The 72,089-nt window shown below is 39.3% G+C and overlaps 1 protein-coding gene across 3 annotated transcripts; it reads right to left on the reverse strand.

Moving 5' to 3' along the window:
* Positions 1–10,370: 10,370 nt before the first annotated feature.
* Positions 10,371–35,353, reverse strand: LOC124136577 (histone acetyltransferase KAT7-like). 3 transcript variants are annotated; one of them, XM_046502536.2, is made up of 13 exons: positions 35,235–35,353; positions 30,979–31,084; positions 30,234–30,506; positions 28,396–28,478; positions 25,429–25,515; positions 24,200–24,406; positions 22,590–22,787; positions 21,341–21,430; positions 18,350–18,490; positions 17,572–17,665; positions 15,654–15,800; positions 13,936–14,042; positions 10,371–13,409 (listed from the first exon to the last, which is right to left on the reverse strand). In XM_046502536.2, exons 1-13 carry the CDS (start codon positions 35,247–35,249, stop codon positions 13,293–13,295), a joined length of 1,665 nt encoding a protein of 554 aa, XP_046358492.1. In that variant the 5' UTR covers positions 35,250–35,353; the 3' UTR covers positions 10,371–13,292. The 3 variants fall into 3 exon arrangements, with proteins under 3 accessions (XP_046358492.1, XP_046358490.1, XP_046358489.1); XM_046502534.2 differs by having other exon boundaries at positions 22,590–22,784; positions 30,234–30,521; XM_046502533.2 differs by having other exon boundaries at positions 30,234–30,521.
* Positions 35,354–72,089: the final 36,736 nt, after the last annotated feature.

The raw sequence follows: 72,089 nt of genomic DNA on the forward strand, positions 1-72,089 counted from the left end.
TCTCCATCTAGGATATTACATCTCCATCTAGGATATTGCCTCTCCATCTAGGATATTACATCTCCATCTAGGATATTACATCTCCATCTAGGATATTACATCTCCATCATCCAGGGTACTATATCTCCATCCAAGGTATTAAACCTCCATCCCAAGGATTATATCCCCATCCAGGGCATTACACCTCCATCCAGGGTATTATATCCCCTTTCAGGGTATCATATCTATCTTAGGTATTTTATCTCCATCTAGGGTATTACACCTCCATCCAAGGTATTATATCTCAATCCGGGGTATTATATCTCCATCCAAGGTATCATATCTCCATCATCCAGGGGATTATATCTCCATTCAGGGTATTACACCTCTATCCAGGGTATTATATTTCCATCGATGGTATTATATATCTATGTAGGGTACTATATCTCCATCCAAGGTATTAAACCTCCATCCCAGGGATTATATCCCCATCCAGGGTATTATATCTCCATACAGGGTATTGTATTCCTATCCAGGGTATTACACCTCCATCCAGGGTATTATATCCCCATTCAGGGTATCATATCTCTATCTTCGGTATTTATCTCCATCTAGGGTACTACACATCCATCCAAGGTATTATATCTCCATCCGGGGTATTATATCTCCATCCAAGGTATCATATCTCCATCATCCAAGGTATTATATCTCCATTCAGGGTATTACACCTCCATCCAGGTTATTACACCTCCATCCAGGGTATCATATTTCCATCGATGGTATTATATCTCTATGTAGGGTACTAAGTCTCCATCCAAGGTATTAAACCTCCATCCCAGGGATTATATCCCCATCCAGGGTATTATATCTCCATACAGGGTATTGTATTCCCATCCAGGGTATTACACCTCCATCCAGGGTATTATATCCCCATCCAGAGTATTACATCTCCATCTTGGGTATTGCATCTCCATCTTGGGTATTACATCTCCATCTTGGGTATTACATCTCCATCTAGGATATTGCATCTCCATCTAGGATATTGCATCTCCATCTAGGATATTGCCTCTCCATCTAGGATATTACATCTCCATCTAGGATATTACATCTCCATCTAGGATATTGCCTCTCCATCTAGGATATTACATCTCCATCTAGGATATTACATCTCCATCATCCAGGGTACTATATCTCCATCCAAGGTATTAAACCTCCATCCCAAGAATTATATCCCCATCCAGGGTATTATATCTCCATACAGGGTATTGTATTCCCATCCAGGGTATTATATCCCCTTTCAGGGTATTATATCTCCATCCAAGGTATTACATCTTCATCAAAGGTATTATATCTCTATCCAAGGTATTTTATCTCCATCTAAGGTATTATATCTCCATCCAGGGTATTATATCTCCATACAGGGTATTATATCTCCATACAGGGTATTGTATTCCCATCCAGGGTATCTCCATCCAAGGTATTATATCTCCACCCAAGGATGTTTATTTCATCCAGGGTATCATATCTCCATCCAAAGTATTACATTTCCATCCAGGATACTATATCTCCATCCAAGGCATTATATCTCCATCCAAGGTATCATATCTCCATCCAAGGTATTATATCTCCATCCAAAGTATTATATTTCCACCCAGGGTATTATATCTCCTTTTGGTGTCGCTTTATGCAAACGACCTTGCTCGAAATATGCCTCTGTTCACCCGGTAGGATGGGTTGGTAATGTGACTGTTAACCTTCTAGAGCCTCACTGGCAGCTAGGGTTGTATGCTCCCAAGGGAGCTGAGAATGAAAATCAAATGCACACTCATCCACTGACCCGGGCAAGAATATTGTAAAGTGATTGTGAGCAACCTCGCTGGAACTCCGCGCTTTTTGAATAGCTTACTATTGTTGTCGCTGTTGTTGTTGTTTTGTTGTTGTTGTTGCTGTTGTTGTTGTTGTTGTTAATTTGAATGTAGACACAGACATTTGAATCGTTCGTGTGAGTAAGCGTTCCAATACCCTCCCTACGTAATAAATACAGTGCATTATGAACAAAAAGAATACACGCGTGAGGGAATATTATGTTATGCCGCTTTAAGCAATAATAATAATAATATAGGGAATCGACCCTGGCATTCGGCGTGTGGGCCCTCAGGCACCGGTCTGCCTGTACGAACCATGAGTCACAATACATAAAGGAGTTCTCTCCACGCACCTGTTGTCACCGACTTGTCACTGTAACACCTATATTATATCCTGCTATATAAGTATTATATGAGATACGTGTCTCTCTGAACTGTTGTTATGACAAGTAGACCCGCGTTAATGTCTGGTTACATGGATTAGCATACAGTGCATCTACATATCTACACTGACACACGCACGAAACGAAAAGTGACTGGCAAAAAGCTAAGCACGGTTTACTATATGTGCACCTGGAAATAAAATAAGCAGCGTTTAATATATATTAGAAAAAATTGTTAAGCATCAGACAAAACGTTAAGCACCACTTAATATAAGTACACCTGGATTTCAACACCACTTAATATATATATACAACTCGGAAAACAGGTTAGGCACCTGGCAAAAAGTTAAGCATGGCTTACTATATATGCACCTGGAAATAAAATAAGCAGCGTTTAATATATATTAGAAAAAAATGTTAAGCATCAGACAAAACGTTAAGCACCACTTAATATAAGTACACCTGGATTTCAACACCACTTAATATTTATATACAACTCGGAAAAAAGGTTAGGCACCTGGCAAAAAGTTAAGCATGGCTTACTATATATGCACCTGGAAATAAAATAAGCAGCGTTTAATAAATATATGAAAAAAAAGTTAAGCATCAGACAAAACGTTAAGCACCACTTAATATAAGTACACCTGGATTTCAACACCACTTAACATATATATACAACTCGGAAAAAAAGGTTAGGCACCTGGCAAAAAGCTAAGCACGGTTTACTATATGTGCACCTGGAAATAAGTTAAGCAGCGTTTAATATATATACAACTAGAAAAAATGTTAAGCACCAAACAAAATGTTAAGCACCACTAAATATAAATACACCTGGATTTCAACACCACTTAATATATATACAACTCGGGAAAAAGGTGAAGCACCTGGGAAAAAGTTAATAACGGTGAATTATACATAGACCTGGAAACAAATTAAGCATTGTTTGCCATATATATATGCACCTGGAAAAGGTTGGGAACTGCTTACTGTATGTAGACCTGGAAATACTTTAAAATACACCTATCAAAGCGTTAAGCAGCACGTAACATATATACACCTGGAGAACACAGTTTAATATATACAACTCGAAAAATAGTTAAGTACCTTAAAAAGTTAAGCAATGTTTATTCAATATATATTCACCTGGAAAAAAAACATTAAGCACAGCTTTATAAATACCTGGAAAAGTTTAAGCACCACTTACTGTATATACAGCTGGAAAGAAGGTTATCCACCACTTACCTGAAAAGAGTCGGTGAGTGTTGGGTTTGAACAGTATTCCGGTTATATAACGGCGTGCCAGCTTAATGTGGGAGGAAGGCCGGTCTCAGACGTTTACCACTTCGGTGAAACCCACGAGCACGGGTATGGTGCTGACAAACCTAGAAACATAATCGGGGCGAACCGGGATTCGAACCCACAATCATAGGTATCTGGCGTACCCAAGGGACTCAACTCTGTCCAGTCAAGACGATCTGATCTATAATCATGATTTTTTATTACAATAAAACGGATCTAATCGCGGCGAAGTGCATCAAATCACTTGAACACCTTGATTGAAAATATGAAAATATTTGGAAAATATCTGTCGTCGGCCAGTTGACGGCACACATGCTCTGCAAATCCTGCAGTCGACCGAAATATGTACGGCAGTCACTGTGTTTATGAACCTGATGTCGATTTCGTTACGCGATTTTGATTGGACTATGCATAGACTCGTTAGTCCAGCCAAAATGTAACTCCATAATTCCAGCCTAGTTCGGCAAGGGTGGAAACTGGACTTTTATAGTCAGTTAACTATAGAAGAATTGTCGGGATGTACCACTAACTCATTCATCACTGACATTTAACGACAGATGGTCATTGATGGAGATAATATAGCTTCATGCCATTTCTTATTTTCTTAAAAATGTTTCGTTATAAACTGTAAATTTCTCACTTATCTCGTCAATCGAGACTGTTCGTTTCGCAAAACGCCATTTTGGTACTTGACCAGTGTGTATTCTTTCACTTCCAACAGCTGTTTCGTAGTTTTCAAGTATATTTTTTGTTGAAGTTGATTTTGTATGTAATCATATCAATATGTATGATACAGAATTTTCGTGACCCTAAATATATTTGTTACTTTTGTTTATATTTTTTTAAAGATTTTAAAACACGAAACTACTTTTTGAATCGCAAATACAAGGGGTGGTGAACCGTCCCTGTGTGTTAAGTAAGGAGAATTTACGTTTCAAGGTTAAAATATCTCCTTTCCCCTCGTCACTCGATGAGAGAAACATGATATTTCACTCGACACATGAAATAGCCTCTATACATGAAACTACATATAATACAAAAGATCAGCGTTTTAGCTTGGTTGTAGGTATGTTGTGGTCGATCTGAATGCATTGGAGTGAGTGAGTGATTTGGGTTTAACGCCGCGTTTAACAGTATTCCAGTTATATCACGGCGTGTCAGCTTAATGTGGGAGGAAAGCCCGAAGTGATGCATGTCTCAGACGTTTACCACTTCGGTGAAACCCACGAGCACGGGTATGGTGCTGACAAACCTAGAAACATAATCGGGGCGAACCGGGATTCGAACCCACAATCATAGGTTTCTGGTGTGGCCAAGGGACGCATCTCTGCACAGCGAATCGCGGCGCCTTAGACGACTGGGCCACCCGTGCCCCCGAATGCATTGGAAGCGTCACGAGTGAGTGAGTGGGTGTGGGGAGTGAGTGAGTTTAGATGTACGCCTCTTTTAACACTACCTCAGCAACATCACGAGCAACTGGTTTCAAATATTGTATCCGTTTGTGGAATCGAACCTGAGTCTTAAGTTGATGGTTGAAGCTAACCCTTTAACCACAAGGCTGCACCACCGGTCCGAATGACTACTTTAAACTAAACACGTGTGGCCCAAAAGTATCAAACGTTGCGTTCCCACGCAAGGACGCACGCACTCACACTCCCACACGCACGCACAAAAGTGCACACACACACACACGCACAAGAGTGTGCCCAGTCAAAGATAGGAGCGATGGAGTTGTTGACGTCAAACTCATCTATGTCAGCGAATGCGTCCAGGTATTTATCAGCAATAAAATTCAGCATCGAAGTGTAATTTGTCATTGTATCTCGGGTGTAGCCAGTAGATGACAGCGCACCAGGTTTCCAGATCTTCGCAGGCGTCCGTAATCTCCAGTTTGATGTCTTTTCCGACACACAGACCCATTTATTCTGAGACAAGGTCGCCGTCATCCCCTCGTGGGACACAAAGGTGGCGCAGCCTGTCAGTTTGGTTTAATAACCGCATACATCACTGCAAGTGTTATATTCATAACTTAGTCGCGATGGCAGGTGTTGATAGTCTGCCCGCATACTTGTCGCAACTGTGGCGACTCATGCCGTACTTCAAAGGTTAAACTATCGTTTTCTTCTTTGTCATTCGTGGATTAACTGCGAGTTTTCACAGCACACTTTTCTGTACCAGTGAGTGAGTGAGTATGGTTTAACGCCGCTTTTAGCAATATTCCAGCAATATCACGGCAGGGGTCACCAGAAATGGGCTTCACACATTGTACCCATGTCGGGAATCGAACCCGGGTCTTCGGCGTGACGAGCGAACGCTTTAACCAATAGGCTACCCGACCGCCCCCTGTACCAAAATAGACTGCACGACTATATCAGATATTTTCGATTAACAAGCGTATTAGATCTCATCTTCCCGAGGCAAGGGAGTTAACTGACTATAAAAGTCCAGTTTCCACCCTTACCGAACTAGGCTGGAATTATGGAGTTACATTTTGGCTGGACTAACGAGTTTATGAATAGTCCAATTAAAACCGCGTAACGAAATCGACATCAGGTTCATAAACACAGTGACTGCCGTACATATTTCGGTCGACTGCAGGATTTGCAGAGCATGTGTGCCGTCAACTGGGCGACGACAGATATTTTCCAAATATTTTCATATTTTCAATCAAGGTGCTCAAGTGATTTGATGCACTTCGCCGCGATTAGGCCCGTTTTATTGTAATAAAGATCATGATTATAGATCAGATCGTCTTGACTGGACAGAGTTGCGACCCAACTCACTCACTCACTCACTCTAGACTGGGTGCCGCAATTTTGTTTCAAGCAAATGCAAGTGATATGAGAGGTGGGATTTGATTGGTCGGTAGGAGGGATATAAATGGGACATAACTCGTAAAAGCCAATAGTGGCGCTACCATCGAGCCATGAAATTCAAGCCTAGTTCGGCAAGGGTGGAAACTGGACTTTTACAGTCAGCTAACCCTCTTGCCGCGGGGAAATTATCACATCTCCATTCAAATTCCCTGTCTAAAATATTAACCATAATCCTACATTATAATCAAAGAAGAAAATCTGCGACAAATGGATTGAATACAAGGTGGATTTTTAAAAGTCCAAAGAAGTTGCTTGATTTTTTTAAATTGTCAAAAAAGAGCCAAGTTCAATTATATCAAAATATTGGATTTTTCAGCTTCGAACACCACCATTCCACAAGACAAACTTGAGAGGGAAGTCCATTTCTTGATGGAGTCGTCTATGGCGACGCCTAAAGACAAGGTTTCTAATTTACACAACAGACCAAAAATACTCAAATTAAAAAGTAACGGGGACAACAGGCAGCCCTGTTTGAGTCCACACTTAACATCGAACCAGGGGGTGGATAAACCATTTAAACGAACACAACACTGAAAGTAGAGTTTTTTATAAACACGATAGCATTAAACATATTACCCTTTACATGGTCGATAACAGTTGTTCCCATGACTTATTTCGGTCAAGTCATACGCCTTTTTAAAATAAAAAGGCAACAAACGTGGATTTCTTTATCAATAATGGATGTAATGTAAATGTTCTGCTGTGGATCGACCTCTCCTGAAGACATTTTTGTTGTCATGCAAAAGACGAGTTAGATTCAGCATATTCACTGAGTCTTGTATTCAGCACTCCACAGTAGTTTACAGCAGGCAAGTGCGATGCCGCGGTGGGGTAAAGGGTCTCTTGGGTTGCTTGTGGAAGTATTTGGGACGATTCAATATGAAAAGGGTTTTGTACCTTTATTTACGACAATTCTATTACGTGGTTCAATCTCACATGAGCGGGGAGACACGGGTGGCCCAGTCGTCTAAGGCGCCGCGATTCGCTGTGCAGAGTTGCGTCCCTTAGGCACGCCAGAAACCTATGATTGTGGGTTCGAATCCTGGTTCGCCCCGATTATGTTTCTAGGTTTGTCAGCACCATACCCGCGCTCGTGGGTTTCACCGAAGTGGTAAACGTCTGAGACCTGCATCACTTCGGGCTTTCCTCCCACATTAAGCTGACACGCCGCGATATAACTGGAATACTGTTAAAAGCGGTGTTAAACCCAACTCACTCACTCACTCACTCATTCATTGCTAATTGTGGAACGTCTGCTAGAGAACGATTAAGCGTGTCATTTTGGAGAAAGCTTGTGCGATCAAACGTGTAATTTTGAAGATCATTTCTACCAAACAAGACCATACATGGAGCCTCTGCATATAAAGGCTCCGCCTCAGCTGTATTTTCGTTCCAGCCTTTGAAATTGATAGGACAAAAGTGCAAATAAACCTTAATTACACACTGTTTTCTATATTTTGAAGACGTATGTGTATTAACGATGTTACGATACAATCAAATCTGCAAAGTTGTATATACTGATGAGACATTCACTTAAAGCTTCAGGTAATGATCTGATATCGTTCAATAATTGTCAAATAGCCAAGTGAGACCACCTCATCTGTTTCATATTTAGATTTATGCACAAAGACACAGAGTGATAAAAATCTATCCACAAGAATATTTGACAGAGGGATTACTTCAACTTTCCAATAGTCAGCGTAACCTTTATGTTCAACAGTATTCCAGCAGCTCCAGCCTTTGGTGTTTACAAATCACAACCTTTGAGGTACAATCGAGCATGCTCTTTCAACGAAGATTTCAAACAGCGAGACTTGCTCAAAAGGGATACAGCATTCAAGGTCGTTAAACTGGTGGTGGTGAAGGTTCCAAACACATGTCACTTCCAACATTGTTCAGAGGTAAAGATCTCACGTCCAAAGATGGATATCTCACTTTCAGGTATGCAGATCTCACTTTCAAAGATAGAGATCTCACCCATAATATTTTCTGAAACCGCATAATAATGATGCCATCATTTGATGAACATGTGCACTTTTGGAAAATGTTCAAAATTTCTTGAACAAGTTTTGAGGTAGTACCAAAAGTAGCTTTCAAACCATTTTGTGGTAGACATGTGGGCAGTTCCAAAATTTGACGCTTCAGTGACAAAATTATTTCCGAAGCAATACCCTATTTTGACTTGTGCCATATGTTCCCGTGTTTGTTTAGGTGAACGCTTTATTTGACTCTGCATGTATTTGTGACGGGTGCTACCGATGGGGCAAGATACGCTCACCTCTTCGCCATCACCTGGTGCAATCATCATTTGATAGCGATTCATAAATACTTGTATATGGTATAATCGGTTCCAGCAGAAATTTCATGATTGTTGAAATGGTGTTGTCACATGTATTATTGTGGCTTTGATCATGAGGTGACCGCCTCCGTGATCTAGTGGTAGAGTGTCCGCCCGGAGAGCGGAAGGTCCGGGGTTCGATCCCCGGCCGCGTCATACCAAAAGACGTTATAAGATGGTACTTGTTGTTACCCTGTCTGGCGCTCGACATTAAGGGGCTAAAACAAGGACTGGTCGGCTTAAACTGCGGCGTGGTATCTCAGTGAGCTAGCACTATAAATCGGCATCAGTCCGGACTAGTACAAGCAGCCAAACAAACACACACACGTACATGCACGTCGCTGTATAAGTGCAATAATCTTGGACGCGACGTTAAACCCCATTTCACCTCACCTCACCTTGATCATGAGGCTCATTCAGGCTTAGGGAACTATAGACCCACCCTGCCCTGGAATCCCGATGGGTCATCACTGGTCCATAATAAGACCCAATACTGATACCGTCTCTGCTGGTGTCCAAGTATTATGATGGTGAAATCAGAACACTTCTTTGGGAGGGTGAGTGAGTTTGGTTTAATACTGCTTCGTCCAGTACTCCAGTTGTATAACGGAGTGCCAGCTTAATGTGAGAGGAAAGTGATGCAGGTCTCAGACGTTGACCACTTTGGTGAAACTCAAGAGCACAGGTGTGGTGCTGACAAACCAAGAACACAATGGTCATTGGCTCCTAGCTCACCCAGGGGACACAACTCTGCACAGCGAAGTGTTGAAGCACACTGGGCCACAAGTTGCCCCGGTACACTGGTGGCAGGGACTGAATGAACCGACTAGCTCTTCTCCGTTGCTTCAACTGCCTAGGAAAGCTTCAGGCAACATCAAATTTCAATTGGAACACCCATGTGCCATGCTTGAGTGCTTTTTTATTAATTTCCATGCAGTGCTCCTGGAAAGGATGAATAGTGGGTAAGTGAATCTTATTTTTTGCCTCATTCAAAAACATCCTGGAACAAAAACATAACTCCTGGAAAGGCAAATTGAACAGTATTACTGTCACATCACAGCTGTTCGCTTGATGTGGGAGAACAGTCCAAAGCGGTACAGGTCTTGGTCGTGAAACCTACGAGCACGGTTTGGTTGTGACAAACCCAGAACCATAATCAGGGAGAAGTGGGATTCAGGAATGGATCGGGTGGTAAGATTCTGCGCGTCATCATACCCTGAAGCCATACCCTGAAGCGTGGGATGTTGTCCCATCAATTACTAGATTGTTTAGTCAAGACTAGATTATTTGTAATCCCCCATCACAAAGCTGGAATATTGCGGAGTGCAGCGTAAAACAACCCAATGATGGGCCGAAGGTCCGTGGTTCGATCCCTGGCCGTGTCATACCAAATAAAGGAGGTATTTGTTGTTACCTTCCCTGAAACTAGGCTTTAAGGTGATACAAATACAACTGTCCGTACACAGTCTGAGCAGGTATTCATGATAAACTGCAGCATGTTACCCAAGTGGGCAAGCTCTATAAACCGGCATTAGTACAAGCAGCTCTACATCGCTGTATAAGTGCAATAATCTTGAACAGACATCAAACTCCATTTCACATCACCACAACTTAAAACAAAAGACAGCTAATTTATTTAGGTGTTTAATTACTTTTTTCATTTCAAATGTAACAGATACCTGTTACTGTATACACCAACGTGTAAGTATGTACAGACTGCCAGATATATTTGATTGTTTGTTCCACCGTTTGTTGTTGTATAGACCTACAAGAGAACTATATCAAGATCTACTGCTACATCTACCAGTGGATGCAGTTCACACACGCAGTATAGAACCCTTTTTAAAAATCTGTACAAATATACATAATTTATCGTAAAATTCATTCTCAAAAGTTACACTCACATATAACTTAACATCAACAATATAAATGGTAAAACCAATAAAATAACTGGACAGTCTGAGAACAAATTTTTGAAAGATTTACACAGAGCACCGCGGACGTTGTAATCAGTTTTACTGTACTCTTGTCCCTTCTTTCAGGTAACCTTGTAACTGCTGTAGTGGAATCATATGTCACCCGTAATACTGGCAATCTCTAGCATCTCTTCGGTTCCAACATCCTACGTGGACTTCCTGGACCCATCACCGGCAGTCTTAGCGAACATGCTAAGATGACATTAGCATTAGGTTTTCCCCTGGACCCTTCCACCCCTATTGGCTTATTCCTGCCTTATGATGCTAAAATGAGTGTTAGTAATGCCGCTATGATAGGTCAAGCTGTGTCCTTGTTATGGTGGTTGGAAAGAGGTTAAACTGGTGGTGGTGAAGGTTCCAAACACATGTCACTTCCAACATTGTCCAGAGGTAAAGATCTCACGTCCAAAGATGGATAACTCACTTTCAGACATGCAGACCTCACTTTCAAAGATAGAGATCTCCCCTCAAAATATTTTCTGAAACAGCATAATAATGATGCCATCATTTGATGAACATGTGCACTTTTGGAAAATGTTCAAAATTCTTGAACAAGTTTTGAGGTAGTACCAAAAGTAGCTTCTTGTAATTTTCATTGTAATTTCTTTGCTTCTCAGCTCCCTCTGAAGAGCATGCAGATGAGAAACACACTACTTTTGAAGGCCTTGTCATGTTTATAAGAAAAGTAAAAATCAATAATAATTCAAACAAGAATTGTAGATGAGATTTGATGAACAGCAGCACAACTTATTATTAACCTCTCCACCTAAAAAAATGATAACAATACATGAAACAGGTATATGAAAATTAAATTCCATTGTTATGTCGAGATAGTAAGGAAATATTTCTGTACACCTTTAATAAAAACATTGTAAGCCACATGTGTTTGAAGTGTTCACAACTGTGACACACATATTTGATTAGATCAGATTCTATTTACTTATGTTGAACTTGTTCTTCAGATCTGTTTATTTCATTCAGTATTTAGACTGTTCTTCAAATTGCCTTCTGTCGACATCATGCACAAGATGCATCATTCTGTACAATGTGTACTCTCTGAATGTTCTCAATCAACATCCTACAGAATGCTTTATTCACAGTTGTACAGTAAGCAACCTTCCTTTGTAGTCTAGACTGTGCAGATTAAAGGTTCATCAACCAGATAATGGTACGGTTCCCTTGGGTGATCACATGCTGGAGTACCTTCTGAATGTTTGGTCACAGTGTTAACAGTATGCAACCATCCATTGTTGTCTTGCTCCTTGTGGCATATCACCAACTTGGACTTGGTCTGGTCCCATGTAGCTTAGTTTGTGAAAACAGAACCACATTTCTTTCCACAGATTCATTTTACCCAGCCATCTCTTGCACCACAATATGGAGTCTTTGACAGTCAGAACATGCAGAACTCCTACCACACAATGGATAAAGGTTTTTGTGGGTTAAGCCAGAAGTATCTCATACAATGAAAGGGGTATTGGACCGTTCTTGCCAATCAAAGTACCTCTACTACCACAGAAGGAAGCTTTGAATGGTCTTCATAACCAGAACTACTTCATACCTCATATTGAGTTCCAGGATTGTTCTTGCAAGTCAGAAATGCTTTACACGCCAAACAAGGTGAAATGAGATTGATCTTGGTAACCAGAAATACCTCACACACACATTGTGTTGCAGGTTTGATCAACCATGTTCAACCATGTTCAACCATGTTCAACCATGGTTGCATGAGATTGTTCTGGGTAACCATAAAAACCTCATGTCACATACTCTATTCCTGGATGGTCCTTGCAAGCCAGACTTTCTTGTTATTGCAAGCCATGTTTGTCTTGTTATGGCAAGCCAGGTTTGTCTTGTTCTTGCAAGCCAGGTTTATCTTGATCTTGCAAGCCAGGGATACCAAACAAGATGGTACTGGACCACACTCGTGAACAAGAAATACCACATACCTCACCAAGTTCCACGTTTGTTCTTACAAGCCAGATATGCTTTGTGTACCAGAGGTGGCATGGGGTTGCTCTTGAAAGCCAGAAATACCTCATACCACACCATTGTCATGGCTTTCATGCAAGGTAGAAACACCTCATACTAATAGTATAAATGGTATATTCTTGCGAACATCTTACCACGCCAGGGTACAGGATTTTGCTGCTTAACTAACATCTCTCACACAGTGGAAGGGGTAGAGGGTAGTTCTCAGTAACATCAATATATAACAGTTTCTAGATCCACAACATGTTCCTGGGAAATTAATATCAGGCAGGTCCTTCCTCAATATTTTGTTCACTGCACTGACACCTGAAGACATGACCTGGACGTTGTACAATCAGTCTATACAGTTGCCAAAGTAATGTTTTCCACACCACACATTTGGGGTCTGATCCCTTGAGTTTCTAGCAGGACACAGAGAGTGTTCACATATATATCCATCCCTCCCTCCCAATGTTACCGACTCAAAAAACTCTACTTCACACCAAGTTTTGAGGACATGGAGAGTTGATGGTACATGTGGACCCTTACACTCCTGGTGCCCACCATGAACCAGAGGTATCCATGAGACTCGACAAGATGGATGATCATAAAGCAGTATTTGTGCGTTTTGATGGGGGCGTCCATTTAAGACATGCTGAATCAATGGCCTTGTGGTCAGGTGGACGTTTCGCTTTCTTTTCCAAATAGTCATCAATCAGATCCTAAGAAGAGGAAACAATTTAGAATTGTCAGTAACATGACATACAATGCAAGATTAGAGAGGATTGTGTCTGAGTGAGTGAGTGAGTGAGTGAGTGAGTGAGTGAGTGAGTGAGTGAGTGAGTGAGTGAGTGAGTGAGTGAGTGAGTGAGTGAGTGAGTGAGGTTTAACGCCGCTTTGAACAGTATTCCAGTAATATCACGGTGTGTCAGCTTTATGTTGGAGGAAAGCCCAAAGTGATGCAGGTCTCTGACGCCTACCACTTTGGTGAAACCCACAAGCACGGGTATGGTGCTGACAAACCTAGAAACATAATCGGGACTAACTGGGATCAAATCCACGATCACAGGTTTCTGGCTCGGCCAAGGGACGCAACTCTGCACAGCAAATTGCGGCGCCACACCTGTGTCGAATGAGTAACTCAGCATCATAACAGAAATATTAGGATGGCCTACTATGTTTAAATGGGCCACTGGGAATCTGGTAAGAGATGGTCTAATGCATGACACTGTGCTGAGGCGGACTCACCTGACGTTTGAGTACCAAGTGTTTTCCCTTCCAGTATTTAAGCATCCCCAATGCTTGTAATGTGCTGACGATGTCATTGGCATTGATTGCCGTTTCCTGACTTACATCTGTAAAAAACAAGTCCAGATATTATTATCACAGGCTTACAAAGATACACGCAACATGATGCAGCATTAGAAAATTAGGAGTATAACAATTTACTGATGTATCGATGCATTACAAACTTATACCTATACCCTATGCAATGTGCCTAACCTAACTATATATCATTTCACATTCTATATTCAGTGTCATTATTGTTTGTTTGTTTGTTTGTTTGTTTGTTTGTTGTTTAATGTTGCACTCAGCAATACTCCAGCTATATGACAGCAATCTGTAAATAATCGAGTCTGGGCCAGACAATCCAGTGATTGATATCATGAACATCGATCCACGCAATTGGGACTGTGACATTCATCAACCAAGTCAGCGAGCCTGACCACCCGATCCTGTTAGTCGCCTCTTACGACAAGCATAGTCGCTTTTTACGACAAGCATTGGTTGCTGAAGACCTATTCTACCAACAGTGTCATCATTGAAGGGTGTCAAACATGAGGTGAGGTGAAATATGGTTTAACGTCACTTCCAAGATTATTGCACTTATATAGCGACGTGCATGCATGTGTGTGTGTGTGTGGCTGCTTGTTCTAGTCCGGACTGATGCCGAATTATAGTGCTAGCTCACTGAGATACCATGCCGCAGTTTAACATGAATACCCCTCTCAGACACAGTATACTGACTCCGAGCCGACCAATCCTTTTTTTAGCCCCTTAATGCCGAGCGCCAGACAGGGTAAAAACAAGTACCATCTTTTAACGTCTTTTGGTATGATGCGGTCGGGGATCGAACCCCGGACCTTCCGCTCTCCGGGCGGACGCTCTACCACTAGACCACGGAGGCGGTCGTGTCAAACATGAACATATGCCAACAAGTGTCAATAACTCTGAGAATGTTGACAGTGTGTTTAACAGTTGAAGGACATGTTCATGCCTACATCACACAGATTGGATGCTTTTATGAAACTTTATAAATTGATGACGACTAAAAACAATGAAAAGTGCAAGATTGAAGATGATGAGAAAAGCTACCCAAAACACACACCTGAACACAACCAGTGGTTTCGCCCATACACGTGCAAAACATGACAAGTAACTGTCAATGTGGGTATAAGATGGATCATTCCAGATGCAATTGAACTGCACTCATGGAAGTTGAAAATGTGATGTTTTTAATACTTTTATCTCTTATCTGTGTGACCCCTCAATAATGACACTAAGTATAATTCTGTTAAAATTTCGACAGTTCTGCAATAAAAAGGTCCAGAAACTATTCGGGCTAGAATTTCTCACACACAAAATTGCAGCAAATAAGTATCACCATACATACGGTATCAGTGTCTGAAATATTATTTACTCCCAACAAAGCAGGCGGAATGGTGACTTACAGATGTGACAAGTCTCTCTTAAAAGTTGTCAACAAACAAATGAACATTTTTCTCATCTCAACTCTGCCTTAGCAACATTATGCTTCAAATACAGCGGGATTTCATCAATTGTACAACTACGATTGGTCCGCTTCTTGAGAAGAACCAATCAGATGTATGCTTTAAACATTCATAAACACGGTAGCTGATAAACAGGCATTCTGAACACAAATCAACAGCAAGAAGAGGCGTTACCTTTAATGCAGATCTCGCTGCCACTGTATTTGTGCAGATAGCCCAGGAGAACCTCCTTCCAGTAGCTGCGATATGTGATGAGACCCAGGTCAGACAGGGGGCGCTCTGGTGACCCGATCTTCTGCTCCACCTTGCTGAGTAGGTAGCCTGGAGTGGGGAGACAAATATAGCTGTGTTGAAAACTGGTTCAAACATTGACAAATGTGGGAGTACAGATTGTTGAAAGTTTGTTTGTTGTAGCTGGCAGTGGCATCCTCGAATTCTTCAGGACTCAGTAAACCTGATGTAAAGATGCAAGTCAGGCTGTGAAAGGTAGGGGTGACTATTGGTCTGGAAATCACTATTGCAATAACTATTGATATTGAAAGAAACTATTGCGATAACTATTGATATTGCAAGCAACTATTGCGATAAATATCGATAGTTTTCAGTGTATCATTTTAGATGGATTTTAGAGTTGAATTAAATCTTGGAACTGAAGTTTCCTTTGAATGTGATAACAATAACAACAAATAAAAAGTAAAGTTTGAGATATGACTGATTTGTGGGTTTTTTACCCCAATAATTTAAGAAAAAGAAAATTCATGTGTAAATTACTACCACTCATGATCAAAAGAAAAACAAATTTGTACAGCATTGCATGTAATTAACGGTTGTATTTAATACAATCGAAACTATCGATATTCCTAACTGAAATCGATACTATTGATCGGAAACTGATTTAACAATCGATTTATTGGCTTTAAGTGCTTCCCAATAGCAATAGATCGATATTTTGATTTATCGTGACACCCCCAGTGAAAGGCCTGAATCGTTTATTTAGATACAGCCTAGAAACTGGTAAAATGTTAAGTGCACTTGTGACCAGATTTGTAACAGTTTTACTACAACTGTTTTTTGTAAACAAACATGGCAAGCTTGATTGTTGAAGAAGATTTGTGAAGTTTCTCATCTCCCCAAGGCAAGGGGTTAACTGACTATAAAAGTCCAGTTTCCACCCTTGCCGAACTTGGCTGGAGTTATGGAGTTATATTTGTTTTGGCTGGACTAACGAGTCTGTGCATACCAACCAAAATCCCATAACGAAATCGACATTTGGTTCATAAACAACGTGGCAACAGCCATGTGGAATTCGTTCGATTGCAAGATTTGCAGAGCATTTGTACCATCAACTGGGCGTCGACAGATATTTTCCCAATCTTTTCATGTTTTTTATCAAGGTGCTCACATGATTTGATGCACTTCTCGAGGTAAAACCCATTTTATAACAATGAAGATCGTTATTATGGATAAAATGGTCTTCACTGGGCTCATAAAGAGATATGACAGATGGAATCTGATTGGTCAGTAGGGGGGACAAAGAAGGGACATAACTCTTCATAGGGATTAGCCACTGGTGGCACTACAATCGAGCCAAGAAATTCCAGCCTAGTTCAGCAAGGGTGGAAACTGGACTTTTAAAGTCAGTAAACTCCCTTGCCTCAGGAAGATGGAAGTTTCTAGGTTCACTGTACCTATATAACAGGGATAAGAGGGAGAAATGGGGCCTGGCTTTCATATTTTCTACTTGCCAAGTGCAGATTGATATATGCCAGCAACAACAGACTCAAGAACAGAGACAGGTCTGTTTAAGACCTTCGACAGTGACAAACTTAGGACATTCAGAAGAACACTGACATATATTGTAATGCCTGTTACTTTTGCTGGATAGTGCTTTTGCTGGATATGGTGCTTACAAACTAGAATCATAATCAGAGCAAATCAAGGACTCAAACTCATGATGGTCAGATTCTGGCACAACTAAGGGAGGCAACTCTGAAGTGCAAAATGAGACCCTCAGAATACTGAGCCTGCCTGTCATGCACCTACACACCAATGGACAGAGATACTGATGCAAGTGATTATGTATGGTACTCACTGAAGTCTATCAACATCTTGCCGTAACCCTGTCTCATGTACTGAGGTAATGTCAAAATGCAGGACACATTGTAATTCAAGAATGAGTTCTTCTCCTGAAAACGAAACAAAGTATGATGAAAACAGATATAATCTGAAGCACATTCATCGCTGGGGACAACCTGAGTGAATGTTGTTATACAACACCCAGGCTCAATCACATGATTCAGGTGAGGTGAAATTGGGTTCAAAGTCGCGTCCCAAATTTTTGCACTTCTATAGCGACGTGCATGCACGTGTGTGTGTGGCTGCTTGTACTAGTCCGGACTGATGCCGATTTATAGTCCTAGCTCACTGAGATACCATGCCGCAGTTTAACATGAATACCCCACTCAGACACAGTATACTGACTCCGAGCCGACCAGTCCTTGTTTTAGCCCCTTAATGCAAAGCGCCAGACAGGGTAGCACCAAGTACGATCTTTTAACGTCTTTTGGTATGATGCGGCCGGGGATCGAACCCCGGACCTTCCGCTCTCCGGGCGGATGCTCTACCACCAGACAACGGAGGCAGTCTCACATGATTCAGCTGATAAGGGAAGTTATGGGGTCATTGTCTCACCTTGCACAAAATTAACACAGATAATAAGTAATTCCTTTTCAGAGTTGTTTCAATTGAATAAAGTAGGACATATCAGAAGTTGATGTATGTGATGTTAACAGTTCAGGCCATTTTCAATGCGGTTGTTTCAAATGCTCAAAGTATCAACCCAAGAAGGGGAGGTGTGTAGTTCCACTGACCTTTGAGAAGTAGCCCACTATGTGACAACCTCCCTGGTCATTTTCAGTCATCACATAGAAGAGGAAGGGCTCAACGTCAAAGTAGAGTGTCTTGTGATCTAGAAACAGCTTCGCCAGCAAACACAGATTCTGACAGTACACCTGGAAGACACAACACAGAGATAAATCGAGACCTCCTCAGAGGACGATATTCAGCTCCAAGTAAGAAGCAAATGTCAGTAAAAAAATTCAAATTGGAATAAAACATTGCAGGTTATAAGGGTTATAGCTAATGTTATGGCTTTGCAGAGGTGGCCTGTCTTTTACTAACAGGAACAATAAACATAAACCTAGTAAGACCTAGTCAGCTCTTACAAGCATGGGGTACTGGGGACCTAGTCAGCTCTTACAAGCACTGGGTACTGGGGACCTAGTTGGCCTTTACAACAAGCATGGGGTACTGGGGACCTAGTCAGCTCTTACAACAAGCATGGGGTACTGGGGGCCTAGCCACCTCTTGCAACAAGCATGGGGTACTGGGGGACCTAGTCATCTCTTACAACAAGCCTGGGTACTGGTAGACTAACATTTACTGATTTAGTCTCTGAAATCTTATATAAAACAATATCCTTCTTGACTCTAAAAATAAAAAAAATTCCCTAAGCTGATTTCAGAGACTAAACATTTTCAGAGCCTTCCTATCAGGGCAATCTTGAAATGTAAATTGGACACATGAAAGTGTCCAAATAAATTTTCAAAAGCACATTCTCTGACCAGACCACCTTATGAACCGATCTGTCCACAGCACCCGCCACATGGATTCCATCCCTGTATTTATTAACCCCCTCGACAGCAGTCTTGGTTGGGGGCAGGGGGGAGGGAGAGGGCAGGGCATGGTAGTATCAGATGTCACGGACACACAAAGAACGGCCACATGGTTCCTTTGTGTGACCACGGCTATTGGTTTTGGAGCTGTGCTGTTACATTTATCTGGCTTATTCTATTATTCAGTAAAATGTCCTGATGGCTTTTACCCAACAAAATGTGAAAGAGCTAGCTTGAGCTGGCTAGACTTGCTTTTGTATGCATTTCTAGATTATTATGTTTTCATAAAATAAATATATTCCAAGGTCATGGTGCAGGACTAGGGTACTGGGGGCCTAGTCAGCTCTTACAACAAGCATGTAGTACTGGGGGCCTAGTCAGCTCTTACAAGCATGGGTACTGGGGGGCTAGTCAGCTCTTACAAGCATGTAGTACTGGGGGCCTAGTCAGCTCTTACAAGCATGGGGTACTGGTGGCCTAGTCATCTCTTACAACAAGCATGGGGTACTGGGGACCTAGTCAGTTCTTACAAGCATGTAGTACTGGGGGCCTAGTCAGCTCCTACAACAAGCATGTAGTACTGGGGGCCTAGTCAGCTCTTACAACAAGCACAGGGAACTGGGGACCAAGTCAGCTCTTACAACAAGCATGTAGTACTGAGGGCCTAGTCAGCTCCTACAACAATCACAGGGAACTGGGGACCAAGTCAGCTCTTACAACAAGCATGTAGTACCGGGGGCCTAGTCAGCTCTTACAAGCATGGGGTACTGGTGGCCTAGTCATCTCTTACAACAAGCATGGGTACTGCGGGCCTAGTCAGTTCTTACAAGCATGTAGTACTGCGGGCCTAGTCAGCCCTTACAAGCATGTAATACTGGGGGCCTAGTCAGCTCTTACAAGCATGGGGTACTGGTGGCCTAGTCAGTTCTTACAAGCATGGGGTACTGGGGACCTAGTCATCTCTTACAACAAGCATGAAGTACTGGGGGCCTAGTCAGCTCTTACCAGCATGTAGTACTGGGGGCCTAGTCAGCTCTTACAAGCATGTAGTACTGGGGGCCTAGTCAGCTCTTACAACAAGCATGTAGTACTGTGGGGGCCTAGTCAGCTCTTACAAGCATGTAGTACTGTGGGGGCCTAGTCAGCTCTTACAAGCATGGGTAGTGGGGGCCTAGTCAGCTCTTACAAGCATGTAGTACTGCGGGCCTAGTCAGCTCTTACAAGCATGGGGTACTGGTGGCCTAGTCAGTTCTTACAAGCATGTAGTACTGGGGGCCTAGTCAGTTCTTACAAGCATGTAGTACTGTGGGGGCCTGGTCAGCTCTTACAAGCATGGGTAGTGGGGGTCTAGTCAGCTCTTACAAGCATGTAGTACTGGGGGCCTAGTCAGTTCTTACAAGCATGTAGTACTTGGGGCCTAGTCATCTCTTACAACAAGCATGAGGTACTGGGGGCCTATTCAACTCTTACAACAAGCATGAGGTACTGGGGGCCTAGTCATCTCTTACAACAAGCACGGGGAACTTGGGACCAAGTCATATCTTACAACAAGCATAGGGTACTGGGAGCCTAGTCAGCTCTTACAACAAGCATGGGGTATTGGGGACCTAGTCAGTTCTTACAACAAGCATGGGCACTGGGGGTCTAGTCATCTCTTACAACAAGCATGGAGTACTAGGGGGTCTAGTCAGCTCTTACAACAAGCATGGGGTACTGGGGACCTAGTCATCTCTTACAACAAGCATGGGGTACTGGGGACCTAGTCATCTCTTACAACAAGCATGGGGTACTGGGGCCAAGCCAGCTCTTACAACAAGCATGGGGTATTGGGGACCTAGTCAGTTCTTACAACAAGCATGGGCTACTGGGAACCTAGTCATATCTTACAAAAAGCATGGGGTACTGGGGGCCTAGTCAGCTCTTACAACAAGCATGGGGTACTGGGGGCCTAGTCAGCTCTTACAACAAGAATGGGTACTGGGGACCTAGTCAGCTCCTACAACAAGCATGGGTACTGGGGACCTAGTCAGCTCCTACAACAAGCATGGGTACTGGGGACCTACTTTGACCTACAATCCCAACAGGGTGCCACGGAGAGAAATATTTGGAATCTCTAGTCCAGTACAAAAGATGAAAATGTTAAGGAAGTAACGTGACGGAAAAGTATCAGATAAGATTGTTTCTCACCTTGTTCTTCTTGCCGTCTACTTCAAACACTGATATAGAACCCTTCCTGTAGATCTCATCTCCAGGCGGATGACGCCAGACACATTTGGCCTGACAAAAACATATTGATAGAAATAAATACAAGGCCACAACAAATTAATTTCCCGATTTTCGTCCATGTTCCAAAATTGTGAGGGGAGGACCTTTCAGTGTGATTTTATTTAAACAAATTATTCGAGATATCTGTGTAAATGAACTGTCACAGATTCACCTGCAGCAGGATTGTTTGGTTGGGTTGTGAATATTGAGTATTTCATCAAGTAAACATAGATGCAACACATATGGTGATGTTTCTTGCCTGTAGGTACTTGTGTAAAAAAAAGTGATGTGAGGACGGGTGGGGTGTTTCGTAGTGAGGTGGGAGAGATGAAAATCCAAACCTTAACTTCAATGATGATTGATTGGCTTCAGTTTCCAAAGAAAGAATCAATAATGAAATCTGTGATCAATTACTTTCAAAATAATAAGTTCATTTTAATAAATTTGTTTAGCATAGTGAAATTAACAAAATAAAAATGCATAAGTTTGAAAACATTTCAAAACCTGTCACAAGTCCACAAAAGGGATCTGCTACTAATTGACATCTATCTTTGGTAATCTGAAAGAAATTTTACTAGTCTCAGACTAGGTGACTAATGTTAATATCACACTCTTATCTTGCAATTGCAATGTCAGTTAATTGTACTTGTGTTTTAGGGAATAGAAAAAAATTATTTAGTTTTGTTTTGCAATCAATGTGATTTTCACAAAGAATATTGAGAAAGAATGCTCTTTAATGTATGATTTTTCTATTCTAATTCATGATCAATCATCTATTCTAAGTCATGATCAATCATTAACATGCGTGGACTGACAACTCAAACCAATTATCACTTTACCTACATTTGTATAGAACCAGACAGCATAGTTTGTTTGTTGTTTAACACCGCACTCAGCAATATTGCAGCTATAATAATTGAATCTGGACCAGACAATCCAGTGATTGACACTGGGTATCGATCTATGCAGTTGGGATACAATGATATGCATCAACCAAGTCAGCGAGCCTCAATAACCAAATCCATTGGTCGCCTCTTACGACAAGCATAGCTGCCTCTTTAAGACAAGAAAGGGTTTCTGAAGATAAATTCTAACCTGGACAGACAGCATGGGGAACATTACAGTACCTCAATGATACTGAAGATTAAGACAAAATGAAAAATTTTCCTACCAGATGCCTTCGTAGAATGGTGGCTGTTCTCATATATTTCAGACAGAATTCACACAGGTAGATTTTGGGTAGGCGGGCATATTCATCTGGATACGGTGACGAATACCACGTGGTCAGTTCCCACCTTCCAATCTCTAACTTTTTTATTCTGTATTCTTGCTGTTCGCTCCTCTGATAGTGCTGCGTTAATTCATGCTCCTAGGAGAAAGGACAACTGGACTTAGGCACGGGAGATACATGCTATATTTTGATAGGATCATATCTATTTGTTTGTTAGTGCCACAATCAACAATATTTAAGCTATATAACGATGGCCTGTAAATAATACAGTCTTGGCCAGATGAGTGAGTGAGTGAGCTGGGTTTAACGCCACTTTTAACAGTATTCCAGTTATATCACGGCGTGTCAGCTTAATGTGGGAGGAAAGCCCGATGTTATGCAGGTCTCAGACGTTTACCACTTCGGTGAAACCCACGAGCACAGGTATGGTGCTGACAAACCTAGAAACACAATCAGGGTGAACCGGGTTTCGAACCCACAATCATAGGTTTCAGCCGTGCCCAAGGGATTCGCGTGCAACTCTGCACAGCGAATCGCGGTGCCTTAAACAACTGGGCCACCCATGCCCTCCTTGGCCAGATTAACCAGTGGTTGCTATTATGAGCAACCTCCAACACCATCAAGGTACGATGGAGGCAGGGGAGGCAAATCAAATAATAACATACCATTATAATATAAGTTGTAGCAGGATCACGAGGGGCACATGGGGTTTTATGCGTCCCGCGCTAGGTTTCATACCACGAGCCGGGACGAGTAGTATACAACCTAACGAGGGATGCATAAAACCCCAGTACCCCTCTTGATCCTGCTACAACGAACTTATCCTACCGACATGTTTTAATGTGACATTGTAAAAGAATTCAAACAAATTCAAATTTGATAGAAAAACAGCTGAGGTTAACTTGTGCTATTTCAGGTGACTTCCATTAAATCGGAAAAAGCGTGCAGCTTTCTGCTTTAAAGCGGTGTATACTGGATTTATTCTGCCTCTCAGAAATCCATGTGTAGTCTGACTTGCTCATAGCAGGGTATAAGAGATTTATTTCCCTCCAAGGCAGGATACAGAGTATTTTTTTAAAATCATGTGGACCAATCAGATTTTATACTTCTGACATTGAGGAATGATAACATTATAAATAAGCATGTGTATGGTGCCGACAAACCATGAATGATATTCAGGCGGATAATGAACGCAAATCACGACCATCAGATTCTGATATGACTAAGGGATCCAAATCAAAGCAAATTGTGCCACACCCAGCCCCAAAACTCAAAGAAGCAATCTAAGAGTCCAATTACAATGTCTCAGATTCCATTCACCATGAATACTCATGGTGCTACATTACTACTACTACCCTGGTCACTGGATCAGATGTGTGCTATATAAGGTTTTATTGCGGATAGAGCCTGAGAACAAAGACTATTATTCTTTTTAGCCTCAGAATATCTAACATCTTACAGGGCACCTTGACTCGACTAGACTAGAAATAGGCAACAGACTGTGGGGCATAGTATCTCATTTTCTTGACACTCTTACCATGACTACTCACCATTTTTTCGCAGGCTTTAGCTTGTGCCTCTTTGAATAACTTAAGATCATACTCTGACGCCAGCCCGTTGAGGAGAGGTTGCCGAGTTGTGTTGTACTTCTCTCGATGCTTCCGATGTTTGTCTTTCTCCTCATCAGACAAATCTGCATGCTTCTTTCTTAAACTTCGTATTCGATCACTTTTGGCCTTTTGTTCATCCGTTTGTACCTAAATTTCAAAATATGGATACAGACACAGACACTAGCTGAGGGATGGAAACTGGCACTCGTCTATTGAACCATCAGAGCTCCAGATAAGCTTTTGGTGTTATGGGTATTTTACCCATGCATTTTAAAATCATTGGGTATCAGTAATTCTATCTGGGTATTCAAATTTCTGTTACCCACTAGTTTGTACACATGTGGGTATTTAAGTTAAATATTTAAAAACACTATTCATCTAGTCCCTGCAAACTGGTGTCGTGTGGGTTCGAGAGCTTTATAACGATACTTCCACAAGAAAGTGTGATGGCAAATGATCATGATGTAACTGTCACCGTGGAGTTTGGCAAGGCTGTTGACGGAATGCCCGTTTATAATTTCAAAATAAGTTGCTGATTCGCTAATCGAATACGCAGGGTTACTTCACAATATTTTGATGATATTATTGTGATGTTTTATTTTTGTAGCGTATCTGTAATGTTCGTTGCGTATTTGATACGCTTGGATTTTATTTTACTGTGTATTTCTGCATTTCTGATGCATATTTTACGCAGATACATAGCTTATCTCGAACTCTGACCAACCTTCATTATCAAATATATCTCCATTCTGCCAATGCTCCGTGTCAAGTGAGTGAGTGAGTGAGTGAGTGAGTGAGTGAGTGAGTGAGTGAGTGAGTGAGTGAGTGAGTATGGTTTTACGCCGCTTTTAGCAATATTCCAGCAATATCACGGCGGGGGACACCAGAAATGGGCTTCACACATTGTACCCATGTCGGGAGCTCTGTGTCAAGAGTGACATCACCATCTCGCTTATTACTAACTCAGAACCAGTAAACACCCATAATAACTTACTGCAGGAGCAACATTTACATGTACTAAGATTTCTATGTTTAAGATGGACCATGGGAAGGCAGTCAATTTTAAACATTTAATGGATCAACCCAGCTTATATTTAGCATTCAGTTGATTCATTGCAGGTCTACTTTTACCTATACACATTGAGAATAATTAAGGTTATTAATGATACCTGTCTTCTCAAGTCTCGTCTGTCATTCAACACAGCAACTATTTTCTTCCTTTCTTCAGAACTCTTTTGTCGGTCATCATATCGTCGCTGATGGAGAGAACATAGATGGTCTTGTAAGGTTACAAAATTCAAAGGAAACGTAAGATGAGAACTGAAAATTGACAGCGACCTCTCAATTCTGACAGTTGAGGACATTTCCATGACAAGCAAAGAAATTAACTCTGGATTATTCAGTGGGAATGACTAGGGTGTGTGCCAGTCCTGACCATATCTCAGTCATGTACTTAGTTTCAGGGTGGGATGAAGGCCAAGAGCACAGTTAGTGATGGCACACCAAAGATGAAGATGGGGATGAATGTGAGATTTGAACCTGTGGATCCTGGCAGACTCTCCACTGTTTCAGTGCCGTAAGCCACTGAACATTAATAATTGGTTGAAGTGAGAGAGTTAAAATTTAAGTCAGATGGGCAATATTTCCAATGACTATCACTTTTAGTCTACTGTCCTTATTAATAACATATTGCAAAACCCTTACAAATGGCAAATTTCTACTAGTCCTTATGATACCTACCGTATATCGCTGTGTATAAGGCGAGGTTTTTGTACCTAAAATGAGGGGGCTAAGAAGGGGGGTCATCTTATACACGGAGTCGAAGATCTCACATTTTTTTCCACTGGCGATGTCAACCAGCGTCCGATAACCAGCCCAGCATTTGACAATAAAACTTCGCATTTCGTCCTAAATAACTGTTCCAATAACTATTTCCATACATAAACATGATTTGGATCTCTTTTCCTTGAATAAAGTTTAATAATTTCTGCAAATAAAGTTGAAATGACCCTCGTCTCGATGCAGATTATCAAACCACCTGACACGGTAAAACAATCAACATCCGTGAGTAGAGAGCCGGAAGTACCGGTAAGCATTTGCATATTGCACATGTAACCTAACATGTGATAACCGGTGAAGCTGAAATCAATTCCCGCTGTTTTTACAGTTGTATTAACAAGTGTTGGAGACGGTGTGTACAAGTGATTGTGGAATAAACACGCTGAATGTGAAGCAAACATAAGCCTAGTTAGTTACAACATAGTTAATTGGAGATTAAATTACTCACCATTGTCTGTTACCGTATTCGACATAATAAGCGCCCCGCTCTAATAAGCGCCCATGGCGATATTTTCTAATATATTTGCTAGTGAACAATTAGCACCCCTTCCGATTGATCAATGTACACAAGACTTATTGATTCGTGTATAATACTCACTCGTGTGTTATATGCACACTTAATTGTGGGCAATTAAATTCTGGAAAATATATCTCTCGTGTATGATACGTACATACTTTTCTTTTGAATCATTTCAGGCTGTCAGCATAAACTACTGTACGAAATTTACAATTTTTCAACTCTGTTTTTGTTAAAATTATATTCTAATAAGAGCCCACTATTTCCAATTTTGAGAGCGCCCTGGGCGCTTAATACGTCGAATACGGTATATGTTTTTACTTCATAAATGAATTTTATTTTACGGGCACCAATTTGGTGTCGTACCTAGTAAACGCAAAATGGCGACGTGTGCTGGAGTTACACACGCGACATATCATTGTAGAAAAAATAACGCAAGATAAACATATTTGTATTGCATATATAAGGTTTGTGTGCGCACTTGTGATGTGCTTCATTCCAGGTCGCCTTATACATGGAGTATAGGATTTTGGGTTGATTTTGAAGGCATGTACAGGGGGGTCGTCTTATACGTGGGGTCACCCTATACACAGCGATATACGGTATTATTGGGTAGCTTGGTATGGACTATACACCTGATACCGATTTCTATCGCTGATTTCAGCCATATTGTGTACAATTAGTTGTAAGATAAAGCTAGCAAATATGCAAACTGCATGCATCACCATGGTCAACCTGTCTATCTAGCAACATCAACAGAATATAACAATCATTTATCAAAGGAGAGCAAGAGCTTCATGATAACTCTGACTATGTGAGTCAGAGAGGTTATGTTAGTCACAGAGAGTATGTGAGTCAGAGGGACATTTGAGTCAGAGTGGTGTGTGAGTCAGAAGGGCATGTGGTGGATATGTGGGTCAGAGTGGGTATGTGTGTAAGTATGAGGGTGGATGTGTGAGTCAGAGTGTGTATGTGGGTGGTTATATGAGTATGTGGGTGGGTATGTCAGTGGGTGGGTGAGTCAGAGTGGGTATGTGGGTGGATGTGTGAGTCAGAGTGGTTATGTGAGTGGGTATGTGAGTCAGAGTGTGTATGTGGGTGGATGTGTGAGTCAGAATGGGTATGTGAGTCAGAGTGGTTATCTGACTGGGTATGTGGGTGGGTATGTGAGTGGGTATGACAGTGGGGTTGTGAGTGGGTGAGTATGTGGGAGGGTAAGTGAGTAGGTATGTGGATCAGAGTGGGTATGTGGGTGGGTATGTGAGTCGGAGTATGTGGGTGGGTATGTGAGTCAGAGTGGGTATGTGGGTGGGTATGTGAGTCAGAGTGAGTACGTGGTCGGGTATGTCAGTGGGTGGGTGAGTCAGAGTGGGTATGTGAGTGGGTATGTGGGTGGATGTGTGAGTCAGAGTGGGTATGTGAGTCAGAGTGGGTATGTGGGTGGATGTGTGAGTCAGAGTGAGTATGTTTGGTGGGTATGTGAGTCAAAGTGGGTATGTGGATGGGTGAGTATGTGAGTGGGTGAGTATCTGGGAGGGTATGTGAGTAGGTAAATGGATCAGAGTGAATATGTGGATCAGAGTGGGTATGTGGGTGGTTATGTGAGTGGGTATGTGAGTCAGAGTGGGTATGTGAGCGGGTATGTGGGTGGGTATTTGAGTTTGAGTGGGTATGTGAGTCAGAGTTGGTATGTGGGTGGGTACGTGAGGGAGTGGGTATATGAGCAGGTATGTGAGCAGGTATGTGAGCAGGTATGTGTTTATGTAGTCAGTGGCCATACCTTGCATTCCTCGGCTGTAGTGTTGTGATACAAGGGGCAGGCGGTCAGTGTCCGATGGGTTGCATTACGTCCACTCAGATGACCTTAAAAATAAACACACGTCATGGCATCTAATTCCTTCCTCACACAAAGCAGTCATCAGACCTCTCTGTCATCCAAACAACAGATTCTTTCATCCAAACTGAACATATATATACATACTGCATATCGCGATATACCATACATATACATATTGTGAGAGTGGGCACATCTATCTAGTCAATTAATGTCTTTAGACAGTTTTGTTTAAAGAATCATTCACATCAATGCATAAACATTGATATCATGCAACAATAGTCTTATTAAACACATAATTTCTTTATTGTTAGCTATGTGTCTCATCAGGAATGGTTGTTGTTGTTGGTTTGTTGCTTAACGCCGCACTCAGCAATATTCCAGCTATATGACGGCGGTCTGTAAATAATCGAGTCTGGACCAGACAATCCAGTGATTGATATCATGAGCATCGATCCATGCAATTGGGATCGATGACATGCATCAACCAAGTCACCGAGCCTGACCACCCAATCCCGTTAGTCGCCTTTTACGACAAGCATAGTCACCTTTTACGGCAAGCATAGGTTGCTGAAGACCTATTCTACCCAGGAATCTTCACGGGTCCATCAGGAATGGAGATAAGAAATAAACAATTACACAGTTCATGTTAATAAAGTCGGTGACAAATAGTACCATTTCATAAATATATTCCATATATCTGTATATCTACTTATTATTTATCACAAATGTTATTAATCAATATTTTGAAACATTGAAAATGAACAGTTCATACATCATGGAAACAAAATATATTAGGATTTTAACTACTGCATTCTTTGGTCATAATATTCGACAGTTACTTCTTGCCCCTTTATCGAGAAACTGATCCATATATACCGTATTCGGCATAATAGGCGCCCAGGGCGCTCTCAAAGTTAGAGATAGGGGGCTTTTATCAGAATATTATTTTGGTGAAAAGATCATATTATTCTGGTTGAAAGATCGTAAATTTCGTGGTTTATGCTGACAGCCTGAAATGTTTACATACGACAGATATATTTTTTCCAGAATTTAATTTCCCATCATTAAGAATGCATATAACATACGCATTATACACAAATAAAATAAGTCCTGGGTACATTGATCAATCGGAAGGGGTGCTAATTGGGATTGTTCACTAGCCAATATATTAGCAAATATTGCCGTGGGCGCTTATTAGAGCAGGGCGCTTATTACATCCAATACGGTAATAACTTCATTGTTGTCTTGTGTCTGAGTCAGCAATATTCCAGCCATATAATAGCAGCCTGTAAATCATCCAACTTGTGTCAGACAAACCAATAGGTATTAAGCAATGTCAGATACCATCGAGGTACGATGACACACAATCAACCCATCCTGACTATCTGATTCATTATCATCACTGCTTACAAGTGAGTGGAGTGAGTGAGTGAGTGAGTTGGGTTTAACGCCGCTTTTAACAGTATTGCAGTTATATCGCAGTGTGTCAGCTTAATGTGGGAGGAAAGCCCGAAGTGATGCAGGTCTCAGACCTTTACCACTTCTGTGAAACCCACGAGCACGGGTATGGTGCTGACAAACCTAGAAACATAATCAGGGCAAACCGGGATTCGAACCCACAATCATAGGATTCTGTCGTGCCCAAGGAACGCAACCCTGCACAGCGAATCGCGGCGCCTTAGACGACTGGGCCACCCATGCCCCCACTGCTTACAACAAGCAAAAGAGTACAGGGACCTATTCCAACCCCATCCCACATGGACATATCATATCATAAACACCTTTTGAATCACAGCCAGGCAGGGGACACCGGGACGACGTCTCATCATAGTTTGTTTGAGGTGTTGCTCGTTTCTCGGTCACTGCCCACAGAGGGAAGTCGGATGGTATATCGCAGTCTTTCTTGTTGTTTGTGTGACTGTGGTCTGTGAGAACTCGGGGATGCTTTCCCCGACTCCTCTTCTCTGGGGGGCCTTTGCCGGACTGGTCTGGTTCGGACTCAGATCCTGACACCCGCGGCTCTCGTTTCCTCTTGAAGGCCGGCCGCTGGACAACTGCAACACCAGGCTCTACTTACAGAAATAGTGGACGTTAAAATACTATCTGGAACAACAGAAAGCTACAACCCTTCATATATTATGTAGTCACAAATACATATAGCAGTGTCCAAAATTAGTAGGGTCCCAGGGTCCATTTCTGTTATCATAGTGAATCTATGGACCCTGTAAATCATTAACTGTTTTGGTGAAATGACAAGAACTGCTTCATTCCATGTTTAATTTCGAACACTGTCACTGATAAGGATACAGGATACAAATTCAGTTATTTAGTTCCTTGGTGACATAAGACTATGGAAGAATTGTGAAATCACATTACTTTTCAGACTGTGAAATCATGTTACTTTTCAATTTGATAAAAATCAAAATCATGTAGTAGCCATATTAGATTCCTAATCAATCTCAAAATAAAAAGTATTGCAACAAGATTTCCCAAATACTTGGGATTTGAGCATATAACGGAACCTACCAGTAGATCGCCGCGTGACTCGTACTGGCATCAGGTCATCATCACTGTCGTCCTGAGTCCCTGCTGACACATCACTCTCCTCCGACACCGACTCAACGTGTGACCGCTGAAACACGATAACAAATCAATGAGTGGGTGAATGTTGATTAACGCCATAGTGAAAAAGATTTTATGCCACTTTTAGCAATATAGCACGGGTATGGTACTGACAAAGCTTGAAACATAATCTGGGCGAACCAGAATTTGAACCCACAATCATAGGTTTCTGGCGTGCCCAAGGGATGCAACTCTGCACAGCGAATCACAGTGCCTTAGACGATTGGGCCACCCGTGCCCCGTAGCAGAACAAGGCCATTGAACAATTAGATAACAATCACAGGAAAACAATACATTTTGCAGTCATAGTTCCATCATTACACTCCAGCCTAAAACACAGGCATATCTATATTAGATTACTCTCTCTAATACGTCAATTCACACCAATGTGTCAACTCATGATCTTGTTAAATCAAGCAACAACACACATCGACCGAAATCTGCATGACTGTTTACGAATCCGATTTTGATTTCGTTGTGCGATTTTGATTGGGCTATGCATAGACTCGTTAGTCCAGCCAAAATGTAACTCCATAATACCAGCCTAGTTCAACAAGGGTGGAAACTGGACTTTTATAGTCGGTTAACACCCTTGCTTCAGGAAGATGGGTTTAATGCAACTTTGAGCAGTATTTCAGTTATATGACAGCGTGTCAATGTGTGCGAGGAAAGCCTGAAGTGATGCAGGTCTTGGATGCTTAACACTTTTGATGAATTCAAGAGCATGGTACTGACGTACCAGTGATCACAACCAAGAAGAACTACGGATTCAAAACCACAATCATAAGATCCTTGCAAACTGTAGAGATCCGACTCTGCCAAGGTACTCACTGTGCCTTAGATTGGGCCACGTCAGTGCCCTCCCCTTTACGGAATGCTCAATGTCGAGACAAATCACTAATTATTGACAGTTCACGGAGCTTCAGCTAGACTGCTCGGTGGCCCCAAGACATATTTTGTAGAGTGTACATGGATTTCAAACATAACAGAACCAATAAAAAGAAGAGCCCCTATGCTTATATTTCTTTATTGCACTGAATGCAGTGTTATAAACAAAGTTAAAATACCCCCGAAATTTAAAAAAATATAATACAAAACAATACTTATTTATCAATTAGCCTCACAAGGGAACCTAGCCAAATCTATGGTTCAACTTCAAATAGATGAGTCTGCCAACCGGATCCATTTGGTTGCCCGTTTCAGGCATACAAGCGTGGTTGAAAAGTTCTGAGTCTAACTATGATGAACTACATGGATGGAGTTGGTTATTAAATATTTTGCAACACAATCCCCTCCGAGGACCACCCTTCTGCCAACAATGCTGGAGTTCCTGGATCCCCCTTCTGTAGAAGGCTTCCTGTTGGTGGTGAAAAAGGTCTTCTACAGCAGAAACGATGTCGTCATTTGCATAATGCTTGCCAGACCGTTCTTCCTCATGTTTGGGAAGAGGTGACGAGGTGTCAAATAGGGTGAATGCAGAGGATGTTCAATGAGGTCAAAGCCAGTCATGCACTGCATTGTCCTAGTGGAACAACACACCTTTTGGTGACAATACTTAGCCTTGATATCCTCACAGTTGCCTAGGCATATTAGCATTTATTAATGGTGTGACTTTTCGGGAGGTAGTCCGTCAGTGATTCCAAGAAAAAGCCAACAACTTGCCACCTGATGGAACAGACTTCGCCTTAGGAGGAGACGCTCAATGTTTCCACTACTTTCATCGTTAGCTAGTCTCTGGCTGATAGTGGTGAAGCGAGGACTCTTTCATGGTTACAAAATCAGATGAGTCGGCTTCAAAATGATGTAAATTCTCCTGAGAGGTGATGAGCCTTGAGTGTTTCTGATCTTGAGTCAGAAGCCTTGGAACCAAGCATGTCACCTTTGTCATGCCCATTTTTTCCTCAGAATAGACTCTCGTGAGTTAGCAGGGATTTCTCAGGATTCTAAACTAAGTGCCCTTGACAGGTAGTTTGGGGAAAATCTTTATTTTGATTCAACTCTACAAGGTTTGGGGAAAATCTTTATTTTGATTCAAGTCTACAAGGTCATAACAATAGTTTTTGCTCCATTACATGAATTTGGAAATTTGGGAATGTACAGACATTTGCTGGAGAACTAGGGCTGAATATCGACCTCTGAGCAGGTCTAGGTAAATCCCTGGATATGCCTACAGTATTAGCTATATAAAGTGTTATGAGCTGTCGATCATCCAATTATATCATTTTTATTAACATTTTCTTCAGTGGTGGCAGTGGAAAGTCTTCCTGGTCCTTGACCATCTTCAAGGCTCTTTCCTAGACTCTTCAACTCTGCTGCCCTCCTCTTAACAGTGACAAAGGAAGGAGCCTCATCCCCTAAAGCTGACACCATGTCCGCATGGATGACTGTTGGAGTTCGCCCTTCAGTTGGAGTTACTTGAAGACAGCAGTAGAAATTTATATCCATTATCATCAACAGAGAATACCATGTCACTTTGATGCCTGCAGAAATATGCTGGCTTGTTGTGTATTTGGTTCAAATGCAGCCTGTAACCATGGAAAGTAAAGTACTGTAAATTGTTGTGGGTGTACTATACATCCTTCATAGTTAGGCTCAGATATTTCAGCCACCCCTGTAGGTTGCTGGGGACCTATTCTACCTAGAATCTAGAATCCCCAAGGGGAGGAATTCTTTTGAATTATTTCATGCCATCTTAATTAAGACCTGTTGAATGATCGTGATGTACTTCTTATGACATGCTGGTCATCAACAATCTCCCTTCTAATCTAGGGAAGGTGAAATGGTGTTTAACGTTGTATGCAAGATTATTGCACTTATTCAGCAACATGCATGCACATGTGTGTGGCTGCCTGTACTAGTCTGGACTTAAGCCAGTTTTAGAGTGTCAGCCCACTGAGATACCATGCTGCAGTTTAACAGATATCCCACTCAGACACAATCTACTGACTGAGCTGATAAATCCTTGATTGAACCCCATAATGCTGAGCCAAAATGTTTTAACGTATTTTGGTATGTCACAGCATGGGGATCAAAACACGGACTTTCCACTCTCCATCTGACACTCTATCCACTAGACACTATATCCACTAGATCACGGAGGTGGTTATTTTAATCTAGGGACTCTATAGATCTTAACTTTTAACTCTAATGCAATGACACGGACCCTTTGACTTTCATGCTCAATTTCGAACACTGCTCAGAATTGGTTTCAGACAACACAGAGCACTTATTTCATGATAACTGTTCCTGAAAGATTACCACATGTTACCACCATATTCACAAGAAGTTTACATTTAAACTTATGCACAATGAAAATAACATAAATACATATTAAGTGCAGAACGTAAGTTATTACAGGTTTTAGTACATGCATATGAAAAGTTATGCATGGAATGCCGGATTCAATTACTTATACGAACAAGCAGAAGTGTTTCAATTACTTGTTGTCGATTATGATCACTTGATATATCATTAATATTAATATATACTACTTACACCAAATATTGTTACCATGGTAACAATACAGGTATATGCACCCAAATTGCAAGTAAACAATTTTATGCTTTGACTATTGAAACAAACCAGTGAAATACAGATTTAACGTCTACATAGACAATCCTCTACAACTCAATATACTGATCTTTCACATGAGTCGATCATTTCCCTCTCCAATGTGGCTGCCCATGTAGGATTTGTATTCAACATAGAAGAACTAATCACACTTGATATCTCAGCCATCACAGCCCATATCTAAATATGAAACACGTCAACTGACAGAACAGACTGGTCAACAGAGGTTAAAACAATACTAATCATGGCCCCAAATCGTTGTTTACAATTGTTTGTTGTTATTTGAAATGGATCCTGATTACTCATAGTTAGTCTCTGTTTCTGGGTCACAATAAGCTTTTGACATTAGATCTACTGATTCCCAAGCATGCAACATCCTGCACGATCCCTTAGAATTTCACAAATTGCTTTACAGGTTTTCGCCACCAAGCGGGAACTAGTTCCTGCGATTTTCTTCGCCGTTTAAAATCCCTAGTCGCCATTTCATTGATCAGAAATATTTGCTGATGGCGCGTTAATGGCGATCTGTCGGGTTTCATGGCAATCTGACAGATTATGTATGAGATAAAGATAGTGATGTGGGTGTTTACCGTTCGACGAGGCATTTTCCTCTGAAATTATGAAGTTTTTAAACACTTGTGGCAGGTTTCCAAGAAAATTTCGTAGGCATTAGCCGCCGGTCGCGGTAAAATTTGAACTTCCGGTTGCATTTAATCTGTACTTCCGCTTTTTACGCGCTCCTAGTGGAGACTATGTGAAACTGGAGTTATGTCCCTTTAGCCGGAGGCTTCATTTTTGGAATGTCATAAAACCAGCGTGGTTTCAATTACATAGCCATGTTGTCATCAATATTAATACATATTCATCGACGTTATGATTTTATTCATATAGGATTAAGTCTGTACAGTAATATTTAAACAAACACTGACTTATCTCTTACAATATAAGTCAGCGTGTAAGTCACTGGGTTACATAGTATATATGAAAATTGGATTTCATCCTCAATGAAATTCGAAAACGAAGCACGTTTACTAGTCAGTAATAAACGGTCGTATATTATTTTAGCATCCGAAAGATTTAATCAGTTGTTTAAACTTAATGATGCCATTTGGTTTATTAAATGCTACATTCGATATATTTCTTTGCAAGACATTCTCACAAACAAATTGGGGGCACGGGTGGCCCAGTCGTCTAAGGCGCCGCGATTCACTGTGCAGAGTTGCGTCCCTTGGGTACGCCAGAAACCTATGATTGTGGGTTCGAATCCCAGTTCGCCCCGATTATGTTTCTAGGTATGTCAGCACCATACCTGTGCTCGTGGGTTTCACCGAAGTGGTAAACGTCTGAGACCTGCATCACTTTGGGCTTGCCTCCCACATTTAGCTGACACACCGCGATATAACTGGAATACTGATAAAAGCGGCGTTAAACCCAACTCACTCACTCACAGACAAATTATAGGCAAGGTGAAGGCCACATGGTGGTAGAACCTTTGTTAGAAACGAAGGGCCCGTGGCAAATCTTGTCCCAAACAATTTTCTCTGGCCCAGGCTATATATATGTAAATAAACATCTTGTGTTTGTATTCAATCTTGCTGTGACGACAACGCTGTGCTTACAATCCGAGACCTGTGATGGTCCGGATAAGAACTGGCCTTCCGCAACATATGCCTGCCAGAAGAGGCAACTAACGGGACCGGGTGGTCAGGTTCGCTGACTTGCTTGATGCATGTCATCGTATCCCAATTGCGTAGATCGATGTCAATCACTGTATTGTCTGGTCCAGATTCGATGATTTAAAGACCGCCGTCTTGTTGCTGGTTCATTGCTGAGTGCGGCGTTAACAAACGCAGAAATGAACAAACAAATCTTACAACCCGACATCAGTGTTCCTTGATCTACGTAGTATAGCGTATGATATCTGCCATATTGGTGAAATGTGCATGCATATGTATACAAGTGTTGTATCCTTGGTTACATGACGCTAAGAACAAGGCAATCAGGCACGCTTTCGTTAATTTAACACATTTTATCACAAAAACGCATGTTCCTAGAAATGTTTTTGTCGTCAACTAATTGATTCAATTTCTTCACACGTTGATGTTCTTTTCTACTGTTTTCATTTTTGAAAGAGAATGGATCGTTAATCTTCCGCATTAGGGATAGCTGCTTAGGAAATTATAGTCTGTCTTACAAACCCTGATACAAATATATATCAAATACAGCCCATGTAAGTCTATAATGTTTGGCAAGTCTAGATCACTGCATATTTTTATTAAGATAACTAAACAACTGGGTTTTTTCTGTACGATATGTTCATTTCAAAGACTAGATGTTAGTCTAAGGAAATTACTGCAAACATAATCAGCTTTTGCACATCTTGACCGAGAAGAGTATATTTTACGGCGCTTCTTTGTAATCGTTATTTTCACTTTATGTAACAAGCATGATAGATGTTGTTCGGTGCGTGTTTAGGCTATGTATTTTAATTGTGTTTAATTGCGTTTTGCTTGTATGTTTGAGCGCATGAACCAATTTCATACATTAGAATAACGTGCGTCATCAGAATGAGTCATGGTTCGGAAAATGAAATCGATACCTGCAAGAGTTATGCCCCTTAGACCATGATTTTATATCTTTCCTGGCTTCGTCGACGAACATTGCGTCGTGCATGTGTGCGGTGAGATTGAATTCACGCAATTTCACGTTGCACAGACGAGCGCATATTTATTGTAGATTATAACTTGATTAAATATATGGACAACTGTGAAAGTTTCATTTACAAGTTTATTGAAAAGTAAATCACGTGGTATAGTTCTAATAGTGTTACAATATTAGTCAAGGACCAACCTGTAGGTCCCGTGACCAAATCATGGAAACAAAGGTTTGAAAGTGTTTTTGAGTTTCCTGATGTATACTGAACAATTTTGACTTTGGCTGCCCGGTTGAAAATCCCGGGCATTTTGAGGAAGGGTCAACAAAGGTCAAACAGGGGTCAAAATTCAAAATTGTGTCGATATGCATATCAAATTACTCGTCCAGTCATAAAGAACCTAGAAATATATGGTTTGTTATACTTCCGACCTTAAATGGGGTCAACGCACTTTTGGCAGTCGGTGAAATTCACAAACACAGTTAACATTGTCCGATAGTCATGATTTTAGTGTCTAATAATATGCTTTCTGACATGACGAATTCAACCAAGCAACTTGTAAAAGTGCTCTACAGGTTGGTCTTCTAGTATATTGGCAATATTCTTGTCGTCCCTCCGAAGCTGGAACGTGGTTCGTTTTAACAATATTCCGGTTTTAATGATAATATTTGTTACTAGCCTTTGCATCGTAAATTACACAAATAAATCAGTATTCTGTTTTTAAAAATGAAAAAAACTCCTGTTTATATTCCCCTCCTGATTTTAAAGAAACGAAGGACGAGATAGGATGAGGGTCCTTTTTTACCCACTGGTAAACTTAAAAATATTGGTATGAACATTTTCAGATATGTTCTAATTGCTTACGTCATTACTTTCTTGCACTTGGAATTTTTCTATTTCTGACATGATTAAATATACTCAAAGACAAAAGTTACTTCAACGTGGAAGTTATTCACTTACAAACCTTTTTCCTTAATTTTTGGATTGTACCAGGGAAAATGTTTATGAAAAGCTCGAATAAACGTAATTAAGAAAACTTAATGGTAGTGCATGTTTTTGCAAGAAATAACGAACGTTCTGGAGAACCCGCTTTAAATGTTTCGTATAGAAGGTCAGGAATCCAATCCCACATCTTTGCCACTTTTAGCAATCTGTGGACGTGCAAATTTCTCTCAACTAATCACTTAAACTGAGTTGTAATAAATTAGTTTAAGTTATGAACATTAACGAAAACCGTTAGCTTCGTGTTTGTTTTTTAACGCCGCACTCAGTATTCCAGTTATGTGGCGGCGGTCTGTAAATAATCAAAGCTGGCCCAGACAATCCAGTGACTGACATCATCGATCTACACAACTGATATACGATGATATACGTCTTCCAAGTCAGCGAGCCTGACCACCCGATCCTATCAGTCGCCTCTCACGGCAAGCATAGTCCCCTCATACGGCAAACATAGTCGCCTCTAACGACAAGCATAGTCGCCTCTAACGACAAGCATAGTCGCCTCTTACGGCAAACATAGTCGCCTCTAACGACAAGCATAGTCGCCTCTAACGACAAGCATAGTCGCCTCTTACGGCAAACATAGTCGCCTCTAACGACAAGCATAGTCGCCTCTAACGACAAGCATAGTCGCCTCTTACGGCAAACACAGTCGCCTCTCATGGCAAGCATAGTCGCCTCTAACGACAAGCATAGTCGCCTCTTACGGCAAACATAGTCACCTCTCATGGCAAGCATAGTCGCCTCTTACAGACAGACAGACATTTTATTCAGTAATTTAGGCTTCAAGGCCCATAGTACAATGCAGATTGGATATTAACATTTGTCACGTGATGTACATGATTAGATTTTAAATCAAGTTACACATTCCTCATTTTAAAGACATGTTTTAAGAATACAGAAACAGCATGGATTATATCAGGATTTTCAGAGTTTAGCACATTTATCATTAACTGACGGTCTTTAAAAATACCTTGCAACATGGGGAGAAATGTATACCTCAAATGGGAACACGTTTTACGTAAGTAAGACATGGTATTCATCCTCTACTTCTCCCGATGAACAGTTTGTACAAATAGAGCTCACAATATCACCGTCTTTGGACCTGCGACATATATTTACATTAAAATTATGCAATGAAATTCTAAGTTTACAATAAGCAATAACTTTTATCATTTAAACAAGTTAAATATCTTTCAGTTTGTAACAATGATTTTACTTTGCTGTAATTGCTAAGTTAAAGTGATTCAGAAATACTTTGGTGCCACTGTTGACAAAATATATCCTTCAGTCTTTGCTTAAATGAATATAAAAATAACTGTGGATCTCCCACATCTTGAAAAATCCATACATATGAAAAGCCACAAACAAATAATAGATTTCTCACATCTGAAACCCAATTATTTTTTCCATTATCATCAAGTACCTTTAACATTTTGTAACACTGATATGGGTATCTATCAGGTATCATTCTAAGTAACTTAATCCAATACTTAATTACCCTTAATTGGCTGGCTACAAAAATATTACTACGGCCTGTTTACCAAGGATTGCCTTGTTTGAGGCAAACTTACCAACACCTAAAAACATTTGAAATATGAAGAGTGAACTTTTTCAATTGCAGCGTAATATTTAGCACCCCATAATTCAGAATCATACAAAAGTATAGGCATTATGTTTGCCTTCAAAAATAGTACATGCTGTGAAAAAAGATACACGACTATTTTTCCTGGAAAAAATATAAAGAGTCATAATGGCTTTCGACGCCTGAGCAGCTAATTGCTTAAATGCCATAGACCATGACAATCTAGAGGAGAACATAAGACCTAAATATTTATAGTAAGTGACTACACTCAAGGCAGACGAACAAGAAACCTCTTACGACAAATATAGTCGCCTATTACGACAAACATAGTCGCCTCTTACGACAAACAGGGGGCACGGGTGGCCCAGTCGTCTCAGGCGCCGCGATACGCTGCGCAGAGTTGCGTCCCTTGGGCACACCAGAAACCTATGATTGTGGGTTCGAATCCCGGTTCTCCCCAATTATGTTTCTAGGTTTGTCAGCACCATACCTGTGCTCGTGGGTTTCACCGAAGTGGTAAATGTCTGAGACCTGCATCACTTCGGGCTTTCCTCCCACATTAAGCTGACACGCCGTGATATAACTGGAATACAGTTAAAAGCGGCGTTAAACCCAACTCACCCACTTACGACAAACATAGTCGCCTCTAACGGCAACCATGGACCTTCACGGGGTGAAAACGGTTACTAACATAATACGAGTAAGACCAAAGATGAACAGGTTTTTTATTCATCTACGGATAAATTGGAATGAGTTTGCCTCTTAATTGTTTATAGTCTATCAGGACAGGATAAAACAAATATACTTGTGTTCATCGTGTGCTATTGGTAAAATTGTTAGTAAACTTAACACATCTTTTTAAGAGAATATCAATTTTCTGTATCCTTGTTTAAAGAGTGCAATGAAACATAACACGCTTAGAACATAGCTGCTGTTTGCGTATCCTTGCTAATCAGTAAAACCCGTTAATCCAGACGGTGCCCTAACCGACCAAAAATGTCCGGATGAACGAAATCTTTGCTAGGAGATTTTGAATTTTGAATAGGGGATTCCCTAACAAAGGAGCTATGTTGTATAAGCACATTGATTGCCGTGTGTTATGTTGATAATCTATGTGTAATAATGAAGTTTCTCCTAAGATAAATCCTCTATCACACACGTCACCAGATAGCCTAGTCTGCCTCACAGTCAATTCCCCCTGCCCTTGCTGTAACTACCCTAAATAAAGCAAGTCTAGATTTTCCACAAGTTCTGGCTCCCATCTGGTGCTCCTTTTCAATTTAAATATAATTGCTCGTTTCTTTAAAAAATCTACATTTTCAGGGACTAATCATAAGTCTACAGATACCATTCCCAACAATTTTAGCAATATATTGAATGTCCGGTAGGTTTTTTAACTTTAGAAATATGCAAGACATGTGAAATCATCATCACCATCATCATCATTGTTTAATCAGAATACTGAATAGCCTTCGGCTTATATTGAGCAATAGCCATCAGTGACACGTGTTTGTGAGAGACTATGTCACAGTATTATTCTCTCTTAACAGCACCGCATGGTGAATAAACATTGATAAGTTACGAAGTTCACACGTTTAGACATTGAAGCCTAAAAAAATCAAATATTTAGATTGTTGTATAAATAATGTTCGGTATAAATATTTCTTAAAGATGATTATGAATGCAATTGTGTTCAAGTTAGATTTCTCCGTCTGTTCTTCCAGTCATGTATAAGGCCTAGTTTCAACTGCAAGTTCATCAGACCTACATCTGGACTACTGAAAGGTACACGTCATTTACGCACATTTACGTCAGAAAAGTATTTTTCTGTGTAGATATGAGGCTTAAGTTCATATGGTGACGATTCAGAGTGAAAACCACTTTTCAAAATAAGCATCTTTCAAAGTTTGTGATACAGAAACAACGAATGGCGTATCAGTAATTACACAGTGATTATACCAGACAACCAAACGTGTAAAAAAATGTTTTTATGATATAATTGTAATGATATCACAAGTTTTCATATAGCATTGTTTTCTGTATTTGGGTTATCAATAATCTAAATAAAACTAGACTGGCATTAAGTCGTTTGTCACACCCCGGTGTCATAAATAAATGTCTACCCGTAGATAACATCGCGCTACGGTGTCGTTAATTGAAGCAGTTTATCTTGAGACCATCTGTGGCAGGCCCTGAGTGACTAGCCGACTTATTTCAATTAAAGCTCCGATTGCCCGTCGACTAAGTTCGTGAATGTCTCGTGGCTGTGTTACGTCGTGTAACGAGAAATGTCGTCACGGTGAATCATATTGTAACGGTTAATGGATGTATTATACGTACATGATGTATTTGTGTCCGTTACCAAACAAGGAGATGCTACTGTCTTCACCTCTCGCTGCCAGACAACAACGGCATTGTTGTAACGGGGTTGGGGTTCAGTATAAGACATATATGGACATAGTTCTGATAAATTATTACGTTAATTACTATTAGTAATTGTGAATCAGTGAAGTTGATTGTCAAAGTAATTCTATTTCTTGTTTCAGAGATTCACCAGACCATTGTGTCAAGATTAAGTAGACACAAATAATTAATCATAAACTGTAAATCAGTAACGTGCGGAAAACTGCAGTTGATAAATAAGAACCAGATGTTGGATTGAATTTAAGTTTAATATTAAGGGCATTTGCTTTCTTCCTGCAAAATAAAGAAATTTGAATTAAAGGCTCTTAGCATATATTATTGGTCGACCGATCGGCACTGTATGTTATTGAAGTATATCCGACGGATTTGTACCTGAAGATTATCAATATGAAATCAGAGCAGTTCACTAGAAATCGACTGATCGGGGTGTAACCACTAGGTTATCTTGTTCACCGATTAAATACCATCACCTGAGATGAACAGGAGGTTTTTGAAAAAAAATTAATGAACTTTAGATGAGCTTCTTTGGGGTTTGTTGTTCTTTAGTTAATAATTTTTCATTCTTATGCTTTTGTTTATATTTTTATTGATGTTTGTTTTGGGGATTTCAGTTTCTATTTAGTTATATGTGAATAATATGTGTTAAAACGAATATACATGCCGAGTTCATCATCTAAAAAACTTATTTTTTCATGATGAAAACAGTATCGAACAAACGTTCCTGGTCAGTTATCGAGTTTGCTTATAAGTACATTAACATCAAAGACCGCATTACGACACTCTCTGTGTAAATATTAGTATTTGTTTTGATCTCGTCTGAGACGATCAGGCACCTCGAGGATTACTCTTGAGATAATCGCTAATCTGAATATCGACCCACTAATCCCAGAGGCAGCCAGAGAAACGGACTGGCGTCACACGGCGATTCTCTTCCACGGAGTTCAATAAATATAGATACATATATGTTGTGTATTCGGGCCGATAGATATTGAAGTGTTAAGATTTTGTTAAGTACGGTAATGTTTTCAACAAACTGTATAATACAAAGTAGAGACAATTTATGGATAACAACTTCTTTATTTACTGTAAATGCGACGTTTCGGCATAGATCCTTATACCGTTGTCAATCAAGACCTTTACAGTAAAACCTTTACAGTAAATACAGAAGTCGTTATCCATAAATTGTCTCTACTTGTCATCCGTCAACCTCTAAGTAATGCCTCTCAAAAACAATTAGTGTATAATACAATGCATATACTATTTATAAAACGTTATATATAAGAGTTATGATACATATACACTATATACCATATTTATGAAAAAGGTTAAAAAATATTCGAATCCCAAATCAAATTCAAATTCACCCTAATATAAGTGTCTTTACAAAAGAGTTTTTCATTCCAAGTTAGAGTTATTTTTTAGAGGGAAAGAAAATACGAAGTGTGATTGTATAAACCCCACTGCATATTAAAACCGCATCAAGCCATCCTAGACTGTCTTGCCAACTGGAGTTTTGTGTACAAAATTAATCTGCAAAGCCATATAGTCAATATCTAAATATTATTAATAATGTTCAGTTATCACGCATTTATATGATAACAGTTTATTTTGTATTTGAGTGTATAAAAAACTACAGACAGCATATTGAGGGTCAAGGGTGTGACTTCTTCTACCTTGAAGTGTTTTTGACATAAAGCTTTCAAACACGTTGATGGTATTTGAAATAATCAAGACATTTATCTACCAGCTTAATGTACAAAGGTTAACGGCATACCACAACACAGACAAGAACTTAGAAAAATGCACATTACATGCAGCCCAATGAGTAGTGAGTGAGTTGGGTTTAACGCCGCTTTTAACTGTATTCCAGTTATATCACGGCGTGTCAGCGTAATGTGGGAGGAAAGCCCGAAGTGATGCAGGTCTCAGACGTTTACCACTTCGGTGAAACCCACGAGCACAGGTATGGTGCTGACAAACCTAGAAACATAATCGGGATGAACCGGGATTCGAACCCACAATCATAGGTTTCTGGCGTGCCCAAGGGACGCAACTCTGCACAGCAAATCGCGGCGCCTTAGACTACTGGGCCACACGTGCACCCGTAGCCCAATAGAAATAATACCACATGTTGACATGCAACTTTCAACATTCCCTAGAAAAGACTTAATTTCTGATATGTCAAAGCTGAAAGTATGTTAAAAATGATAACCACTTAGAATATACAAACAACTCTTGTTATTTCATCATCTTTATTATTTATGATAAAATATTTTCAGATTAATAAAATGATATACGTAACATATGTTTTTCTTATAATCGCTATTGATAGTTTTCGACAAAGAAGGTAAAAAAATCAAACTTCAATATTATTAATAAAAGTTGTTATCCATAAAAAAGTGTCATGTATTCATGTTCTTCCAACTTCCAAAAGTCTATTAAAGACTACAATTTATTGTAACGTACTTTAAAATAAGTATCATTAAATTCATAACATAGTCATGTTAACTTGAATATAAGATATGCTAATAGTTTAATTTGTTGTTTCTATTTTTTGTCTTTTCAATTGTTGAGGTTGGGTTTATCGGCTGGCGGAGGGGTGTATATCTGTTAATAACGTTTAAACGTTTATTTCTTTCGACAAAATCCTTTAACTAGCAGCATCCGGCCAATAACGATGAACCCGTCCTAATATTTGTATAACGGTTGCTTAATAGACGTAAGAACAATACTGACATCAGTCCACTGTGCAAATATTTGCCCTTAATTACCTCTCGAGACATTAAGAGTCGAGGTGATTGACACATTGTCAGACAGGAGTTTCTGCCTGCTGTCGGCCATTTCCTGGTAGTTATACATAGCAATTAGACATTTGAGAAATAATGGAATTACGAGATAGAGATCGCTTCCTTCTTCTAAGACATAGACTTGGAGATGTTCCGTGAAGATGTGTCAGCGCGGGGGCAGGGAAAGAGCCCCGGGGTGGGGAAAAGAGATGGGACAATGATACTGGATATATTACACATACGTTACTCATACATTATCTAGATATATAGACATGTGATGTGATTGAAAAAATATTTTAATTAATTTCATAGTTGAAGACAAACAATTCGATGTAAAATGTATTATTAACTTGTGTATTATCCCGCTTCACAATAATTATAAGGGCGCCTTGATTTTGTAAGGTATAGAAAAAAAGGTTTTGAAAAAGTTCAACTCGGCAACCCTAAGCATTGCAGCTTATATCGTATGACACACTATGGTAAAAGAATTAAATAAAGCATTCATAGAGTATTTAGAGTAATATACTGGCAGTTATATTTTGCCATTTGAATAAGAAAACCACAGATTTCTTATTGATATAACCAAAAGATCCCGAGGACAAAAATTGTATATGTTTTGTAATCAATACTAAGGTCTGAAAAAGCTCCATTACTGTCTATGAGGTAAAACCTATTTATCTCTTTTTTGGGGGGTTATTGGAAGTGTTTATTGCAAAGATGTAACTGTGAAAACAAGTGTTATGAGGTGTCATAAAAAGCTCTATAGAAGACGACAGGTTTGCAGTTCGAAAGATGTAAATCTATGAAGTAGCGATATGGCGGAAATACTGTGATGCGACGTTAAATAATAACTCTACCATCGTCGTCGTCATCACCATCACCATCATCACCTTCATCATCACCATCCTCACCTTCATCACCACCATCATCACCTTCATCATCATCATCATCATCATCATCATCATCATCATCATCACCACCTTCTTCATCATCATCAACTTCTTCATTATCACATCATCACCATAAAAAAAACTATTTATTACACACGTCTACACCTAATTAAGAATCGTTTTATTTTCATGAGTATCTCCTGAGTGTACAATTCAATCCTAGCTTTATGATCCCATGGACATATGCACAGCCAAAACATCAAACAACTTGCCGCCGTATACCACTAGGCTTAGGAGAGGTAACTACGATTATAACATACAACGACTTAATTAAGAAACACCATCCCTATGACGTAGCTTTGTCGGCATGTAACTCATAAAGAAGATTAATTCGATAATCTCCTAATCGGATAAGTTAAACTTATATTATTAGTGATCATTAGCAATGTTTTGGTGTTTTATTTGTTTTGTAGATCTAACAAGGCGATATCGCTATTGCATTAATCTAACACACAATGGAAAATAAACTTTATGATTTAATTGAAGTCGAAGTTACCTTATTGACAAACATCACACTTTGGGTACTGGTACGCTATGATCATAAAGTGGGTGAGTGAGTGAGTGAGTGAATGTTTTTTACACCACGGTCAGCAGAATTTCAGCTATGTCAAAACGGCCTGAAAATATTCAACTGTGGTCGGGACAAATCATGGTTGATGAGACAGTTTGTCAGTGGATGCAACCAAGTTTCAGCATATAGATGATTATTCTCTTTAATTATTTATTATTCCCTGTTCATACTGTTCAAAAAATGCAAATGACATTTTGGTGAAAACAGGCGCTGAAACACTGCAAACCTAAGATACAACACACAACTGTGATTTCCGTAGGAAATATATCACCATTGAAATCCAGAACCAATGAAGAATATTGTTTAAATCCGCAGTCAGCAATATTTCAGGTATCTCAAGGCGTTCTGTGAGTAACAAGTGGTTGACTGTATGAACATCGACCAATACCGTCGGTGTACAGGTACACACAACCACCCGAGTCCCACAATCCAACCTTACTCCAATTTGGGACAGTCTACGAAAGGCATAAGGTTTTTAATGGGCCCTATTCTTCCCCGGAATGCTCATTAAAAACTAAACAAAAAACACTACTAGAACAACGTGTACATGCGTGTTTCCTTTCTATGAGGAGCGGTCGGGTAGCCTAGTGGTTAAGGCGTTCGCTCGTCACGCCGAAGACCCGGGTTCGATTCCCGACATGGGCACAATGTGTGAAGCCCATTTCTGGTGTCCCTCGCCGTGATATTGCTGCAATATTGCTAAAAGCGGCGTAAAACCATACTGACTCACTCCTTTCTACGAGTATGTTTATCTACGAATATGGGGCGATGGGTGGCCTAGTGGTGAATGTGTTCGCTCGACACGCCAAAGATCCGGGTTCGAGTCCAACAGTGTTCAAAGTGTGATGCCCATTACCCGTCGTGATTTAACAAGAATATTCCCCAAACAGTGTCCAATTACTGTCATTTAGAAGAAACGATTAAGCAGTTGGTGCTTGTACGGGTTCGAATCCACAAATAGTAAAACAGCACGAAGTCTGTTGTTGTTGTTGTTGTTGTTGTTGTTGTTGTTGTTGTTTGTTGTTGCTGCAATAGTGCTTCAACTAATTTCAAACATTCTTCTCTAATGTTGCTGTACTACAATTAACTCAAATAACGTTTATTGATATGTTGAATGTATTATCTAAATAAAAGTGACCACACCCTTTCCTTAATGTTTGATGGTGGCTACATTTGAAGCAAACACCATTAAGAAATGGACCCGTGAAGATCCGGGGTAGAATATGTCTTCAGCAACCCATGCTTGCCGTAAAAGGGGACTATGCTTGTCGTAAAAGGCGACTAACGGGATCGGGTGGTCAGGCTCGCTGACTTGGTTGATGCATGTCATCGATCCCAATTGCGTGGATCGATGCTCATGATATCAATCACTGGATTGTCTGGTCCAGACTCGATTATTTACAGACCGCCGTCATATAGCTGGAATATTGCTGAGTGCGGCGTAAAACAACAAACCAACCAAAAAGCAGGCCATTGTACTCTTCAGACTGTATCTGACAAAAGGACACATGGGTGACCCAGTCGGTAAATCAGTCGCGATTCGTTGTATATAGTTGCTTCCCTTGTGCGTACCAGAATCCTATGATCATGGGTTCAAATCCCACATTCACCCTGCTTATGAGCCTTATTTTATATTCGCTGTGCAGAGTTGCGTCCCTTGGGCACGCCAGAAACCTATGAGTGTGGGTTCGAATCCCAGTTTGCCCCGATTATGTTTCTAGGTTTGTCAGCACCATACCCGTGCTCGTGGGTTTCACCGAAGAGGTAAACTTCTGAGACCTGCATCACTTCCGGCTTTCCTCCAACATTAAGCCGACACGCCTGGACTACTGTTAAAAGCGGCGTTAAACCCAACTCACTCACTCACTCACTCACTCACTCATTCACTCACTCACTCACTCACTCACTCACTCACTCACTCACTCACTCACTCACTCACTCACTCACTCACTCACTCACTCACTCACTCACTCACTCACTCACTCACTCAGATATTTCAGTCTGCATGTGCAAACGGATTTCACCAAGAGCTACCAAAAAATCGTACGAGACGACTAACGGGATCGGATGGTCAGACTCGCTGACTCGGTTGATGCATGTGATCGTTTCCCAATTGCGTAGATCATTATTCATGACGTCAGTCACCTGATTATCTGGCTCAAACTCGAGTTCTTCCATACTGCCATCATATAGCTGGAATATCATTATACTGAGTATCGAAGGACATCCTACATCTTGTAAACTAACAGTAGTAAAGACATCAGTTAACATTCATGTAATTGTTTCCGTTATCGCGAGTAGGCAATAAACACCACAAACACAATATAATTGATGCTATTACGTTCCATAAAACTCAATTGGGATTTTTCTAAATCCCCATAAAGCTAATCATCGTAAAAACGATGCTCTGAAAACAGAAATTGTCATTTTTATGTTCATTTCATCAATCTTGTTTAATCCGTTTGATTGTTTGAATTAATATCAGAAAATTAAACAAATACGCAACAGACATTTTTATGAGGAGCAGTTTATTGAGAAAACAGTAATGTGTATTAAACCAGTGCCTTCAAGGCAGTTCGTAGACGATGGTGCTAATTATTGTACCGGGCACGTTGACCTCCTTAACTCAGTTGACAGCAATGGGCGGCATGCATATGTTTTTATCACACATAAACAACAAAAGTATTGATGAACAACAAAATGCTAAGGAATCCATTTGAACACGATTCCTATATATTTATTTGTTGTTTAACGCCTATTAACAATGTCTATGGTATATATTTTGTTGTTTTATGAAGAAGATGGGGAAAAGAGATTATTTTACTTCTGACACATATTGTATAACAGATAAAAGTCATAAACATATGATATACTGTATGATGGCCTTGGTCACATGTACTCATATACACAAGGTATATAAAAAGTATTAAATATGGTTAAAACACTAAGGCCCTGTACCACAAAGTGATCGTAGCGCTACGACGATCGTAAGTCAATGTTAAAGTATGGGAGTAACGATCGTCTTAGATCTGCGATCGTTCTGTGGAAAGGGGCCCAGCAACCCTGTTGAGCTATACTTAGTCTGATATTTATACACGGGGAATGGTAAACCGCAATAGTATTTTAAGTTGTGAGGTTGAAATATGTAGACACGTTTTTTAAACACGGGTGATACATCTGTTTAGATTGACGTTCTTGTGAATATACATTCACCTCTGTGTGCGTGCGCGATGCGTGTGCGTCTGTTTGCGTCTTAATATGAAACCTTCCCAAACCTTAACATAATATGACCATTCACCACAGAACTTTTGAAACTTTAATTCATTTGAGTGTATGTAGAATAACGTTAGGGGTAATTCTATTGACTCGTGGCTTACTTTTTTACTTATATTTGAGATTTAACGTGCGCTTTCCGACTGCAAGCGTATGTCGCACACGGAACTCGGAACTCGGACTCGTGGCTGGACTGGAAACAATTTATACTTGACACTAAATGACGCCGCTCTAGCAATACTCCAGTTGTATCACAGCGTGGAACAATAGAAATGAGTTTCATACGTTGTACCCATGTGGAGAATCGAACCCTGGCCTTGTGAGAGATCAGCGATTTCCATTAACAGACAGACAGATATTTTATTTACGTCTCACTGTGTGTACAGGCATACATAAATACATAGATAAAACATTTTAAAATACACACACACCATTCCTATTAGAATTATGAGAGACTAAATCTAAAATAATTACAACATAATTAATCTGAAAATAAAAAGGTATCAAATACAGTAGCTAAATATAGATGCACCCATTACTATGTGCTGTATAAAAGACGACGCATGCGTTCTTGCATAAGTGGTTTTGGCAACAATATTTACTAAATCAATAGAGGAGAACAAATAACATAGTTTATCAACATCACTAAAATCATAATAACTTTCATTCATCTCATATGCAGTACATTCCATGGCATGTCTCAGATCATCATATACAGGACATTTCAGTATAACGTGGGGCTCATCTTCTGTCTCATTACAACACAGTGGTCAGATACACTGATCTACGGGGAGGTTCTCATACCGACCAGTCTCTATTCGGATCGGATAACAACTTGGCTACCCCCTCGCTTCTTAATGTTCGACGACAGTATTTTGTGTAACGACTGAATTGTATGTACGTTGCCAATACGCTGTAAACATCTCGGACCTAGGTAGCAACACATTATCTTTACATATCTGTTTAGTCTCGGGAAACGGTGGCCACGAAACATAGAAACATAGAATATACAATGGCACTGGCGAAATGCACTCTTTGTATCAGACTGTATTGTAGTATGCCGTATTGTATTGTGATACAGTGTATAATGTTGTTATTTGTTTGGTGGTGGTGTTTGTTGTTTAACGCCACAATTAGCAATATTCCAGCTATGAAGGCGATCTGAAAATAATCGAGTTTGACCAGACAACCCAGTGATTGCCATCATGAGCATCGATCTACACAATTGAGATATAATCATATGCACAGTAATTGCAGTAACAATAACTGAAATTATAATCAAGAGATATTGCCAATGCCTCAGATGAACAAATCATATTAATGATGCTGCTGGGAAGAAATGTATCTGAATGACATGTCAGTGATCTATGGTAACAATCAAATGTTTTAAACATTAAGGGGCGGTCGGGTAGCCTAGTGGTTAAAGCGTTAGCTCATCACGCCGAAGACCCGGGTGCGATTCCCGACATGGATACAATGTGTGAAGCCCATTTCTGGTGTCCCCCGCCGTGATATTGCTGGAATATTGCTAAAAGCGGCGTAAAACCCATACTCACTCACTAACTCATTTCAATATTAAAATAATATAATATGTTCCTGGTTTTATTACCCTGTCAAAACGCTTTTTAAGCCATAACAATTGAAACATTGATATATTTTGTACATTTACTTATACTCTTTAAAACCCACTGTGCGTTGTGAATTGTTCAATAAATTATATTATGTACAAAGTAATTTTGTATCGGAGAGGTTTTCAGATAGGCATTCCGCCTGCTGACCAATCCTATTTTCAATATTTATTAAAAGTAAAATATTGTTTTAACAATAAAATGTCTGCCTGCAATGGATTCAAGTAGGATGTATCATATAGAGGACATTAATATATAAGAATAGCGATTTTCAATCGAGTTTATGTATTAATTATTATTTTGATAATTTGATATACAGTACTTAGTTTTAAACTTAAAATAAAGATACGGCTACTCTCCAAAAAGGATGAAACAATTCCTATTTAACCAAGCGTTCTGTTGTGATGGATTGATATGTACAACGACCAGGAAGGAAGTGATTCACAAAGAAGCGTGCATCTGTCTGGCGCTGTGTCAATCACCGCATCTCCTTATGTCTGGAGAGGTCATTAAGGGCAAATATTTGCACAGTGGACTGATGTCAGCATTGTTATACAGTATAACGTTATTGTTCTTAAGTCTACGTTAAGTGTCCCTTGGGTAAATACTTCGTCTGTCATTACGTTTCCCTACTTAAAAGCCGGATGTTTCCAGTTAATTGATAATCCACCTGATACTTTCCGTCATTAACATATATAACGTCGTGTATATATATATATAACTTGTCATTTTTATAAACTGTTCTTTGTTTGTTTATATATATATATATATATTTATAAATATGACAAGTTATAATGTACTTATATCTTACTCATTGAATTAAAAGAATTAAAACTTATATATAACTCAAACAGATTAATACAGGCAAATCCCTTGATCGGATAATGGCTGTTAAAAAATGTTTGACCATGTTCAAACCGTGTTGGCTTGAACTTTCATACACCGAAACGACAATGGAAATTAATACAAAATATTACTTCCTTTCATTTATGAGAAATTAGTTTAATACCACATAAGAATATGAATTTTCCACACTGGTTTAAAGTTTTTGCGACGTTTTTTGGAGAACTCAAAAGCAAAAAGATAAACAATGCCACAAGCATGAATTGTATTTCTCATAAGGAGGATAGTTGAATACAGAAACATTACACAAGAACAATGCTGAAACTGACATCTACCATCACTGAGGTGTCCGTGTGTCAGTTTTATGTGCTTAACAACTTTTTACAGCAATCAGAGGTTTTGTCAGAAGGCATTTTTATGATAAGCTTGAGGTAAACATATCAACATGATGGTCGTAAACTGACCGCCTCCAGGTGATGGCGGGTAGGAAGATGTTAATTGCTTCTGATTTGGAACTCTGAAACATTGGGAAAGTTTGGTAATAAAACTTGCTTTATGTATATTTAAATAGTGATGGCCTGTTTAAGAATACTGATGATAACGGTTTGCCAGAATCTTGTTAGCTGGAACGTTGGTCATTTGGACAAGGTCATTAAATATGACCATCTCGGACTTTAGGACGTATATGTATTGTCACATTGACATTGTAACATTGTGTATGTGAGTCTTTGAAAGGCATTTAGAAGTGATACACATAAGGAAGAGAATGACCTGATGAAGGAGTAAGCCTGTACTCCGAAACGTTGTGTTCCTCATAATAAAGAAGTTGACATCCATAAATTATCTCCCTTATTATGTATGTGCTACCTGATTGCTTCTTAATACAATGGTTCATAAGTGTTGCGGTTTACAGGTGATGTTCTCATCAGTCCTGTTCTACATGGAGCTGACGTACATATAGGGACATTTTTATATGTGTGACTGTAATAAAACATATTTAAAACAACTATTTGTGTCCTACAAGATCATCAGAGGTGAAATATTTAACAAAACTGGTGTATTGCACATACATATGTACATCACGTCCCAAAACTTAAAAGTAACTGTACATTTAAAACCTCAACAACAGAGGTACAGGTGATGTTCTCATCAGTCCTGTTCTACATGGAGCTGACGGACATATAGGGACATTTTGATATATGTGACTGTAATAAAACATATTTAAAACAACTATTTGTGTCCTACAAGATCATCAGAGGTGAAATATTTAACAAAACTGGTGTATTGCACATACATATGTACATCACGTCCCAAAACTTAAAAGTAACTGTACATTTAAAACCTCAACAACAGAGGGTGATCGATCTCGATTAACTTTGGGCGGAAAAGACAACACAGTGACGACAAATATATGAATGAATTACTGAAAATCCGTGATTACATCACGTATACATGAAACCGTCCAAGTAGATACAACAGAAACATTATTAAAAATCAGTTTGTTTCTCTTTAAATATGGCTGAACAACAACACCTTGTGCTGTAAATAATATTGTATGTTTATATTATAATTGATATATTGGTTATCATGTTAGGGATGTTACAGATAACCTAATGACAGTAGGTTGGCCAATGGCCCACTCCATCATGAATAAGGATTGATTATTCATACTGTTAACCCACAACACATAACAATGCAAAACCCTAAGCATGGATGTTTTAGGTGACTTGCCTTTGCGTGTGTTTGTGACGGGGCCATCAAAAGGGGTATCACCTGGTATCATCACTATTTGATAGTGATTCATAAGCACACGCTCGTGATATAGTTGGAATCCACTCTGCTTCTGACTTCTTATGACTATGGAAAATGTATCTTTTGTTATTATGTAACGTTTTGTTGCTTTCATTTAATAAACGAGGATGTAGATAGTTGGTGAGGAAGGTGTGATGATAGCAATTGGGGGGAGGTTGCTTACGGTTTGGGGGTTTGGTAGGAATTAGATGATAGAGCTTCTTCCGTTTAAATTAGCTAGTTGCCCAAGTGACGTTAATAAAGAAGAAGAAGAAGAAGAAGACGAAGAAGACGAAGAAGAAGAAGAAGAAGATATGTTATTAAGGTGTCACACACATATTAATTTGTACAAATGTACAATACAAAGTAGATATGGCATTTCTTTCACACTGAAAGATTGTCATCACTGATTTTCAATGATCCAATTATATATTTTAACCATTTTTTGCCCTTTTCGTCCAATGGAATGTGTTTCGGGGGATAATCGAGACTGATTATTCTCTATCGTTGACGCTATGAAGTTACGTCCGCTACAGTTGTACAGAAGGGTCATTTGCCTGTGCTATGGTTTGTTATTTATGTATGTGACTCCTGAAGTTGGTATGAACTGTGAGACGAGTAATTGTCCCAGATCCTAAGTTACTGATATTATTCTACTTTATGTGGAGATTATCATTACTTGGTTTATCTGGAAGATACTGTTAAAAGTGGTATCGGTTTTCTCCCTGGGTTTTAGTTCATGTTAGATGATTGATCTGACTTCGTTCTCGCGAGGGTCGTGGAATGCATTAATAAGACATTATATTTAAATCTCTGCTTTAACACATATTTGTTGGCGCTGGACAGACCAAGGCAAGTCATGTCGGGATGCTATACAATAGACCTGTTTACAGCATAGCCACGGGTGAGAACAAGACGTAAATATTGTCTCTGTCCCTACGGCTGTCATATTGTGGACACCTTGCAGAAGAAGAGTAAACATTTGCTTGTCAAATACCAGGAAACACCATGTGTTTGGCCATCAATGGATGCAGACAGAAAGATGCAGAGTTGGGCATCTGTAACATGTGCCCGCCTCACTAAGGAAGGATGCTTCTGTGGATCTGACAATGGCCATTAAGAAGTTAATCAATAATCGATTATGTACATTAACATCCGAATATGTTTTAAACATATATTTCATTATGAAATGGATTGGCAAACATACCAACGGCTTATCTTAATGCCGCTCCAATACAAAAACATGAAAATATATTGCATGGCATACCAACTGTAAACAATGAAGTTATATAAAAAAAAATGTTAGGTAACATCAGTTAATAATTACAATACTATCGATTAAGATGATTCAAATATTAGAACGTATTGATCAAATTAAACCAACATATTCTGATATATGTATGTACATCCGAATATGAACAAATAAATGAGTACATATGCATTACCAATGTTTATTCAGCGTCTCGTTACCCCTCCCTCTATTGAGAATTTTATAAGACTTATGTCAGCTGAAAACGAACAAATTATAAAAAGCTTAGGTAAATTTCTCTTCCAAGTCATGACCATTCGAACGGAAACACAGTGTTGAACCGTAAATCATTATTAAATCTACTCAGCATGCAAATATATATACAGTATATTTCCATTGTATTATGTTCCGGTGGCCTGAAGTACCGAATAAATTTGTCTGTCTGTCTGTCCAATGTTTATTGTAACTGTACATACCTCATAACATCTGATGATTATGACGGACAGATGCAATATTGTACGTGTCATAAAATACATGTCGATTGTTAGGGGACTTAGAATATACCACCTGTTGACGGACGCTGTTATTAAGAGTTGTTTTAATTCTATTTTTAGTTCAAAATAAGAACAAAAAGCAATAAAATAAATGTATTATTTTAGATATATATTTCGTCGCTATATAAGTGCAATAATTTTTGACGGGACGTTAAACCCCATTTCACCTCTTACAATACACTACCAAAAACATAATGTTACATTTCAGTCTCATTTTATGAGCTGTAAGCTTTGCATTATATACTTTGGTTCAGTATCCGCATGTTCATGTTTCATGTATATATTTATTTGATTTGCCCTGAGGTTTCAGTATAAGCATAATTTGCCTGTCCGGTTTCTCATAAATGCAGAAATAAATACACATGTCTGTTCAGCTACTACAAACACGCCGTGATTCTATTTTCTAAAATTTTCTAAAATTTTCTCACAGCTCATTGAAAAATCAAAGAGCCTCATCTTTATTAATTTGGTGGGAATGATTACCAAGCAGACGCCCCTTTCTGACACCATGCACAACCCGAGGGGGATACATGACCCCATCTAAGTACCCCGTCACTCCCGTTCACAGCTACCCCCTGACGCCCTGTCATTACCTTCAAGCATCTCGTCTAATTACAACGTACATTAACAGAGCTGACTAGCTGTTCAAACAGAAAGTCACACCAGAAAACGATGATGAAACCTCCGAGTTTGTGAAGGATAATTTTCTATTCATTAACAAACCGGAAATATTGCGAAAGTGGTGACGGGTAGCTTAGCCCTGTGATAAGGCCAACATGCATCGAGGAACATTACAATATAAAACAATTAACAGCTTGATTGATGGTTGTCTTTTTTGTCATGATTATAATGTTATTTTGTCATGCTTTGAATCAAATAATTCAATTATGAACTGGAATGTTATTTTACCTTTCATTATGATTCAATATATAAACACTATTCGTTCGTTCGTTCGTTCGTTCGTTCGTTCGTTTAACGCCGCACAGCAATATTCCAGCTATATGACGGCGGTCTGTAAATAATCGAGTCTGGACCAGCATCGATCCACGCAATTGGGATACGATGACATGCATCAACCAAGTAAGGGAGACTGGTCACCTGATCCCGTCAGTCGCCTCTTACGACAAGCAAGAGTTGCTGAAGACCATTTCCAATCCTGATCTCCTTTAAAATGAAGATAACACTAAACCTTGATTAAATTGATTATGCATTGACAGTGAAGTGTTACATGTTACATGTTACAGCGATAAGATGCGTGAGATGTTACAATGTAGCAAGTCCCTCTAAGTAAAACGGTTTGACTGTTCTGGGCTATTGTTTAACGCCGTAAATAGTCCATCTGTATGACTGTGGTCTGGACTAAACGAGTCTAAGCAGACAACTGTCAGGGTACTATGACAGCAGTGTACCAAGTCACCGGCCTGGCCACCCGGTCCATGTACTGTAGTCTACATGATGGGTAGCTATTCTAAACAGGGTGGGGCGCTCGGGTTTTTTTATTCCTTGGGAATAAAGAATACCATGGTGAGGTGAGGTGAAATGGGGTTTAACGTCGCGTCCAAGATTATTGCACTTATATAGCGGCGTGCATGTACGTGTGTGTGTTTGTGTGGCTGCTTGTACTAGTCCGGACTGATGCCGATTTATAGTGCTAGCTCACTGAGATACCATGCCGCAGTTTAACATGGATACCCCACTCAGACACAGTATACTGACTCCGAGCCGACCAGTTCTTGTTTTAGCCCCTTAATGCCTAGCGCCAGACAAGGTAACAACAAGTACCATCTTTTAACGTGTTTTGGTATGACGCGACCGGGGATCGAACCCCGGACTTTCCGCTCTCCGGGCGGACGCTCTACCACTAGACCACGGAGGCGTTCAAAAGAATACCATGATGACAGTAACGTTAAGTTGACATGTTTTCGTCAAGGACAGGAATATACAACATGTTTTCACGGAATGTGTTTCTTGGAGAGTTCAAGTAATCATAGAACTATAAACCATCCTGATGCCTTTCAGTGTTACAAAATTGACGTGAAATCGGGAAAGTGAGTGAATTGGGTTTAACGCCGCTTTTAACAGTATTCCAGTTATATCGCGGCGTGTCAGCTTAATGTGGGAGAAAAGCCCGAAGTGATGCAGGTCTCAGACGTTTACCACTTCGGTGAAACCCACAAGCACGGGTATGGTGCTGACAAACCTAGAAACATAATCGGGGCGAACCAGGATTCGAACCCACGATCATAGGTTTCTGGTGGAAATCGGGAAAGGCTGTGATGTATCATAGATGATTTTGTAAAGAATAGCTCCTAAAACTAAACATCAAATATTGTTTTCCTGAAATCTGTAGCATATGTTTGATTTAAGAGAGTTCTGTAATATTTGATTTGATTGACAACTGAGTCTATTTAAGGATGCTACGCTAGACACAAGCCCGTAAGCTAAAACAAAATGTTTCTGGAATTACCTTACCGTCGGCTTCCACTAAGTTATCTAAACTCTTTGTGTCATGTACTGGCAAAACGTCAGGTCCTGCTCAGATACATATACATTGCTATACATTTCTATTAGTTTAAACATATTTTATTTCAAAAGAAATCTGGGTCGATAAACAAGCAAAGCTTGCTTATGTAAATACCTTAATAATACGTAGAGCCAATATTTGGAAGTCAGTGATGTGTTTCAAATGAAATAACGCAGTTTTACTTTCTCTATGCATGAACTTAAAGCTACTCTTATCTTTTGCTTTCGACAATGAAAGATGATTGAAGGATGTCCAAGTTTGTAGAACTACTGAGAGAGAGAGAGAGAGAGAGAGAGAGAGAGAGAGAGAGAGAGAGAGAGGGGGGGGGAGAGTACATTACATATGACAGAAAGAAGATATCATTTTGTGTCTCAGGTCATACAAGTGGAGTAACAAAACGTTTCATTTTACAATATGAAGTTTAAATAACTTCTTTAAAAACTGCATATATTTCATCGTATACACATAGTGGGTTGTACTTACAGCTGTCGTAAATATTGGCGAGGTCTTAAAATAGGCATTTAGTCTCTTAAAAATATAATATTGCTTAAACTAGATCGACTATAAGTCGATCATAAGAATTAACATCAGAGAGACAGGATCATGACACGGTATGTGCAAATACTAAACATTCTGTAAGTATAATGTCGCCATGTGAACGAGAGATTGGGCATTAATCTTATTATGAGAGACTGAAGGCGACCTCATTAACCACTGCAAGGCTAATGATCGGCCGTTTGTCTGTCTGCGAGAACAAAGGGATTACAGAATTACGTTAATCTATTTCAATCGTTTAAGTCGAGGAGGCATGTTTAATTGACCGTGAAGATTTAAATTCAGTTTTTAATTATTTCAATTTATCGAGTTCCTTAATGCAGATGTCTGAAACAATGTGGCGAACAACTTTTCAATTCTTAATCACCTTGAATTGTTCTATTCTGTATCAACTTGCAATGAGCAACTGATACATGTAATTACTCAATTCAGGCTTACTGTTTGAAGTGAGAATCGAAGAGTTGATGGATGTTAGATGTAAAAAACTTCGTCCGCGTACATCAAGTACACTGTCATGAATATTAAACGTCAACGACAGAGAATAACCAGTCTCGATTATCAAATTCCAATGGGCGTTTACAACAACAAAACCACGTTTGGCGACGTTGAAAGTTGTTTTTGCTATCTGGAATTTCAATATATTTTCGTCGGTTTCAGCTGAGGGTTGCCTTCTAACTCAAATCATATTAAATTTGAAATGAATTGGAAGAAACTTATACAATTATTGTTTCGCGGTTTAAACAAACAAGAGAATGTATCGGGTACAGCAGTCGATGAGGTACTATAATTGTTCTTGGTTCCTTTGTGTGTGTGAAAGGTGGGGTTGGGGGGAGGGGGAGACTAGGGGTGCATATTTAATAACAGATGCAATCAAAACAATATATATTTTATGAAATTAAAACTAGGTCTGTAATGTATGAATAGTTTTACCGGCTTGGATTAGAGTAGTGTCATTGCATACAGTGACAGTTGAGAAATAGTCACGTCCCTTCATCAAACAGGATCAGACTTAAAATCATAAGATCATATGCAACAATTGTCTGAAAGTCAATATTTTTGTCCTCGTTTCGTTTGCACCAGACACAAGGACGCCGGGGAGATTACCAAAAACATAGACAGAGCAATATTATGACGTCATGTATCCGAGAAGGACGAGTAATTGTTAAATGACGTCTTTTCCGTGAGATTTTACACTTCTCGAGTAGTTGTATCTGGCCTTAATCAAGGCACTTGAAGGCTATAGTCGGTTGCCGGAGAGCGAGGAAACGTTATGTCGATTTAAATTCCGTTTAGTTTGCGATTTGTGGGTCGATGTATAGGAGAATGTTGGATTAAGATTTCGGCTTTAACGTTGACTAGATTAGTCTGGTTCCAAATTGGATTTATTTCATATCATTACAAAACACTTACAAAACAGCTTTTCGCGAAAACTCGCATCAGTACAAAAACAGAAATTGTGAATACCAAACTCACAATAGATATGGGTGTCCTAATCACACACATGAGTCCCAAAGAGGGACAGGTCAGCCGAAATTGCTAAGACACAAGGCGACCTCTTAAACACTTAAATCAACAACAACAACAACAACAACAACAACAACAACATCGAGACTTCTTGTGATTATGGAAATATTTTGACTCTTTCATTTACAGATTAATTTAAACACACAGTAAACATTTTATTCGGAAATATCATATATATTTATTGTACATTGATAAAAACATTTTCTCTTTTCATCCCACTTTAATAAAAGTCATTTATGAGCGTTTTATAAATAATACGTAAGTAAAAAGTGGAAAGCTTAATAAGAATGGTTATTTAATCAAATTGTTTTATAATTTGTACGATTTATAAATTTACAGCATGAACGGCTTATGAAATTACAGCAACCAGAAACTAAACATATAGGAAACTTTCATTCGTGAATCTCCGGTTATATAAGACTTTATTACAGCTCATTGTAACGTGACAATGCCCTGTATGTTTAGAATCCATCAACATCAGTGTTATAAAGTTTATGTTCATTTCAACGCATATTGCCACCATGCAAGACTTAATCTAGTTAATCCAGTACCTTAATGTAGAGATTAGTACGGGGACCTGTGATAGTTTTATGATAACTTTAACAAGTACACATGCCACCTTACAATATCAACAGCTGATTGAAAACAATGTGTGTATATTACATAGAGATTTCTTTATGGCGCATTGACTTGACTGCAGGGTGTATGCAGATAGTCGTGTATATGTCATGTTAATTTCACAGGTAGCGATTGCACTGCTTTACGTGTATTTAATCCTATACATTGTATGATGGTATTCGGTGTCCTCATCAACTGTTTAGGTGTAAGATATAAAACTGTCATCGTGATGGTAGAAGGTTGATGAAACACCAAACTTGATAAGGTGACAAATAGTGTTACGAAATCAACTTGATTTGCTATGGATATACATTGTGTTAACACGTTTTACTTGAAACTAGGTAGAGGTCATTGTCTTCATCGAGTGTTCGAGGCAATTCCCTACGTTGGTTTGTACCATGTGAACAAGTGACTTGCCTTTGCATGTGTTTGTGATAGGTGCTACCGGTGGGGTATTTGATAGTGTTCCAGAAACACATGCGTATGATGAAGTCGAAATTGTACAATGGACGTTGGGTTTTTTGTATAGATTTCTTTTGATCACGGAAAGGATTTCGCCGCTTTTATGTACCAATAAACTCCACATATCTGTATGAATTTATACCCAAGCTCAGTTAATGTATCTCTCCATACGATCTCAACATACGCTCTTACAGTAGTGACCTGTGAAGATGCCTGGGTAGAATAGGTCTTCAGCAACCCATGCTTGCCGTAAAAGGTGACTATGCTTGTCGTAAAAGGCGACTAACGGGATCGGGTGGTCAGGCTCGCTGACTTGGTTGTTGCATGTCATCGATGTCAATTGCGTGGATCGATGCTAGTGATATCAATCACTGGATTGTCTGGTCCAGACTCGATTATTTACAGACCGCCGTCATATAGCTGGAATATTGCTGAGTGCGGCGTTAAACAACAAACCAACCAACCAATCTTACAGTAGTTTGCATTAATGGACATTCCACAGAACAATATAACAAATAACTTCTAGCATCCGTTCTTCAAATTGCGAACAAGGAGGGACAGAGATATATGCATGCATATTCAACAGAAAAGCGTATCACTTAACGCGAAGCCGACGTCTAGATTAACCATATTGCAAAGTCGTGAAAATATCGACAAGCACTGTTTGATTCACTGTATGGCTTGTTCTAATGACACAGTACTGTAAATCATGCAATGAACTCTGAGTGACATACACATACGTCATACCGTTGTACGTTTTAATTCTGAAACGGTCTTAATGAAGTCAAATTGGCTGTTAATCAAACATTGCTTAAACTATTTAATGGGAATCTTGTTCTTCACTCATATACAGTAAACTACGGTTATAACGAACTCAAAGGGACTACTAATTTTAGTTTCTTATAACCGTAGTTCGTTATAAGCATATATACAGCATAACTACAGCAAATAATCGGGACCAAAAAAGTAAGTTCGTTATATCCGTCAGTTCGTTATAAGCGTGTTCGCTATAACCGTAGTTTACTGTACTTTGGAGTGTCATAGTATGTTTGTTTCAACGTATCACTGTAAGGTCACCATACGTTGTAAATTCTTGTTTTAAGCAATATTCCAGCTATATTACAACAAGATGCAGAGAGCTTTGAATCGGGACCGGATAAACAAGTGATTGATATTATGAGAATCGTTCATAGGTATCGGGTTACGATGACGTATTCAAACGAAGCTGACAAGCCATAGGGTACATGGCACCTAGTAGCCTTGCTTCAAGGCTGTACTGAAAGAAAGGTCAATGATGTGTTGTAATTCTATCCTCCTAATAAGCAAGTCTAGATATGTCGACAGTAAGGACTCCAGTCTCTTATTGGGACAACTTGTTCTTATTATTTACATAATCTAGAACTTATGATTAAAACTAGTAATTATTGCCTTAGAGACTTGTGCAAGTCTAGGGATCTAGCTAAACCCGGGATGCGCTCTATTTCATGCAGATACAAAATGTGACACACGGATGATATGATTGGCGTCATCTGGCTATACCTCAGTAATGAGGGTTTGGGGCATAGCAGGCAGGTGTTGCCATGTCCTTCAGACACAGATGTCGTTTCCGGTAACAGGTGAAAGTAGATTAATCTAAATAATTAATCAAAAGTATAATTGGTATCCAAATATTTGTACTAATCCTTTTGACTGGGCACATGTAGCAGTTCGCGACATGTTTGTTACGTGTAGTAGACTTCTGTTGTTAGTGTTCTAGGCTGGCTACACCATGGCCCGCTGGGCACCGCATTATCGTCATACTAACAATAACTGGACGTCATCATAACAATAATCCGACGCCATCATAACAATAACTTTATTTTAGAATAGGTCCCCGACACTTTTTTTTGCTTGTCGTCAGAGGCGACGACATTTAACAGAAGGTCAGGATCAGCGACTCAGCTGACTACATGTCACCGTAACCCGACGGCGTCAGTTGTTGCTCATACTATCAACCACTGGTTTGTTTGTTATAGGCGCCGTATTGTAGCTGGAATATTGCTGAGTGCGGCGTTAAACGACAAACGAAAAACAAAATCAACAACAAAACACAAATGGTATTAATCCGGGTGATAATTACTTCATAGCAGGACCTCAATGCGCCGAAAAACAACAAATCCAGTACCAAAATTGATAATAACTCCTATGACGATCAGACAATCGAGTGATTGACATAATGAGCATCGATCTGTGCCATTTGGATACGTCGACAGGCATCAACCAAGTCAGCGATCCTAACCACCTGACAGGGGGGCACGGGTGGCCCAGTCGTCTAAGGCGCCGTGATTCGCTGTGCAGAGTTGCGTCCCTTAGGCACGCCAGAAACCTATGATTGTGGGTTCGAATCCCGGTTCACCCCGATTATGTTTCTAGGTTTGTCAGCACCATTTATAAGAATGATATTTTATTATGTGAGAGATTACTGTCATCCCGTGTTGCCGTATTTGTAAATATTTATTATGAATATAAAATATATATTGGAAAAATCGTATAATATAATATTTATGCTCAATATTTATATTTATGATACGGAAAGACTAGGCAGATTATATCTTTTTATCATATTGATATAACTGTATAGGAGTTTGTATTATGAAAACAAAAAATTATATTGAAGTGATCAGATCATCAAGTACAATACATTTACGATTATTATACGAACAGACAATTCTATTTAAATTCATTGTTTTCAAAGTATTATATTCATGATATAAAAGACTTTAGCAGCAGTTTATTTACTCTTTACACTTCAACAGTTAAATATCAATCATTGACTATTGACTATTTAACTCTATTGACTATTTAACTCTAAAAGGCGATGGTCAATATTGAAGTAAGTTATCAGAATGTCTGTTTGATCGGCGATGAGAATCATGAAAACAATAGCCGTAATGACCTTTAATCGGATAATGAGTGACGTTGCTTTGTTTCCCCCCTTAAAGTTAATAGGGTTAATGAGTATTGCTACTGTATACTCGGCGCCGTGTTGTCTGGTCGTAGCTGAAGTCGACGCCAGCCCGGCTGCTGGTCCAGACGAAGCGATTTCTGTTAAAGCAATATTTATTTTATTCATAAATCTGAATGACCTCTTTTCCCTTTTAAAAATAATTAATATTAATTACTCAATAGCCAAAATCAATTTCTAAAATAACTGATACAAGATTGTAATGGAAGCGACACAAACATTCATTCCCTTCGAGGACCGTCGTTTATAATTCCTCTTGAAACTTCTAATTTCAATTTTAACACCTGAAGTTCAATAGATTTACATTATTTTTTAAGATATCAAAAGTGGACGTAATTTTGCATTAAACTTAATGTTTTACTTTCTACTATTTTTTTTAAACTTAAGATCGGTTCAAAGTTGAAACAACCGTTTAATACACCTTGCCACAACATACAAACCTCGTTTTCAGATTACGCGTTGTGTATACTGCAAAAGCAACTGTGTGTTTAACATTAATAGTGAACCAAGCAATGCAATTTTAACTAATAAACTTTCAATAAGAACAATATTTTTGCTCAAGATTGTTTATGTAAATACTGAACGCTAATGCTGACGTAGAACAACAGAGTGATGTCACGTATTGTGGGAGTGAGACCCGGTAGCCCGCGCCAGACATCCGGGTGCCGAGGTAATTACCCCCCCACACACACACACACACACACAGGCGGGAGGGAGTACTCGTTACTTTACGTTAACTTCTGGTATGTCCTATACCCAACTTAATAATCAGGAGCTGGTAAAAATAATACGAGCGAATTTATTCTGACAAAAAAATTGTATTTGTAATATTTTCAGGGATGCGAAATAAAAAAGAGCAAAAAGCAGAAATTATGATGCATTGAAAATAAAGCGTTAAGGACGTGTAGGTTATTTCGTCGGACAATCGAGGTTATTCTCTGGCGTTGACTTGTTATATTGCCTTCTTTTTATATACAGTAAACTACGTTTATAACGAACACGCTTATAACGAACTGACGGATATAACGAACTTACTTTTTTGTCCCGACTATTTGCTGTAGTTATGCTGTATATATGCTTATAGCGAAATACGGTTATAACGAACTAAAATTCGTTATAACCGTAGTTTACTGTATAAGCCATAGATATACAGACAGACAGACAGATTTATGATCTACATAACCTACTATGCAATTTCATTTCATATTATAAAATTATCCACGAAGTAATCAGTTGTGTTGTCTCTTTACCTGACCATCTTTATACTTGGACACATTAAAATTCCTGTAACCCTGTTTCCTTCGCAAATCTGTAACTTATTTCCTGTACCATTTTTTTTTTCGGCCACCGCACACTTACTAATTTTATGTTTTGTATATCTATGTTTAACATCAACGTGTTTATGTGTTTATATTACGTCACCAGCCGTAATCTGTTTATCCATAACGGTATTATATAAATAAAAGCGACAAAATCCCATATTCATAAGAAACCTCTGCTAAGCAATGTTTTGCTTGTTAACTAATCCGGATTTCATTAATGAAATAAAAATATATTTAAACCAAATGACTAGATAAACTTATTATGCGCGATTGCATGAAGTAGTTTAATGCTATGAATATTACACCTGTTATAGGACAACATTGTCTACTTTTTGTGTGTGTTATTTAAAGATATTGACAATGCTCACAAACGATAAGTACATTTCACATATTGGTATGTCTCATATTACAGACTGTATACAGACTGCCAGACTATATTTTGGTTAGTCAGACAAAACGCGTATGTACGTAACAGACATCCAGATTTGTCTGGGAAGTGTTTCAGACGACTTGGTAGAAGAATAAGTTTCCAGGTATTGAGGACCGTGAATGTGATTTATGACATGTGTGTCGTCTTGTTGTCTGGTCAGACTACATTGTGGTTTGAGACACCAGGCGGATTTCCTCAACACTACAACGTCTAAACCCTCGTTTTGGAGGGGTCAGTTTTGACGCGGTGCTGCTGTCGCCCACTGGGAATAACATCGCCAGACAGAAAACTGTGAAAATGCATTTCAATGCATTCGTATTGTATTGTAACGAAATTAAATTCATAGCCGATGTTATACGTGAACATTCGTGTTGTATAAGCTCCCATTATTGATAGGGTATTTTTAAAATCGTTATACTTGACACGAGGCAATCCCACAAACGATTTCTCCGGCGTATAAACTGACGGTCTAAAGAAAGTATACACCCATGTTTGATGGTGGCTACAAATGAAACAAACAAGAAATGGTTTTTCCATGGTGATGTGTTTGAGACACGTATCATAGTTGTGTTTTGGACCTTAAGTTTGCAGCGTTTCGGTGACTGTTTTTAGCCTAATAACGTTTTGATAACGTTTATAAGTCTTTGGTCAGATCCATTTTTGCAAATGTATACTTTCTCTTCCCCGGCATTTTATAAGAGAAAACAAATATTTTGATTAAGGTTAGGTATAGGAGACAATTTTCTTTGAAGTCAAAAGATTAACTGATTCATTCCTTTAAAATAATATTTTAAGATCCCGTTATATCGGAAGGTAACGTAGAAAAAGGGACTTCCGTTATGATATCGCAGACAAGGTCTGTTAATACGTTAATCCTAGATTATAGATGTATCTCTCCTCTGTACCCCACATCAAAGTCGGGTGGATCTACCCGTACTACCCCTGCTGGCCAGGATTGGATGGAGACAAAAGTTGGAATTAACATCGTTTATATTCCCGCTTCATCCAACAATACTAGAGAATTAGCATTTTGTTAAGCAACCGATCTTGTGCAATATTTACAGAAACATGTGGCCGATATTCGCTGTTCTTAATCGCCTTAGAAAAACATATTCTTTTGAGGTGAATACCACCTATGAAGACTTTTAAATGGTTTGTACAAAAAACATTCAAATTGAATCAAACCGCGAAACAATATCCTCTTTCGAAGAATAGTACAATTTCGATCTATAAACTGATTACTTTTTATTCTTAAAGCATCTTGTCTTTGCAAACAAGATAAAATGATATAATGGTCACCAAACTATTATAATTATTATTACACATAAACCCTCAAGGCCAGATAATAACCAGTCTCGATTATCTGCCGAAACAAATTCCTTTGAGAGTAAAAGGGAAAATAGTGATGAAAATTATAGGAATGGGTTGCTGAAAATCAGCAATGGCACCAGGTGTTCAACGAAAAGGTTGAAGTATCAAAAATGCGTGTTAATAGTCATTGGTACACCTTTTCATACATTACACAAATGAATTAAAACATCTGTTTTCAAGTTACCTTCTAGAGTATAGCAATTCGCACGATGCATTCACAAAACAAAAACATATATAAAAGTGTCACAAGACTATGGGTTGCTTGAGGACACGGCCGGTCTGAAATGTGTGACAGTTGTTGATTTCAGTCCATGTGTTTATTTCACTGTTGTGGTTTAATCCTGTTAATTGTGCGAGTTAATCCTTTTAAATCGATATGGACATGTTTATGGTTTTATAGAGATGTTTATTAATGTTCTATTCTTGGGCTTTTCAATTATCATTGTTTACAAACAGGCTGGTGTCGATAGTAATGTCATAAAGTGTACCTCCGTGAACGTGCGATGTTTAATCTACAGAATGCCAAGTGGGAGGAATAAACAGCCTAATAAACAGGAAAATAAACTTAAAACAATAACGGACGCGATACATTGGGGGATTATGATTGCCATGGTTTGATGTTTTATTGTTACAAGTGGTAACGGGCATAGTTTCGGAATAATTAAGATTTGGTACTTCACCCTGTTAACTGTTCTGTACAGTTTCAATGGAACAAATCGTTTAGTTTCAGTTTTTATATTAGAACATTGAGGGATCCGACCGTCATTTCACCCAGTTTGACCGAGATTAACACATTAAAACGTAAAAGGTTCGTTATCTTGGTCATCAATGCAAAACAAATGTTTGATATCACATAATGTCGATGTGAATAGGGTGATGATGAGTGAGTATGGTTTTACGCCGCTTTTAGCAATATTCCAGCAATATCACGGTGGGGGACACCAGAAATGTGCTACCCACATTGTACCCATGTCGGGAATCGAACCCGGGTCTTCGGCGTGACGAGCGAACGCTTTAACCACTAGGCTACCCGACCGCCCCAGAAGAAGGAGGAGGAGGGGGGGGGGGGGGGGGGGGGGGGGGGGGGGAGGAAGAGAAGGAGGAGGAGAAGAAATTACAGGGAAGCGGATAGTAAACAGTAAACAGACAACTAGATAAACTACATAACTACTTCTCACCATAATTACAAAAACAATAAATAAAATGTAGTCCTTATGATGTCATTGGTGTCAACGTATAAATGAGACGATTTAATCAAATACTACACAAACATGGAGATTTCAATATTGCATGTGACCTTCTATTGACTCAACATTGTCAATAGAGAACTATGTCGAGTCATGGATGAAGCATATTTCTGCTTCCATGTTGTCAAACAACGAGAGTGACAAAACTCTTTCCACATTCATAAGAAATATCTTCTAAAGAAAATGTCGACATGACATTAAGACAAAGTACGAGCATGTAAACCGACGCACGCCCATGAAATCATAATACTAAACAGAAGAAGAAGAAGAAAATTGTTTTATTTAAGTGTCACCCGGCGTTGTATACAATAATATTTCAAATTGGTAAAATACAGGCAGATATATATAAAAAGAATAACGTCAGCCGGCCTATAAAGGCCTATGAGACACATGTTACACAGTAAAAAGCATGTAATATAAAAAGAAGAAGTTTATATACCATTTAAGTGCATTTGAAATACTAAGAAAATTAGAGTTACGAACCATGGGGTTTTAAAAATTATGTAATGAGGGACTTAGGACGGTTATACAATTTAGGCAATGATACGGCTATTTTCTTACACAGGGAATTATTGGACATAAGGTAGAGAAACTGGTCAACTGGAGACAGCTGAGGGAAAGAAGGATTGAGAGTAGAAGCAAACTGAAAGTAGTCGTAACGCAAATCAGCATAAAGTTGACAAAACATAAGAAAATGAAGTTCATCTTCGACAGAATTACTGTTGCAGAACTTACATACTAAACAACAGTAAACAAATGGTAAAGTTTGTTCAGGCTGTGTATTTTAATCCGGCAGCTTACTTAGCAGTTTATTTAAATGAATTTGTTTACATACTTTCTCTAGTGTCAGTGTTGTGACAATGCAGCAGAGCCGCCATCGTTCAAGTAAACAAACAACAACGCTTGACCCTGACAGAGTAAATATTGCTTCTCTTAACGAGAGATTAATAACCGCCGTGTTGGATTAGGGTAAGTATGCAAACATGAAACTGGATTAAACAGATTTACTGTTTTATGTACACAGTATATGTTTAAAGAAGACTTTGTGATAATATTTTCAACGAATGCAGTGTCCGGATTTGAAGTTGGCAGTACACTGATCGTTTCTTGGGAACAGATTAATCCGCCATGTATATATTGTGACAAGTTTATCTTGATCAACATCTTAACTTGAATTTATTGTCCGATAGTATATTTTATTAAAGATTTAGCCTGAAATGGTGTTATGAACACAATGCAAAACAAAACATACCAGTTTTCTATCCATTTGGCTCAAAAACGGACAGTTCCCAAAAGATTTATTGCTAAAAAAAGAAGATAGATAGATAGATAGATAGATAGATAGATAGATAGATAGATAGATAGATAGATAGATAGATAGATAGATAGATAGATAGATTCTTTTTCATAGCCTCTCTTTCTAAAGAATAATTCTGGAATAGACTTACATCAACATATAATTTATACATTCTTAATAATTCATATTAATGAAATTACGCAAAGCAAATGCTTATTATTATTTTTTAAATTGATCCAACTTCCTCTGCCAAACAAATAACATTTGACGCCTATCATGTGGCGTGGATAAGGTCCGTGTGTGATAATCTGTGTTTAATATGCCGATAACCTAGGATTAGGAGCAAACACTAACTTTCGTCACCTCCCCAACTCTTATCCTCCCATCAAAGGCCACTTCTCCTACACGAACCTCCACCACTAGCTAAGCCCCGCGCAACTCCACACGTCTAGTATAACATACCTATTGTATGTAACATTACTGAAGAATTAATATTTACTTAATCTAAGTAGGTATCTTTGAACTCTCCGACGTACAGTAGACCCAAGTTGTCTTACGTTGTTGTGTGGCTACTTTTGTGTTACGTGGAGAAGAAATGTAGCGCTGTATATGCAGTTTGGGGATCTGGAGGCGACATATTAAATCGTTGACTGCTTAATATTGTTGATTGCGCATCATTTATTCTCTATTATGAACTATAGATTTGTATATAAACATGCACTCTTATATATATGACGTCACAAAGTAAGATTGCACTATGACGTCATACTATGTTAGAGTGCACTGTGACGTCATAACAGCGTAACGGTATAACTGTACTCTTGAAAATCACATGCGTGAAACCGGTTGAGTAAATTATACAGCTCATCTTTGGACTTTTGTATTTTATATCTTACCAACAACTGTTTACCTTTGATGTACCACAAGTGACATAACATTAAGTATATACTAATGTATAACATATATACTTCTGCTGCTTGTTCGAACTTCGAGTTTAATATTGTTAAAAAAACAAGAATTGGTTGTTCAAATGTTCTGTTTCTGATTTCATAGATGGCTTATACTTCATATAACGTATAATGTTTAAAGTTGGTTACACTCGCTAACGCTACAGGGCGGTTGGGTAGCCTAGTGGTTGAAACGTTCGCTCGTCACGCTGAGGACCCGGGTTCGATTCCCGACATGGGTACAATGTGTGAAGCTTATTTCTGGTGTCTCCCGCCGTAATATTGCTGGAATATTGCTAAAAGCGGCGTAAAATCACTCACTCACTAACACTACAAGTATAGTCGTTGAAGCGTCATACAATCCAGGTCCCAACGTCAAAGCTGCTAGGAATGTGTTTTAATTATAAAGAAATGTACAAAAAAACTATTTAAAGTGCTTATGATATAGTGGGAATGGTACAATAGACTCTGCTTTTAGCAGAGATTTCTTATGGTTATGAAATGTTTTTCGTCACTTTGGTTTAGATAATACATTCAACATTTAAAACTCGCAGAGTTTAAAAGTTTAGAGTTTGATGTAGTACTGCCATAACATATAGAGTTTCCATTATACGTATAATATTTTTTTAATTCCCTTTTTTATCACATTTTTACGGAATATTTTTACCATGTTGTGTTTTGTTAGTAATAAAGATAACCGAATGTATTCTTTCATCACCTGGCATAATCCTGTTACTTTTACGATTCATCCGTTTTCGAGACAAAAATCAGTGTCAAGACTTTTCAGGATCACTTCTAATACAAAGATAAAATATTTATAAATCCCCAGCGTGTC

The sequence above is a fragment of the Haliotis rufescens genome, unplaced genomic scaffold, assembly GCF_023055435.1.
Source record: "Haliotis rufescens isolate VD_foot unplaced genomic scaffold, xgHalRufe1.0.p SCAF_12, whole genome shotgun sequence".
In the NCBI taxonomy this organism is placed as follows: domain Eukaryota; kingdom Metazoa; phylum Mollusca; class Gastropoda; order Lepetellida; family Haliotidae; genus Haliotis; species Haliotis rufescens.

What these genes read in the sequence shown, in the direction of transcription:
- LOC124136577 (XM_046502533.2), bottom strand. An exon ending in CCATTCTACGAAGGCATCTG is followed by an intron (nt 21,431 to 22,589) that starts GTAGGAAAATTT and finishes TGTTTTTGTCAG; the next exon opens with GCCAAATGTGTCTGGCGTCA. An exon ending in CAGCGAGATCTGCATTAAAG is followed by an intron (nt 14,043 to 15,653) that starts GTAACGCCTCTT and finishes TGTTTTTTACAG; the next exon opens with ATGTAAGTCAGGAAACGGCA.